This window comes from Bemisia tabaci, chromosome 1 (assembly GCF_918797505.1).
Source record: "Bemisia tabaci chromosome 1, PGI_BMITA_v3".
Taxonomy (NCBI): Eukaryota; Metazoa; Arthropoda; class Insecta; order Hemiptera; family Aleyrodidae; genus Bemisia; species Bemisia tabaci.
In genome coordinates, this window is record NC_092793.1 from 58090590 (window position 1) to 58161472 (window position 70883).

At 37.2% G+C, this 70883-nt stretch overlaps 6 protein-coding genes across 6 annotated transcripts in view; 2 read left to right on the top strand and 4 right to left on the bottom strand.

Annotated features, from left to right (window-relative positions):
* Positions 1 to 4727: 4727 nt before the first annotated feature.
* Positions 4728 to 13150, top strand: LOC109043069 (uncharacterized). The gene is made up of 7 exons (XM_072304235.1): positions 4728 to 5269; positions 7303 to 7465; positions 8300 to 8440; positions 9217 to 9350; positions 10819 to 11070; positions 11670 to 12367; positions 12888 to 13150. The coding sequence occupies exons 1-7, from the start codon at positions 5213 to 5215 to the stop codon at positions 12994 to 12996; spliced, it is 1554 nt and encodes a 517-aa protein (XP_072160336.1). The 5' UTR covers positions 4728 to 5212; the 3' UTR covers positions 12997 to 13150.
* On the bottom strand, positions 9925 to 22059 carry wcd (U3 small nucleolar RNA-associated protein 18 homolog wicked). The gene is made up of 10 exons (XM_019060108.2): positions 21732 to 22059; positions 20179 to 20328; positions 19465 to 19660; positions 18768 to 18956; positions 18053 to 18250; positions 17127 to 17295; positions 15665 to 15957; positions 14124 to 14263; positions 13710 to 13768; positions 9925 to 10556 (listed from the first exon to the last, which is right to left on the bottom strand). The coding sequence occupies exons 1-9, from the start codon at positions 21863 to 21865 to the stop codon at positions 13744 to 13746; spliced, it is 1494 nt and encodes a 497-aa protein (XP_018915653.2). The 5' UTR covers positions 21866 to 22059; the 3' UTR covers positions 9925 to 10556; positions 13710 to 13743.
* Positions 22060 to 23356: 1297 nt separating this feature from the next.
* Positions 23357 to 27783, bottom strand: LOC109043147 (complex III assembly factor LYRM7). The gene is made up of 5 exons (XM_019060248.2): positions 27295 to 27783; positions 26557 to 26629; positions 25872 to 25942; positions 25022 to 25103; positions 23357 to 24278 (listed from the first exon to the last, which is right to left on the bottom strand). The coding sequence occupies exons 1-5, from the start codon at positions 27313 to 27315 to the stop codon at positions 24169 to 24171; spliced, it is 357 nt and encodes a 118-aa protein (XP_018915793.2). The 5' UTR covers positions 27316 to 27783; the 3' UTR covers positions 23357 to 24168.
* Positions 27784 to 28922: 1139 nt separating this feature from the next.
* Positions 28923 to 34919, top strand: Mtch (Mitochondrial carrier homolog 1). The gene is made up of 7 exons (XM_019060247.2): positions 28923 to 29200; positions 30069 to 30153; positions 30869 to 31034; positions 32114 to 32245; positions 32740 to 32929; positions 33537 to 33604; positions 34381 to 34919. The coding sequence occupies exons 1-7, from the start codon at positions 29096 to 29098 to the stop codon at positions 34553 to 34555; spliced, it is 921 nt and encodes a 306-aa protein (XP_018915792.2). The 5' UTR covers positions 28923 to 29095; the 3' UTR covers positions 34556 to 34919.
* Positions 34920 to 35061: 142 nt separating this feature from the next.
* On the bottom strand, positions 35062 to 45896 carry LOC109043144 (cyclin-dependent kinase 9). The gene is made up of 8 exons (XM_019060246.2): positions 45723 to 45896; positions 44675 to 44985; positions 43326 to 43410; positions 42573 to 42663; positions 41265 to 41431; positions 39477 to 39595; positions 38774 to 39044; positions 35062 to 38190 (listed from the first exon to the last, which is right to left on the bottom strand). The coding sequence occupies exons 2-8, from the start codon at positions 44974 to 44976 to the stop codon at positions 37876 to 37878; spliced, it is 1350 nt and encodes a 449-aa protein (XP_018915791.2). The 5' UTR covers positions 44977 to 44985; positions 45723 to 45896; the 3' UTR covers positions 35062 to 37875.
* Positions 45897 to 50208: 4312 nt separating this feature from the next.
* Positions 50209 to 70883, bottom strand: part of LOC109043181 (cytochrome P450 4C1) — a 31552-nt gene continuing 10877 nt past the window's right edge. Inside the window, exons 4-12 of the mRNA XM_019060298.2 lie at positions 62141 to 62326; positions 60705 to 60774; positions 59739 to 59865; positions 57991 to 58054; positions 56499 to 56590; positions 56074 to 56142; positions 54927 to 55095; positions 53533 to 53712; positions 50209 to 52391 (exon numbers count right to left, since the gene is read on the bottom strand). Coding sequence (XP_018915843.2) covers positions 52216 to 52391; positions 53533 to 53712; positions 54927 to 55095; positions 56074 to 56142; positions 56499 to 56590; positions 57991 to 58054; positions 59739 to 59865; positions 60705 to 60774; positions 62141 to 62326 — 1133 coding nt within the window. The 3' untranslated portion in view covers positions 50209 to 52215. The remainder of the gene's footprint in view (positions 52392 to 53532; positions 53713 to 54926; positions 55096 to 56073; positions 56143 to 56498; positions 56591 to 57990; positions 58055 to 59738; positions 59866 to 60704; positions 60775 to 62140; positions 62327 to 70883) is intronic.

Sequence of the window (70883 nt, forward strand, 5' to 3'; positions counted from 1 at the left end):
AGATAGTCAATTTTTAAGTCAGAATCAACGACTGAAGTGAAATAACCGAAAAAAAACATAATAAGCACACACATTTCACACACAGGCTACTGTACTTCGATTTTCGCATGAATTGCCGGTGAGGTTTCTAAAAAAGTAGTCGCCATATGTTTTGCAATATTTATAAAATATTGTCAGTTTACATTGCCAGTAACATGAGAAAACTATTTCAATACACTATTGCTACAAAATGTTACCAAAAACATTTTTAATCGACGTTTTCTCGATGTTTTTAATATACATTGCAACGAATATTGTATAGCAATGCAGGGCCGGATTTAGGGGGTGGCCACATGTGCCGTGGCCCATGGCGGCAAATTTTTCAATTCTTTTAAATATAGGCATAAAAGAATCTGACTTAGAAAAAAAAAATACAAACGAGAAAAGGCAACAAAATCTCTCATTTCCTGAGAGTATAGTAATTTCTAATTTTGTCGTCTTTCAGTGTTACAGGAGACAGCACCTTCAAATAGTCGAGTTAAGAGAGAAACCAAACAAGCAATTTGGCCTAGAACGGCGCGGCGCAGGGAGCAATGATGACGAGGACTTGAGATGAAAAGGAGAAGCCCTCGGCGCGGCGGTCGGCATGTAACACATATTAGCGCCTACAAGACTGCACGAATACTCCACGCATTGCGTCAAACACAGTGCGTTCAGCAGCGGTCGGCGTGACACGCAAAGCGCTTCCAAGACTGCATGAATACTTCACGCAATGCGCCAAACGCAGTGCGGTCAGCCCGAAACGCATAGCGCCTACAAGACTGCATGAATACTTCACGCATTGCGTCAAACACGGTGCGGTCTGCGCGGCGCGGCGGCGGAAGTTAAATATTTAAACCACATTAATGTTTGTTCTTTCGTAATTTTTTCGTTCATTTATTATAAATGGAGGGCTTTGTCCGCACAGAGGTAGGTTTACGGAACTTATGACTTTCGCCTAAAGTTCCGTGAACTTTTGCTAGTAGTGTTGACGGGGCTTTCCCAAAAAATGTGTCCAACACGAGTTAACGCGTCTTATGCACCCTTCCCCCTCCGGCACGTTCACTTAATGGTTTTTATTGATGTTTCAAAACGAATGAGAAGGGGGCGGCAAAATTCAGGCGGCTCATGGGCGGCAAGTAGGTAAATCCGGCCCTGCAGCAATGTTTTGTCAACCTTGTAAAAAATATAACAAGAATATTTTTAGCTCAATATTATTTGGCAATATTTTAAAAATTTGGTGACAACGTTTTTCTAAAAATATAGCCGCGGCAACGTTGCCGGCACCCCTCTTGCTGGGCGGGAATATATTTACTCAAAACGTCCTGATATTAATCCTGATTTATTATTTATATTGTTTATTATTAATTTCACCGTCTTTTCGTCGATATTGCTAATGTTTCTCTCTAACTGTTTTTATAATAATTATACGGAAAATTCATTACAGTAATATGACACAATGCCCGAAAATATCATAATACTTATTGATTCATAAAAAATGTGCCCCCTCATCTCTCTCCAGTGTTTTTTCTCTACCCGCCAGCGTGCGAGCGATATCGTTTTAATATTAAATCTATAGAAAATCCTTCAAATTTAACTTTAGACATGAGATTCTAATAAGACCCTCTTCACCAACGGAGGAATTGGGGGAAAACGGAACTTGGTCACGATGCATGACGATACGATAACGCGACTTTGAATACAGGTAGCGCCCGGCTTGAGTGCAACTATTCCTGCTTGCTAGTAGTGAAATTTGCCTACCAACAAAAATGAAGGAGCACTCACTGGTTTTTCCTAAGAGCTAGTTGGGCAACCGATAAAAGAACAACTGTCATTCGACTGACAGTGTTTACCGCAACTGGTTGTGGACATATAATCAGATTAAACACCTCATTAAGAGCCTCACGATAACATATGAAAAATTTAAATTTCTTTAATGATCCTAAAAAGTTTATTCGCCGCATCGCGCCGACAATGCGGAAGTTGATTTTTTGGAGAACACGGAGAGGCAAATATATACACGCATTTAAACGAAACGACTTACATTGTGTCGAAAAATGGACTTTGAGGTTCAGATGGAAAATTCACTCCCTTGTCATAGGGACTAATTTGCGAACAGATTGTTTCATTATTGTTTTGTCTAAATGGAGTAAAGTTTCATTGAAATCCAGCAATCTCAAAGTGCTCTGATCATAGTAGATTGGAACTTTCTGATAGCTGCTTTTCCTTAAACTACCTGCTTTAAAACTACCGTTTCCTTACTGTGAACTTCATATAGTCTCACAGTTTCAGATTTTCAAAGCAATAATGCAATTTGCAAGTTGAAATTTGGCAACATTGAAATTTAGTTACGTTCTTTCGTGAGGGAAACGACGAAATATGAACTGCGTCGAGTTTCATTTCACTTTTGTTCCACATTGAAGGCCCTTTTGTCTGACTCCATCATCACATGATGGGGCCTTTCGGGTCACGGGGAGAATTGCTCTCTCATCCCCCCCCCCCCCTCGGTTAGACTTTTTTTTTAAGAAAAAAAATCTCAATAAAAATAATTTTTTCGGCTGATTTTCAGGCTTTCTCTGCATTTTCTGAAAAGTTAAGAGGAAAGGTCAGGCCAATTGAACATAATTCAAAGGAAGAGGCTGCATGTCTTCGGGATGCCTCACGCAGGGGTGAGGCAAGAATAATCGATGATCGATAATTGCTACTTCCCCATTTGAAGCTGGGTAAAGAATCGATTATTGAGGAGTTTGTTGAAAACACCCTGTTTATCGAGCCTTTTCCATAAACTTCAATGGCAGATCAATCGACATTGCAAAGCACGCCACATCACTGGCCTTACGAGGAAGAAAGGATCAGAAAAGTCAGCCAAAATGTCTTACGTAATCCTTAAACGACCCATAGGAGACAGCCTTGAACTCCTTCCCCTCTCCAGGTAGTTCACGCAATACTTGAGCGGCCCTTCAAGTGAATCGTGTGAAGCGCAGCGTAGCAGCTTGGCAACATGGCGTGTATGACGCGAACGCGAAAAACAGAAACGTGATGATAAGTACGTACCTAGACACTTGAAAATGCGCCTCAAAAAGTAAGAGAGTCAACAGACGAGCGGCGATCGAAATAAATATTTCAAGAGCGTCATAAAATAATATTCCCTCAAAGCGAGAGGATGTTCCCGGCGAACGCAGAACCACTCGAAAAAGCCACGGTTCCACTGGATAATACACGCGACGTGCGAAGTTAGCTGCGTAGAATCAACCGCGGGACTGGATGCATCAAATGGGACTTCATATATTGGAGCTACGATCTCTGGCTCGATTAAGAAACAACGTAGGTACCGTTTGTTTCCCTATGCACATACGTGTTTTTACGGATGAGCCAGAAATGTTAGCTTTCAATCGCAAAGTGAAGTCTAATTTAAATATGAGAGCCTAACACAGAGCGTAGCGACGTGCTGCCAGTGCGGAACGCGCATCGGCGCCTACAAACCTAAGGGGATACTTCACGCATTGCGCAATGCGTGAAGTATCCCCTTAGGTTTGTAGGCGCCGATGCGCGTTCCGCACTGGCAGCACGTCGCTACGCTCTGTGCTTTGTGTTAGGCTATCATATTTAAGATCTGCTTATTGCCACTGAGAAGCGAGAAGGCGATTCCCATACACACCTGCGGAAGCGGACTGGTTGAAATTCATAGCTTCAGGACCAACACGAGGTTTGATTATTATTCATGCAAACAGCTTTGACACCCCTCCCCTCCCCCTCCACGGCCCATGAGTGGAGGGAAGCAGAGGAAGAAAAATTAGAAGAAGTAAAAAAGAGAAAAAGAGGAGATAAGAGGAAGAATGGAAAGAGAGAGAAGGGAGAGAGGAAGAGGGAGAAGGATACACGGAAGAGGGAGAAGAGAAAAGGAAGAGGAGGAAGGAAAGAAGGAGAAGGAGAGAAGGAGAGAAAGAGAGAAGGAAGATGGAGAGGAAGAAAAGGAATTAGTATGAATAAGAAAAGGAAAAATAGGAAAGAGGAATAGGATGGAGAAGAGGAAGAGAGGGAATGAGAAGAAACAGAGAGGAAGAAAAATGAGGAGAGGATGATGAAGAAGATGAATAGGACGGAGGGGAAAAGAAAGAAGGAGATAAAGAGAAAGGGGATAAAGAGGAGGAAGAAGGAGGTAGGAGGAAGAAGAAAATAAGGGGGAAATAAGAGGAAGAAGGAGGGGAACAGGAAGAATAAGAGGATGGTGGTGATTAAGACGAAGAGAATTAAGAATGGGAATCATCCGAGAGATAAAATCAATAAAAGGAATGGTCGAAATTTTGCCACCCCCACGGTTGGTGCATATCAACTTTTCGTGCCTTTTCCTGGCGGTGCTGCATTGCACCCGGTTTCGCGATTGACTTGGCGTGTGTCGCACCCTGCCTGTGCGACCGTGGCTTAAATCAGAAGATAAGGATGTATACCGACAGGAAAACAGGCACGCTTGGGAAACACAGAGACAACCGCTTTCCGTCTTGAACCACACGCGGCACGACCGCCAGGAGTTTGACATAACTTGTTTGATCGAGGAGCCAATGAGATTCGAACTCCGCACTCCAGAAGATTGTCGGGCGCCAATCACAAATGAGATCACGCGGGCCCATGGCTCGGTGCGGCGCGGCGGTCGTACCTACCTTTTCACGACGATTTTCGATGAGCAAGTCAAGTGTCTCCGAAGAATGTTGAGAAGTGTGGCAATAAGATAATTTCCGGGCAGTTTTAGTTGAAAACTAAGTGCCGGGCCAAAACCACACTCGCTGAATGACTGAAAATTTTCCGCTGTCTGCAGGGGGGATCAAATTTCAACCGACTGAAAAATGAAAAAAAAAGTCCATTAATCGGCTATTTGTGGGTATAATGACGTATGTGCATTTAATTATACGTGCGCTTATGATCAAGTGAGAGAAGTAGCTACTATTTTTTCAGACCTGCGACAGTTTCATTCGGAAGTTTAATTTTTTAAACGTGTACATTTACAAATTTTAGTGTTTTGATTTCGTGTTGTTTCTTCTCCTCGGCTGTTTTTCCTTTCTCTCGTGATAAAAAAATGCGGAAAAAAATACTGTATGCTAGAGTACGACTAAAATCTAAAAATTAACCGTGGAGGTATTGAACTCGGGCTATTTGTGACGTGCAAAGTGGCTATCTACCATTGTTGAAAAATCTGAAAATGCACAAACTACAGAGGAGAAAAATTTTATTCACTGTTGCGGCAACAATTACTTTGGTAAGTGAAAGAAATCATCTATAGCACAGGGCATCTATAGGTACTCATCTTTACATACTTTGGAAAATAATCAATTTCCGTTGAAAATTAGGTACGATTATGAGTGCGTAAGTGCCTACATAGATCGTTGAATACCACTGGTAAAACTGTCAAACTACGGATTTTGGTTTTAGGGTTTGAAAATGTCCGCTCGTATTTTAGTTTTTCAAACAAATAAGTACTCCTACACTTTTAAGCGCGGGATTCTTGGAGAATAGGTACCTACCAACATTTGAAAGAACGAAAGTGAATCAAACGGCATTAGGTGCAAAAACAACGATCAGGCCTTATATAAAAGAGTAAAACGTGAAAAGAGTTTTGCAACCGAGACACGTGGTTTGGTACTTTTACCATCGACATAGGAGGCATACCTAAAAAGCATATCAGTGTCAGATGAGGAAGTGCAAAATTAGTTGCAAGGATAATGATAGTTGTATAAGACGTTTTTCTTCATCCTCAGAGAAAATAATTTTGCTTTGTCATTACATACTTCAGTGCTCACATCCTTACATTCTACATATTATATTTCATACTTCATTACACCAAATTACGTTTCCTCATGAAATTACAAACGAGAAAAGGCAACAAAATTTCTCATTTCCTGAGAGTATAGTAATTTCTAATTATGCCGTCTTTCGGTGATACAAGGCACAGCACCATGTTAATTAGTAGAGCAAAGAGAGAAACTAAACACGCAATTGGGCCTGGAACGGCGCGACCTAGAGAGAAATGATGACGGAGGACTTGAGATGAAAAGGAGAAGCCCTCGGCGCGGCGGTCGGCATGTAACACATATTAGCGCCTACAAGACTGCATGAATACTTCACGCATTGTGTCAATCACAGTGCATGCAGTCAGCAGCGGTTGGCGTGAAACGCATAGCGCCTACAAGACTGTAGGAATACTTCACGCATTGCGCCAAACACAGTGCGGTCAGCGCGGCGCGGCGCTGCGGAGGAAGTTAAAATTATTAAACCACATTTATGTTTGTTCTTTCATAATTTATTCGTTCATTTCTTATAAATGGAAGGCCTTGTCCACACAGAGATATGTTTAGTTACGGAACTTAACTTTCGCGCAAAATTCCTTAAACTCTTGCTAGTAGTGTTGACAGGGCTTTCGCAAAAAATGTGTCCAACACGAGTAAACGCGTCTCATGCACTCCTCCAGTCCTCCTCCTCTGGCACATTCACTTGATGGTTTTTCTTGATGTTTCAAGACGAATAAGAAGGGGGCGGCAAAATACAGGCGGCTCATTCGGCACTTCGACTTGAACGTCAAAATAAGATTTCCCAAAAGGCCAAAGGGCAAAAAAAAGGAGAGAGAGAGGGAGAGAGGGGGGGGGGAGAGAGAGAGAAAAAAAAAACCACCAACGAAGGACCTTTAAAGTAGAATTAAGGAAACTCTACATTTCATTCTAAGACGCCTGCTTGCTTTTTGTGATTTTGAGGGCTGGCAAAGTTGTAATACATTTAAATAATGCATTTCTTGGAAAATTGACAATGTCGATCGCGATAAAAATCAGTACCTAATGGTTTCCGTCATTGGCACAATACACATTGGCAACAATGGAATGAAGTTGAAGTGTAAGCCAAACGATCAAAGCTTCAGTTAGTGTCGGATGCGACGGATACTAAACTAATTTCATTTTTACGCCTGGATGCAACTATTCTGGTTCCATGAAGCATCGAGACTTACATTTAATGAATTGCTTAAAACCGGCAATTCTTGATCAAATTATATAAAATTATTGCAATTCGATTGCATTAAATTGCAAAATTATCTACATATTTTCACTGTGCTACCTACATATTTGGGTTGCAGTATATTAAGAGGGGTGTATATGAACTTCCTCCTCCCCTTCAACAATATCACTTGATGAGTGATGAAAGTAGTTTGCCCGTTGTTAGAAATCACAATAAATTTAACATAGGTGTAGATACTGTATTCCAAGTGTATTTTGCTCAAGACCCTTGTCTCACTTCTGATTTCAGTCTCAATGCATAATTTGGACAGCAATATACATAAGTGCAGTGACACTATACTCTTGCTCTACCCAACTGTCGTACTTCACAAATCTGTTGCAGAGAGGAGATCTAAAGGGAAATACAAGAATCAACTACATATCAACTTTGACGTATGTGGCATATTTGTGGAGTAAGTTACTCAACATTCTATGCAAAAAATATTGACTGTGGCTCATTAAAGTGTGAAAACAAATTTTTGATGAGACAGTGGTCATTTAAATTATTTAAGTTAAAAATTGAGAGTTAAACTGTAAGAAGGCATATCTCCTTTGTGATGTCTCAAAATCTCCGCTTCCAATTTATGTTATCGAAGGTGAACAAACTAACGATATTGCTTGAAATTTTTACACAAGATTCTTCACACAGAGGAGAAAAATCAGAAAAGTTCTCAAGGATCAAAGATTCATAAGATGAGGATATCTCCATTCAAAAAATAAAGTGAGACAGAAAGTCTGCAACTTAGCAAACTAGGAATAAGCAATGTTACAGTTGCACCATCAAAATGCCTGCAATATTGTACCTACTGTCATGAAGTAAAAACAATATAACTCCATGTATTGCATGATATAGCTTGTAGCGAGCAGATATGCAAGCTGAGAACATTGGATACTTTATTCAGCTTGATTTTTTGCCAGTGTACGTATTTCAAATATTAGTATACTTAAAAGACTCCTTGCTGGCGAGAGATAACCATCAGTGGCTAAAATTATTTTCCTTTTGGTCACTGGTGAGACATTGATTGGTTGCTGAACGTTGAAAATGAGAACAGAGAAATTGATCTCTGGAACTAAGCTTTCCAAAAAAGACAAAACATGTAATCTGCACCTGCCTGAAGTTGGCTGTAAAATAAACTGAGCATCTAAAGTTCTGAGGTCGGATATGCTTTAAAATTTACTTTTTGATGATATAAAATCTTAGATATCCATTGATTCTTGCTTTGTTACCCTTCCTTTGTTCCTAATAGATGGGAAATGTAAGAGGGGTAATGCGACAAAAGCATTTTACTGGCCAGACAGAATACCGTCATCAGAGAGGACATACGCGTGGATGCTTTCTTATAGCCTGGTTACATCTTGTTGGATTCCTGCTTCTGTTGGATTAATGAGTAAGTGTTCAAGTTTAAACATTTAAATAAGAGAGGCGATGTGCTACTTGCTATAAAATGTTAAGTAAAAGGGTCAACGTGGACAATCCACCTTAGTTTCATTAATTTGAGAGGAATTTATTTTTAGCACAAAAAGGACATCTGAAGAGGTCTGAACGAGGAGGGCTCAATTGCAATTTGTAACACTGCACAGTTTAATCTGACAAATTATTTCTTATGAGACGGTGGTTTTCGTTTCTGACGACGTTTCTTATGGATAAACCTCTTTCCATACAGAATAAGTTCTTGTTCTGAGAACAGCTCATGTTGAACCTATCTGAGGTCTGGAGATTCTTGCAGCTGTCGCAAGCCAAATCAATATACATTGCAGGGATAGTGACTGAATGGCTTGTATTTACTTTGATACTTGTTAAGGACTTTAAAATAGAACTTAACGGAAAATACATCGTTTTTACAATGTATCAATAATTTGTCATTTTAAATTTTTATACAGCTATCATGATCTTTCAATTATATTATTTTTAGACTCTCAGTTAAAAAAAAAAAAAAATTTGGTCTATTAATAAGCATTTTCATTGAGAGTCACCCTCACACTTTTGTTTAAGCAACTATTTAATGCTTTGGCATTCTTCTTAAATCCTTTCTTACTTGTGTTCATGAAAGAGCTATCCACAGAAAAAAAAAAAAAAAAAAAAAAAAAAAAACATTAAAAACCCATTTTGATTCTACTTTTTATTTAAAAAATATGCTTGCAATACACTGATTGAATTTTACAGCTGGTGCTTTCTATGGTCAGAGTGAAGATGCTGTGATATGTATGTCTCTGCCATGGCTTGTAATCACGTTCATTTTGACTGTTATGGATCTTTCTGCAGCAGTTATGTACACTTTTGACATTTTCCATATGACGGTAATTTCTTGTGAGAAATTAAAATAAACATAAAATTTAGTTTTTAAGGTGAAGATACTAGCCATCGATGAATATACTAATGTGTATGTACATTGAAATACATTTGAATATGATGGCCAGCATACAAAAAATGTTTGGCGATTTCTCTGAAGCGGATTATCAGTGTAAGAATTGGCTACTATGCTGAGACTTTATATGATACCTGAAGTCGTTAAACCTATAATCAGTCTTCCTTAAATGAAACGCAACATTCGATTGCAAAATTATTTAAACATTTTCGTTGCACTATGCTACTTGGGATGCTGCATAGCAAGCTATGTGGCATCAACAAACTTTAGGAAGATAGTATAAGTGTTATGTTCCCCAGCAGTTTTCAGAAATAAAAATATGAATATCTTGAAATCAACTTTTTGGTATTTAGCTGACTTTTGATGATAAGTATTTGGGTATAGCAGATACATTCGTCGAGTGCCCTTAAGTGTTCTTGTGATGACTTTTGTTCTCTCTAAAAACTTTCAGGGGCATTTCAAAGAACGGTAACAAACTCAATGAAAAATAAGTTTCAACTCAAGAATAAACTAAAACAAATTCATTGATTTATATCGATTGATCATTCATAAAATGAAAATTCACACTATACAATAAAATTACAAATGTAAAAATACATCAGAATAAATGCTTGTAATTGTGACACCCACAGCTTTTCTGATGTGCACTTAGGGAACAGATAGTTAAAAGGTGAAAGATAGCACTGTACCTTATGAATATTGATTGAGAGGTTTTGACTAGGATCTGATTTCATGTTGCCTAATTTCCTCTTGCGTTTTATGTATTTTGATGATAGTATATTAAATAATATAATGCCTTTAAACTTTTTGTCTTCTTCCTCTCCATTATCAAGAATATATGCACTCGGAAAATTTTAAGTTAAATGTTTGTAGTTTTCTACTTAAGAAATAAAACAGGAGAGGAAATTGGGCAACGTCTGATGTAGTTATACTGATTCTAATTAACTCCGTCCGATTTGAATGAGGGAAAAAATAATCTGACCAAAGAAACAGTTGAAGAAACTGAATTCAGCATCTAAAAGGTATTGTGGAATTCATAAGCAAGGCACTTTCTTACTCATACTTCGACTGACTTGATTTGTTGGTTTGTAAGCAGTTGGAAGCAAAACAATAACTTTTTTCATGTCACATTGATGTGCTGAAAAAAATAAGAAAAAGCTATGTTGAAAAAATGGATAAAAAACACAAAAATATAATGAGAAGTCTTTAAAAGCATAGAGAAAAATATTTCTCCAAAAGTAGAGGAACATTCCAATGTAAATTGATGAGTTGTTAAGTCAGAATTTGAGAAGACTCCTTCTTTATCCAGAAATAAGTTGGAGCAACCGAATCCATATCTCACACCTTTTCCATTTTTAATGACAAAAATGAATGAATTTTACCTTTTCTAAACTTTACAGGATAAGAAAGCATACCTTCAATTTATCGGCGTTGGACTGAAAAATACCACGATAATAGAAGGCCTAGAAGGAAAAACACCTCAGGAATGGCAATATGACACAATTATTCCTGGCGTAATTTTTGTGTCCATATACTTGAGGCTAGTCGTACTATGGCTGATCAATGTGTACTTATTAATCAAGGTATTCAATGAGATATGGTGGCTCAGGAGAGAAAAAAAGAAAGAGTCTGTCAAGAGGCCTCAAAATTTTGTGAGTACATGACTGCATTCAGAATTTAACAAAATTTAAATGCCAGTTTTTCTTCATAACTTTTTTTTTAAAAACCATGAATTTTTCATAAACATTACTTAAAAAGAACAAAAAGGATTTTCTAACCTGCATGATTTAAGAATATTTTTACATTTCTTTAAAGTTCAAAATTAACAAGGAAAAATTACTTCCATGATTAAAATGAAGGGTCCTCAAAAAATCGAGGGTAACATCGAGCTTTGTTTCCTCATATTAGAATGGCAGCATCACTTAGTATTAGTAGAGTGAAAATTTCATCTACTTTAAAGCAGTAAATCTGTGAAATATCGTAATAAACAAAATGGATGCCGTAAATTCGATACAGAATTTTGAACAACTATTGTACAATCCAAAGAATCAATGTATACTACTAGAAACGTAAAGCCAAGCCAGAAAAGACGCCAATATTTTACACAAATTGTAAGTTGAGAAGTGAATTTAAGACTTTATAAGTGCGCTTATTGTAAAATTGGAGCAAAATTACCTACGAAAAAACTTTCTGTCTGACTCTGCTTACAATTTACAGCAGTTCCTCACTAAATGACTTATTTTTTTCTCAGGAGATGAGCGTTATCAACAGAATTCAAGAACAGAGACCAAGTCCACAGATGCAAGACGCACCTAACAAGAATGCACAATATGTTCCTTGGATGGATTTAGTGAGTTTTAAAACCAACGTACAGCAACAATCCTTGACGCAAAGGAGAAAATCTGAGCTAATCATTAACACAAAAATTGCTGAGAACTATAATCAAGCCAAGCTCCAGCGACTGAATGAAGAGTTCCGCAAAAAATATCTACCGGTCGATTCCCAGTTGGTAAAAATTACAGATAATAATTTATCTCCTGACAGAATGCGTCGCAGACATAGCGAGGAGTCGTACATCTGGCGCGAGAAAGTCCGAGATAAAGCACGGCGATTCAGTGAGCAGCAGCACCAGATCAAAGTAATTGCAGAGTTGCTAGAGCAAAGAGCAAGCGGAACTCCGAGCAAGGCCACAAAACAGGCGGAAAATGAGAGGCGGCGAAGTAAAACTAAAGAGCCAGTCAACTGGTATGAGCCCATATGGGAAATGGAGACAGCCGACAGCCATTACACAACGATTGAGAATGATCTGTATTCTCCTGTTTTTGATTACTTGGGACAACCTACACCCCACCTTCAGCCCTTCAAATGGACCTTAGATTCACCAACATTTAAGAGATATGAGCAGCGAATAATTTTCAACTACCCTGTTGCTTCACCTACTTCTTTACAGTAAGTTGATCCACGAATGGCATTTTCAGCATTTCAGAGTTTACTTAGTTCAGCTTAGTTTTGACACGAGGTGTCAAATGTTGTGGAGGAAAGAAAGTACATAATAATAATTCGATTATAAGAAATAATAATTCAATGAGAAATAAGTGCCTGAGGACTATCAAAGAAAGTGTGATTTACAGCTCTGTCATGATTCTCGGACTTGTGGCTGATGGGATTTTTTTAGAACGGGGAAAGAAAATTTCCAAAGAACTTTGATAGAAATAGTTGATTAGCTTCCCTTTTAAACAAATAGAACAAAAGCGGAGACTTACAACTTTGGAACCTAAGAAATGAATTTTTCAACATCAGCCATTCACATGCATTCTTGCATGTCTAGTTTATTTTAGTGTACTTTCTCAATAAATATAAGACTCCTTTCAAAAAAAAAATTTGACACCTTATTCATCAATTGAATACCAATTTTGAAGAAAAAAAATTTAAATTGAAAAAATTTAATCATTTCTATTTTGCTTTTCAGAGAAAATAACCCCCTGAGGCGAATATGGAACGAAATCCAGGTACTGAAGTACGGACCGAAAACTCAAAATAAACCACCTCCTTCACCAAAAATTGACTATGAACTATAAATTCACAATGAAGGGGTGCAACAGGAAAACTAAGTTTGAACCTTCTAAGCCCTGAATTAATTGTTGGTATTAATGAACGAGTAGGTTGAAACTTTGTCAAATAAATATTCCACTATCATATTCTGTGGCTTCGGTAGAAAGTTGGACCCAGAAATTTTATCTTTCCGCTTTTTTCTTCAGTTTACCTGACACTATCAAACACGAGGTTTTTTTTATTGAAATCGTCACTTCAATTTTCAATAAAATGATGATAATTTATTGACAAAGAACAATTATACAAAAGTCAACGGTCAGATTGAAATAGGGATAAAAGTAAATACTAAGTACAGCCGCAGCTTTCCGTATTAACTTAGCCTAAGGAGATAGGAGATATAAAGAGATGAGATAAGGCGAATGAGAGTCAATGCCGCAGCGGAAATAATAAAGGAAAAAACTATAAACTAAAAAACCTTGGTGAAGAGATTATGAGACACAAAATGTGTGTTTCTATCTGATAGCGAAGAAGAGAGAACAGATAAAAAGGACAATAAAATTCAAATTTTCAATAAAAAGTTAAAAAAGTACTCAAAAAATAGAAGAACACTTCATAGCTTTTCTTGGCCAAGGCCTGGGGTATTAGGGTGGGGCCACAGAATTGTTGAAACATCTTTTAAAGCTGGAAACTTTTTTTTCTTCGGAAGGATCAAAAGTGGATAGTTATTCATAATACTTACTGAGTAGACAATCCAAATAATAATTTCACTGGGATCAATAGTTTTTGAAATGATTCAACCTGGAAAAAGAAGAAAAAAATTGAAAAAAACGCTGAAATCGTTTCTTGAATATTGATAACAGGAAAGCAAACACAGTGATGCATCCAAGGATTTTTTTCTTGAGAGAGGGGGATGTGGCGTTTCACTCTATTAAAGTCTAGAGGATAGAATGTCCTTAAAATAAAAGGGAAGTATAGGAATCTTCCCCTAGAAAAATACCCCTAGTTTTACCCTTTGTGATTGAACTTGGATTTTCATCATAATTTCAAAATCGGTTTAGGGTTGCTATTTCCCAGAAGGAAGATAACTACAATTTTTCTGGACAATTCTGAGAAGGCTTTGGAGGGGGAAAAATCTAAGGAGAATAATTTTTACCTGAATAGTTTAACTTTGCTTCTATTGTTTCCAACAGCAAGATAGCCACTAGATGGTGAAAAATCCAACGCAAAAGGCAGTTTTATGTATGTGTCCATAGCAGGGAAGTTTGAAAACACTGTCAGCGAGGGAAAATGTACCTACAATTAGGAAGAAAAACCTTTACTTGAAAAATTGCAAAGAAATTCAATTATAGATGTCTCCTAAGTCTATCGGGGAAGCAGTGAGAAATCATTAGAATTTTGATTGCTTAGTACTTCCCAAATTCGTTTCGAGAGTTCATGGAGGGAGCAGACTAAATCCTAATGTTCAAGAAACGTAAACTCTTCATCTACAAAAAAAAAAAAAAAAAAAAAAAAAGTTGCTTAAATCCAAATTCTTGTTCTCTGCAGGTATCTAAGAACAGAAGCTAAAAAATTGTTAAAATGCGGATAACCAACAATATTTTTGGAGCTGGAAGAGAGGCAATGGACCACTAGATAAGGTACGAATTTCAGCATTTTGATACATGTTTCTTAACCAAAATTTTACGTAAAACACGATGCACACAACGAAAATTACCGAAATTAACTCCTGACGAAGATATTTAATGATTCTTGATGCGTCAATTCAAACCACCCGCTCATGAAAAGTCAATGCTCTACATGATTCATATCGCGCGCTAAACGTTTGTCATGACAGTCTCTGCGATATAAAAATCTGGCAACCTCAATCTTGACGCTTTGGCTCAGTTATAGCAAATTGTTAATAGTTTGAACAACACATGGTGGGAAATGAGCATTGCTCGATTGAGAAGCTTGCTGAAACCGTTGTAGTGGGCGATTTGACTCTTGTAGGGCTTTGAGTTTCTTGTGAGCGGGCAGTTCAAATTCCTTGTAACCAATGTGAAATAAAAACGTTAATATCTTCGTTAGGAGTTGGTTTCAGTGATTTTCGTTGTGTGGATCGTTTTCTAGGTGAAATTCTGGTTAAGAAACATGTATCAGATTGCTTAAATTCGTACCTTGTCTAGTGGTCCATTACAATTACTGTGATCCAAAAAGCTACAAATTATCACTCTAAGTACATATTACTTGATGAGGGTTGTGATAAACCCTTTTACGAGAACCAATTGAAAGACATGAACATGGGAGTCAATAACAGCCTGTAGAAAGGCAGATAGAAAACACAGGACCCTTCAGTTATTCAATAATATCAACACTTGAATTAAAATAATTTTTGTACTGAGCTCCTATCATTATCAAGGAGGGAAATTATTACGAAAAAGCAAACATAAAACCTTGACATTAACTTATTTACCACCAAAGCTGTCATAATGAAGTTTATCCTGTTGGTCTTTAAGGGCCTGGACAGTCATAATGGCCGGTCTTCTGAACGGCACTAATTTATGGCATTGCTGCGCAATAAAGGATAGTGATACAGCAACCACGATTTTAAGCCTACCAATCTTTCTTAAATTTTCCTTTTTTTCCGGGCTGACATGAAATATTCAACAGAGATGCAGTGGCAGTAAAGTTCTTAGTTCTAAGATAAGTACTTACAAGTTTAAGAGCGTTGGGTTTGTCACCAGATGCCATAGCTAGAATTTCTGATGAGGCATTGAATTTGAGAATTGTAATGCTAGTAACCAGATTCATCACAGTTTTGATAGGTGTCGGATTGTTGGAAGAAATTGGAAGCTTATAGATGTTCACTGTCCCTACACTCGAGCCTGTTGCCAACAGTTGATCATTAGGTGACATGGCTATGCTTTTCCCTTTAATACATCCTTCATCATAAAACCTGCGCACACACCGTCGGCTGGCTACATCCCATATGTACACCTCACCTTCATCTGAAGATATTCATGAAAACAAACAATAAGCTGGAGAAATTACACAAAAGAAAAAAATGTCTATCCCAGCAGACCCCTCCCCCAAAGTTCCATGTTAATGTCATTTCAAAGATGGTCTGAGCTCAAGGAGGATTAATACAGTAAAAAATACCTTTATAATGAAATACACAGTAATAATAATTTGATGATGTTTTTGCTTTGTAAAACTCTTGCAAGCAAAATTGTCTTATGATAATATCATAACTTAAATTTGTTCAAAATCAGGGTAAGGTTGGGATTTGCAAAGTATCATTTTTATTGAAATGAGAGATTGTAACTTATAATTTTGGCTATGTGATGAGATTTCAGTCAGTTTACTTTGAATGCTAGTTAAACATTTGACAGCTTAATTTTGAGGCAGTTTACCAGAGCACACACCGAGTTTCAGAGAAAAGTTAATACTTTTTCAAGAACATAAAGAAATAAGTGGTGCTGAAGTGAATCAGATGTTTTGAGTTTGAGCTACCATTGGAACCAATGCATTGTTAAAAGATACAACTGTGATCTACACTCCCCAAAAGCCGATTTGGCAATAAAATAAATAAATAAAATACATTCGGAATAAAGTGTGCAAATTGCTACAAGTGCAGACCTTAGATTACCACTTACTACCTGGCGAATGGTGTCTACCTATAATTGCAAAGGGTACATATTGTATTAATTGTTGCATTTTATTACAAGTTCGACTTCCTTATATGGCTGTTGAGGAGTATTAACTGTAAATCAGAATAAATTGAGTTTGATCCAGTACTATGAAAAAAAATGTGATTGTTGAAATTAGGACAAAAAATCACTCCCCTGGAAAATTTTCATCCGTGCACTACGGCTTCTTCTCCCATTAACTGAACACAAGCGACACATACGGCCAGGTGCTTTTTTGATACAAATTGCATTGAATGTGTATTAGACGATATGATGTTTTTATTTTTCACACAATATAATAAAGAGAAAATAGAAAAGAAAAAAGAATAGAAAAGAAAATAGAAATAAAATAGAAATAAAAAATCGCGGTTAGAGGACGTATTTGATTTGTGGTGAGGATTCTGTTAGAGGGTTCTGAGGATAATTTAAGCCAGTCTCATATTAGAGCAGATGTAAAAGAGCTATCATTAGGAATAAGGACAACTTACCACCATGCGAATATAATGAAGATCCTTCCGAGTTGAAGCATACAGCTCCTACATTTCCATTCATCTTCAGAGTGAAGAGAAACTCTTTGGATCTACTACTTAAAAAGTGGATATTCCCAAATTTTCCGCAAACCACAATATATTTTCCATCTGGTGACATTACAAAATTCTGAAAGGGAACAAAAAAAATTCATTATATCCTCATATTTAACAGTAAAACACAAAACATTCTGGCCTCAGTATAATTTTGGATTTTGTAAAGGTCCTTTCAAAATAACCTAATGAGCCTCCATCTTGCAATATTTTTTTTCTTCTTTTTTTAAAACAATGTTAAAAATACTAAAATTCTGTAAGACCTCAAGCCTTTCATGGAATGATCTAACTTTCCAACAAATCTATTGACTAACTTTAAAACTGAAAAAAGTTACTTTGCTGAAAAGCATTCATCCTTCTAGACGTTGAGTTTGTTTGGCTTACTGACAAGAATATAACGCTGCTGGGATCTGAGGTTGCAAATAAAACAATTATTGGTTTGTAGTAAAACAATGAGACAAGGAAACACATTGCCTGCAAGAGTTCAAAGTCTCTTCATGATTGAATACAGTGAGCAATATTGTTATTTTTTTTTAAGACTAAATCATCGTAGAACATTCGGATCTGTGATGCAAAAATTCCAAAATGTTAAACATTTCATGCAATCCAACATTTTTGACACACTCTACAATCTACAATTTGTCCAATAGCAAAATGCTAAATTTTACTGCAAAACTTTTAGTGTCCTAGGATCGTACGCTATTTATTCTAAATAATGAGGAAAATCGCCTTACAACCCAAGATTTTCCGCTACAAATATTTTTACACTCCTGCAGTGATCACTCAGAAAAGTGACACCAAACCATCAATGAATATGATGAAAATGCAATTACCTTCATACTTGTCTGTTCCAATGCATGGTGCATTGGAACGTGTAGCGTTTTGCCAGAGACCATGTCATAACAATAAAAATGTCCGCCATGCTGAGATCCAACGATGAATTGTTCCCCGTCCCGAGTAAAATGGGCACATTGAATTGGAAATCTTTCAAATCTAATGGATTGTAATTTAGCATTGTCTCGGCCATCGACCTGTAGAATAAGAAAAATTGGACATGAAAGAAAGTTAACTATTAAAAAGGTAAAAATGGCGGCCTTCTGATTTTTGTCTGACAGCATCTTCAAATATATGGATTATTCTGAAAGTACTAGGATTGATGTTCTTGGTACAGGAGTAACACTAATCAGCAATAGGACTTCCAGGATCTATCAAGTCGGTTTTGATGATTTTAAACACAGTCCAGCTTAGTAGTTTGAAACTTAATAGAATTACAGCACATAATCCTAATATATTTAACTTAAGTATTTCAAGAAATGACATTGATTCGTTTTTTGTTGAATAAGGGAGGTAAAAGGAGAGATTTTGGAGCGTCACAATCAAATACATCGTTTGGGAATCACACAGCTGAATAAAGCGTTGAAGACGCTTTTGATAGCCATTACAAAAGTTACTCACTTTTTTGAAAAAAATAAAATAAACAAATAAACAAATACCTACAAATAAAGAGTGAAGGGAGATCATGTTAAAAACAAAGAAAACGACACTTACATGAAAGATTGAAGCTATAGAACCTGCGCCAGCAACAAGAGCTACAGATGAAGATGTATGGAATTCGACAGCTTCAATATTCCTACCTTCTATGTAGTTTGAGTCTCGATTTAAATCAGTCAATTCTTTAATTGCGATCTTGCCTTTAGGTAGATGCGCACTTTTGCTACTAATCATATTTCCACACCTCTATACCACAGAAAAAAAAGGTTCAGATTAAATTTAGAGGATGGAAGAGTCAAGAGTTTAGAAAGTTCTAAAAAAACAACCGTTTGTCGCAATCTGACATTTTTATCTCATGGTCATGTTTTCCATTTGCCTCAGCAAAATCCTTCTAGAAGACTTATTTTTTGGTTTTATACAGCTCTTATGTAGGCTTAAGTTGATGAAGATTGAAGGCCTTTTTTGGTGATAAGCTCTAAATATTTACCATAAAAAGAGAAATGCTGCTACTTCAACACAGTTCAGATGAATTACAATGAAAAGTTCTTGTTCACAGTTTTAAGTCTGATTGGAAACATTATTCACACTCCTCGCCATTTAAAGCTTTCTAAAAGTCTCCACCGGCAAATACCAAATCTTATAGAATACAGGAAACAAGAAATAAGTGCATATTGGCACTTAGATATTTCAGAAAAACTGCAAAGCAATTCATAGTCAAGAGTTAAACTAAAATCTGAATTTTGTGTGGTATTACTCTTTTTAAATCGCTTCCTGTTTCTTCCTCATTATCGGAGTCTTTTTCTTGGTCATCTCGTTCTGAGGGCAATCTGGCCCAGCTTGGAGTTCCAACAATTGCTTCAAACTTTTTCTTCAGCATGTCATAATATGGGTCTCCACTTTTGCCTTTCATAGTGAGGCTTCTCCTAGTTGTTTTTGAAACTGCTTCAACCCTGGATGAAAAAAGAATAGTCATTGATTTTGAAATTCGATGGCATGACTGCTTACAGTCTTGAACTTGTTCAAGCATGTATTAGGCTTTTTGAATATCAAAACTTCACATATGTGTTTGAGCATTTGTTTGATTTTTTTAATATCAAAACGTTAGCTGTGATGGTGACTAGTATATCAGTATTGTAGTCTTAAAATGTCTACAGGTGATTGTATATTACCTGTTACAGGTCCAGATTTGGATATGGTCTAGATTTCTTACAAATTTCTGTTATTTTTCTTCCCTCCCCTGTAATTTCCAAAACTGAGGAAGTAACGATGTTTATTTTAAAGAAGATATTTGCCCTGAGATTTTGCAACATTCAAACACCAAAATGCCCATTCACATGGGGTCAATGCGGTGCACATGATTTTTTTTGCTTCAAGAAAATGCGTCAACACTGAATGCAATTAGAGAGGTTCTACATGTACCTCAAGTTCACTCTCATTTCGACAAACAAAGCATACCAAAAATACTTACTTGACCTCATCATCTTCATCATGCCAAGCCGGTTCACGTTTCTTTGATGAAGACGTTTTCTTAGCCGCTTCTACAGGAGAGACACTCATTGGTGTTGGTTCATCATCGTCACTCAGATTAGGGGTCTCATCAAATAAGAATTTTTCAAGCCTGAAAAAGGAGCAGTAAAAATTGTGACATTGGGATTAGGTATTATACCTGCTTGGCCAACCTCAATTTGTGAGATCACCTACCCAGCAAGACATGTCTAAAAACACAGGGGTCGATAATCTTCTGTACTTTCCACATTATCCGAGATGCGCAGCAGGGAAGGTTTCCACAAGTTATATTCATTCCAGAAAAAGTGTTGACACTCTTCCTTCCCTTTATTTTTTCTTTTTAGGGTAAACTGTGGAAGGTTTCTACGCTACGAGCCTCTCAAGACAGCGTATGAGGAAATTAAAGTAGAATAATTTATCCATTCTATTTGAGATGGAGCACGAAGAGTATGCTGTTATACTTCATCACTAAAGTTGTTGAGAAAGGAATAGTTAGTTTGTTTGCGAGTCGTTTTGAAGACAATAACCATTGATGAGAAGTGCTAACTTTGCCTATTTTTCTCGCTAGAAACATAACTGCAAAGTAGGAAACAAACCAACATCCTACCAATAGAACTTAAGGAACGCAAGGGAGCAACATTTCTAAAGATTAGACCCAATTATTCTCGCAGAGTCTTTCAAATGTTGATTAAGTAATAAGTTTCCATGACATAAAAATAGTGAGTAAAGCTGATTTCATTTTACAGCATCTAATCTCGGATCATCAGACACTACATAAGTAACATCTGAAATTTTCCTGGATATCATTGCACATTTCTCTGTTACTCTTGCAGCCTTTGAATGAAACAATAAGTAGCTGTAGTGCTTTGTAAAGATGCGTTCTGATAGCGAATGAGCCTCAACGGAAATTATCCGGTGAGAGCGTAATGAGTTTGGCGATCGTCCTTGAGTCCATGTTGAGGCAACGTTTTCTACCTGGTGACTGTCATGGCGATTCAACGCTCACTGCAACACGTATGGCTGCGAGTGAATGGAGAGATGCATTTGTTATAGACAAAGGAGATTATTTTGGTGAGTTACCCTTGGAATTACCCTTTGGCCAAGTAAGGCCTGACTACTGTCATGTGACTTTGTTTACCTTCTTAATACTTAATGCTCCATTCACCGGAGGCAACAGGTGCTGAGCTGATGCAGTGAGCAAGCAACCACCATGACACTTTACTGGGTAAAAAGCGCTGTGCAACAGAGATTCAAGAACGCTTGCAACGCCCTCACCGTTGAGGCCCGTTGTCTATCACAAACGCACCTGAGCGTTAAGGAGGTAAACAAAGTCATGTCACAGAAGTTGGGCTTTAGTTGGACAGCAGATAATTCACTGGGTAATTCACCAAATGTATCTTGGTTTTAGATCACAAATGAACATAATTGTTCTCGGCAGTACGATACGTTCAGCCAAGATTTCAATAACAAGGTGATGTAAATTTTTGTGCTGATTATGCATACAACATATTATACCTTTCTTCCTCTTCCTTATCAGGAATTGTATCATCATTGATAAGGTAGCGGATCTTTTTCTTCTTGGAAGTAAATGCTGGAGGAGACTTGGCATGGCGCTTCTTCTGTTTAACAGGTTCGGAGACTTTCGCCATTTTTTGCTGATTTGAGGATACACTAGAAATTGAAACGATTACGCACAAGATACTTCACTACTGGTGCTGATGAGATTAAACAGAACTATGATAAAAACAAACACAATAATTGGCAAGTATCATTATGACTGAATTTCCGTGATTCACATCTTATTCACATCCACAATCCACATTCACGTGTTATTTAAAAACATAACCTAACTCTTAGCGGAGCAGAGAGGCCGGTGGCGCGGCGACGGGCATTCTTGTAACTCATCACATTTCCGGCCGGCTTAGTACCTCATTTCCGGAGGAAAAGCTCACGACGAGAGGGGGGGGGGGGGGATTTACTCAGCTCGAGTTATTATTCAAAATGAAACTTACCGAACTACTTTGCGATACGTTTTATGAGAGGCGGAAGAGAGATACATTGTAGGAAAAAGCGCAATCATACAAAATAATATCGTGAACTGAATTGGTATTCTTTTGATGCTACGCCTCGAACGACCGGGAAAAGGTACATACATACATACACATACCGACGATGAAACTACAAAAACGCGTAACTCGGTCGCGGTATTTCGGTATCTTCGCCATATTTTATTTTTTAAAAGGAGACCAAACCAACACCTTGGCTGGAAATTTTCAAGAAATGACTTTCAGTAGGTAGTTTTCCATGGAGAAAATAAAATAAAAATATGGCAGCAAGCCTGCAATGCTGCAGACCAAGATATGCATTTTTGTACTTTCATCATTAATATGTAGGTACCATTATAAACTTGATATAATAAAGGTTGAAATAGGCAGTGAGAAAAAGGCATATTCTGCAGTTTCTTATGTAAAAATCCCGAACGTGCATTCAAGGCTAAGTTCTTCTGTAAAAATCCTGGTGGTGCATCAAAAGCCAAGTATTCCTTTCCTAGAACCTAGATGTGTATCTACACACATATTTTTATGTTTGAACTTTAGAGGGTTTTCTTCTTCTTCTTTTTTTTTTGACTAAGCTAGGTATTATTATTTCATTAGACCCTCTCTTGTTAGTTATTTATGAAACCATTACTTACTTAAACTGTTCAAACTTTGATGGATATTACTCATCCCTCACTTATCATTGTTCCCTCGGCATTAATTTCTTAGAGAACTTTTTTGAGGTGAGACTTTCAAGATGCCCTGATAGAAATCAACAGTATTACTTTAAAGTAGTGAATTCAGGGAACCAAGTATTTTGTAAATTGCAAATCTTTAATTATTTTCACTTTTTGCAGGGAAGACATCATGAAAGAAAAAAAAATTGGGGAAAAAAAAAAAAAAAAAAAGGTGCAGCAAATTAAATGGGCTGTTTAAGCCTCTGTTCAGCAGGATACTTTCTTGATTACTTAACATAAATAAATTCCACAAAAGTCAGTGCAGTTAAGATGGATTTGAGACCTGTGTTAAATGTTTGAAAATGAAGTGGATTCATAAATAAAATAAGGTAGCATGAAAAGCTGGTAAAATTATAAATCAGTGTAATAATTAACAAAATAAAATTTTATTTTGCAATAATTTTCATTGTTATGAAAATGATGACATGAGAATTTCAGGGCATGAACTACTTTTGGACAAACGAATTTATATCTGTCAGAGAGGTAAATTGAAATACAGAAAAATCAACAACTTGAACCAAAAAACCTTGAGTCTACATTCCAACATCACAAAATTTTGCTTAGTTTCTGATTTTATAACTTTTTAAGCTGATTCAAAACCATAATTAATCAATATTATTTCTAAAAAACAAAAATGTTTAATTTATATTTAACTTGTAAGTATATTCCTCATAAAATTGGGAAGTAAATTTTGTTAGGTAAGTAGTTCTCTATGAAAGCGTGAAATAAGAGTGCAAATTTTGGATTTGCGGACACATAAACTCTTACTTTGAACTTGTAGTCAACAGTACAAACTAAAAAAAGCTGACAATGAAAGACTAGATAATTTACATGTCAATGGTTTCAGTAAATAAACGTAATTCCAATTTCAACGTAGCAAATTTTTGCCCTTGTAAGATTTTTTTAAAAGGAAACCAATCGACAATTTTTCTTAAAATTGACTGTGATTTTCTTAACTCATTCAAAATTATTACATAACAGAATATTTCAAGGAGATATTTTGGTCAATTTTTTAACAATTTATCCTTTGAAATGAAGACTTTCATTTTTCAACTTAAATCATTGCCATACTTAAATTACACTTCAAAACTAAGCAGGTACCAAGGATAAAATTGTTGATACAAACATGGGTCTTTGTTGCATAATCAGGAAAGAGTAAACGCTCTATTGACTAGGAATTCATTTCTCAGAGCATGGTTTCCTCGGTTTTCGTCTTCTTAGCTCTTCTTCAGGTACATCACGGTACGGGAAATTCTCTAGTTTCGTAGTCTCTGGAGTGATTTTGACTTCTGTGGGGGAAAAAAAAATTTTTCAGTTGAAGCAGCATTCAATTAAATTAGAATGTTTTCAAGTCCAATCGCATTCTGAATGATTTCTGGATTGATCTTTCATTTTCTTTGGTATTTGTACCCGACTATGCCAGAAAACATAGGCCTGCATTGCTAAAGCAGTTTGGAACTGCAAATCGATTAGAAATACTATTGACTTCAAAGGAGCTACAAATCTTCTTAAAAATTCTTTGTGAGCCTGTTTTTCCTTACCAAATTCAGGTTAAAGAATTAAGATCAGTTCTACAAATGAAAAATTAAAAATATGGTTACATTGAGACTCGGATTGGAATCAAGAATGTCTCTAGTAGGACAAACATTCCGGTGACATAGCTGATAGGGTAAATAATAGTTTACGACAAATAAGCATATTGAGGAAGAGAAGTGATCACATTAATTCATGAGGATATTTCATTTCATGCTGTGGCACTTCCTAATAGTTTAAAAACAAGAACCGTATAAACAATTGTAGAACTCAAATGAACTGATCAGCATGTCTACAACTCTCATCAAAATTTTTGAAATGTTTGTGAACAAAATAAAACGAGCCTTTGGTTTACAAAATTAGGAGAATGAAATATGCTATTATGAATCATCTCATCTTAGCAGCATCCTTTGATACTTACAACAAATTATAATTTACCAATGTCCCTTACTTGCATGAGTAACAGAATAGAGTTGAGCTATGAAATCATTAAACTTACCATGATGGCCAGGCCTGATTTCTTTCACTTGAACAAGACTTGTCCTAATTTCATTTTCAGCTTCTCGAGAAACCTTGATTAACTAGATACAAAATGAAACATTCAATATCAGTAATTTTAATTCAAAAGACAAGTGTGAGGGTGATTGTATTGGTAACAAGCATAAATCTATAAAAGACAGTGTGTACATGATACAGAGAATGCCTGAATATCTCACCATTATTCAGTCACTCCAGGCCACCAGATAAGGTGAATCTACAGCGGGCGTAAGGAAACATTGGGACATTAAACACATTTTGTTAAAATACAGGTTTCACTTTGGTTTTTTAACAAAAAAAGGGTCAACGAAGCTCAGGGACACTATTCAGCTGTTTTTTCCCCAAGGTATCTATTTTTTAAACCCTAGAATGAAGCTAAAAGTATTCAAACGCAAAAAGTAACCATTTATTTGACTAACTGGAAGCAATATTTAGCATTCACACACCTACATGTAGCTTCATTTTGGGATTTGCAAAAATGATTCTTTTGAGGTAACAGTTGCATCGGCAAAATTGATTCATTATTTGCAAAACTTTAAAATGAAAACAGTAACTAAGCTTATTTGATATCTCAATGAATGTTCACTTCTGGTATGAATTCGCTTTGAAGAAAAACATGAGAATAACAGCCGATTTTGCACTATTAAAGGATCAAGGATGAAAAGAGGAAATCTTCTAAAGCCTTTTTATTATGCTCTAAGGCTCCAGTATGGCTTTAACAAATTATTCTTCACAGTGAGCAGCTCAGGGCTTGGTTAATTTTCAAAAGTTCTTACAATAAAATTATGACAATAAAAGTCTGATTTACTTACCTCTTGAGTTGCAGTTTGGCTTGTAATATGTTTGTGTTTCTTGAATTCTTCATTTATTTTTTCTCTTGCAGCTGTTGGAGCAAAGTCAAATTTAATTATACTTTGAGATCATTAAAGAAATAATACTTATAAGTAAAATCAACAAAAAAGAACTAAACCGAAATGGGTTGAAACAAAAATGAATAATATTGTAATTAGTTGTGGTTCATTAAGATTTCTGATGAAAACTCTCTGCCATGGCCATTAACAATTGCTGCTCTCAGATTTATACCCCTGATAGAACTAAGTAGGCTGAATTGAGTGCTTACTCATGTTCTTTTTCTCGAATAGTCCACTTGAAACGCAGGAGATGGATCAGCTATCTTCCTTTAGCGTTGAAAGTAATAAGGTGAATCAAGGTAGTGGATCTCCTATCTCACTCTGAACAAGGACAAATCTCTTTGGTACAGATTCTAAAAAGCATGCAAATTGCAGTAGATAATTTTTTTTCCCATAGTAAAGAATATTCGTGACTGGATAAAAGTGCATTTACAGCATAGACTAATGGTACAAAATATGATCATTACCTATTTTTGAGTAATGAGTGCAACCCTAAATTTTTTTGTGCACAACTCAGGATACCTTATTTATACACATCAAACTATTAGGCTTTCCTTTAATTTATGATGTTTGAATCTGAACAAACCTGTCAACATCCGGGTGTCCCCTTCAAACTTAGACATACATGCTCGGTGCAGTGATTTGAAAGCTCGTAACACCTGAAAAGAGAGGAGTACTTTTAGATATACTAGCTGTTAAATTTAATGGACTCGTAGTTACAAACTGCTGATTGGCTATCGCACAAGGAAGCTCACTGCAAAGGTTCTACTTTTGGTTGATGAGAGGATTTTATCATCAGTTGAGTGCTGTCAGTCTAGAAAAAGACTCCATCAAGTTTACTTGACTTTTCAATTTATGCAATTTAATACTTTCTGAGACCTTGATTAAGATACGTTTATCCCTTCCATCTACTTAAAACTCAAGTAGGTGCATAATATCCTGATAGGCAGATGAAAAAGATAAACATAATTCAAAACAGGATCTGATCAGTTCTAGTACAAAAAGCGGTACCTCTTTAAGTACAGAAGGAGAGAGGATTTTCAGTTAGACAATGGTGCTTACAGCTTGAGTCTACTATGGTGTTCCGTTTTGTCAAATTGACACAAGGTCTCGGTATTAATTTTCAACAGCAAAAGGCAATGAGTAAAACGAATAAAAGATATGGACATTGGTGATAATAGATTCAGGCTGCTGTAAATTACTCAAAAATAGATAATATTTGGTTGACATTTCACAACTTATCGTTATTTCACTGATACATAACACAAATGGTAAATAGCGAAGACTTGAATCACAAACTCAAGTATAGAAAACTTTCAGTTACCTCTTGCTTTAGAGCTGACATGATGAACTACAGGGAGAGAAATAAATTTTCCTCAAATTTGTTAAAAATTGAAGAGAAATTGCATTACTTAGTTTCTTGTTAATCAAGACATCTCTTGGTGATGGATCGCTCGCAAAACAAAGGTCAAATGCTCAGAAAGTTGATTTTTCACCAAAAAATTGAAGGCGAATTGAAAGAGGGGAGCGAGAGGTTACGGGCAGAAAAAAGATTAGTGATTGTTTTCTAAGTTTTGGACGGAAAAAAAAATTTCCAGACTGAACAAACCAAACTAAACACAACAGGGATGAAGTGAGGTTAACGTTGATGCCGTTTCTTCCGAGACTATAAGCACGTTAAAAAATGATAATTGACAGGAAACGAGGGAGCAAGTAACAAGTAGCTCAAATAAGTACCGAACTATCACTCAAATTTTTAACATCATAAAAAAAAGTAGCTCCACTATCTCCTTCAACTTTTAGAAAACATTGAAAACCATCACGTATTTTGTTGCCTTTCTCCATGCCCTTGACCAGTTGAAGTCAGCAGAAAGCGGCTTTTCAGGATAGGTACTAAAGTGTACAAATAAGGCCCAATGATGAAAAGGAAAAACTTTAGGAGGCAGAGACCGAAGTTTTGCTGAGCTGTGGGTCTCACCAACAACTCAGGTCTCTGGTAATTTGGACAGCGATAGCAGAAAATGTAAAACCTCAAATATGAGGCTATTTTTCTCTACTTCCATTGTCAGCTGCGACATAAGTTACAAGAGTTATTAACGACATAAGATGTTACGACAATTTCACTTACCTCTGCTCAAAGATAGAGTGATGATGTTAGTTACCAAGGATTTGGAGCAATTGCCACTAATTAGTGGCTTGTTTTAGAGGCTGCCAATAAGGTTTCTTGAAACCAAGCAAACCTGCGGTTTGACTTGCTGTTATCATTTATCCAAATGCTGGGTTATCAAGAAACTTTCAGTGGCTAAGCTTCCTTGTCGGAGACTCCTTATACTCCCGTTATCTCTTGATTTCTCAACTGGAGTTAGTGGGGTCTTCAATTTAAAGTGTGAACAAACTAGCGTCGAGCCAAATCAAGCTGCCAGGACTACACACGTATTGAAAGGAATGAGACGTAACAAGATGATTCATGCAGGATGAACAAATTGGCCTGACTAAATTATGATAAGTAAACTGTTGAGATCAAACATCAGACCTTTTGGAAGATTTTAAATGAAAAAATGAGTAAGCTGTTCAAGTGACTCGGAAAAAACAGATACGAATGAAGTCAAGGACGGGGACGCAAGACACTTCGGTGCAGGAGCTCCACATGGATGAACTTCGACGGATATCTGGAGACACAAATACTAAAAGAGCTGACCCACTGACAAGACACTACTGAAATTGTAGGACTGTATCTTTAACTTATTTAAAATTATTAAAAATTGGCCTCCGTCCTAATCAGGACAGACGAACGGTCACTGCCACACAGATTGACACAAAATATTGCTTGTTGCGTTGTCGGGATTGATAACAGTACTAATTGATAACACCGGAAATTGAGATTTATTTTGAGAAGTGCAGCGCTCTCTAGGAACATTAACAGAAAGTAACAGAAATGTTTATTTACATTTTTTTAGCAGCAACAAGAAGGCAACGGTGTATTTAAATTTTGTGATCTGTGCATTTCAAGATCTATTTCATGATAACCTGTTTTTCACTCGTTTTCCCCTTTTACCTTCACAAATTCACTTCGTTCAATTGAAACATCTAAGTTATCTGGTTTTACATAATTCAAATTCTGCAACATGAGCTTTTCCAGCGAAAGCCCCAGAAATTGGACGGACATCGGTTTCCGGCTCCTGGTCAATGCTGCCTCTCACCCTCTTGAATACGCTAAAGTACTAATCCAGGTGAGCTTTAGTAATTTTGTTGAACTCATGTATATCAGAAGAATCTAACGCTAGTCTAACGGAAACAATGGCAACGTTCACATGAGCACCTTCATTGCAACTATCAATGCAAGTTACCGAGTATGGACTCAACATGCTCCGAGAAAAAGCAGTTCATAAGGACTCTTTGATTCTTATCAATACTCATCGATTCTAGTTTGATTCGGTTCCAGAGAGTGCGCAGTCAGATACCTAAGTGGGATCCTAAGTGGGAATAAAAGTGCCAAGTATTCCGGCGCACTTTTTCCCAACTTTGATACCTCTTTCTCCCTCATCTTTAATGCAACCATGAGCCCCCTTTCTGGATTTCAAAATACTACCCTTGACCTCTCTCCCCCCTTTCCACTTGGTTGCATCCCTCCGCTCACTGCAGATAGTGATGAATGCATTGTCACTTGCCTGCTACAGTGTACATTTTCTACCATTCTGAGGATTTCCTATTATGAAGTCCAGACAAGAACAAAACAACACTTAAATTTCCTACCAATCTTTCCAAAAATTTCTCAGTATCGATTTCCGATGTACAGATGAAAATTTTCCTTCCAAGTTAAGAAAATTATCGATAGATGATCAGAAATATTTAATTCTTCCACACCAAGAAAAAAAAAAATTCAATTGAACCACCATATTTTTCTTCACAAAAGTTGAAAATTTTGGCCCCATGTGTTAGCCCAAAATTGTAAGCACTAGCAGGTAAGAAATTTTAAGTGACACTTTTTCACGGCTGTTTAAAATATGTTTTTTTATGCAGTCTATCAATCTTTTTGTAGCTTTTTTTCGGCACCTATTTGTTTTCCATCATTAATTCCAGTTTTTATTCTGTTTGTAGCTTGGATACGAGCCTCTACCTCCATATCCCTCTAGAACTCTCTTTGGCAAACCTGCCTATGCATTGCCCAACAATTTTGCCTACCGTAAGTTATATCATAATTCTCCATGTGTCATGTGATGAAGCCCTATCAGTAACAAAAAATAGAGCTCTTATGTCCTGGAAAGGAGGAATGTTAATGAGTGTTAGATATGTCAGATGTGATGGAAAGTATTGTTCGGATTGCATCATACTATGTTTGTGCTTTTAGGCGAGAACTTGAATAATTTATCAGCCAGGTTCGAAACTGCTTTGAAGTATCTGAAAGTACAAATTTCTCTCAATTGCAGGATTGTGATTTTTTTGCTAGAAAAAGCAAAGCTTTTTCTGCTTAAGTTTTGCTAAGGTACAAACCTAAGCAAAACTTGAAAATTGTGAAGGCTGTTTTTTTTATGGCTCTTGTTTTTTGTGCTAACACACAATTTTGGCACACATGGACTCCTGAATTTCAAGAACAAATACATATTTTACTTCTCGTGTCAAATCAACATGCACTCCAAAAATTAAACATGATTCCTAAGAGCGCATTGCTTTGACCTTTTATCAAGTGAAATTTTGAGGCGCTGCACAAAATTTAGAAAAGTACGGGGACCTAAAACGATTTTCACCCCTGAAGTTTTCTTTTTGTAAAACTTCACAGAGTCTTTCCTTCAGAATTTTTCCGTCTGTATGTCGTAGGTGATATATGTGGGCACTTTTATGACAGGGCTTTTGATTACTTCTCTACATTATGCCTAATTTGATACTAACTCTTCTTGCAGTTGGTTATATAAAGAAGGTTGATGGATTCACTGGACTCTACCGAGGTCTCTCTGGTAAACTTTGCACCCAGGTTGTTAATATCTGTGTGTATAATTCAACCATGGATAGTCTCAATCAGAGAGAAAAGAACCAACAAAGAGACGACGTCAACATTGAAGGATATGAGTGAGTACAAAATTAAGTTTCATCTCTCCAAATTCATTAAGGAGTTGAATGCAAGGAGACCCTTATCAAAAAAATTGCTTTTTGAGATAACGACTCCTTAAGTATACCACCTTCAAAAAGGGTTGGCTGAAGGCTTATAAATATATCGATATGATATGTTTGGTGGAATATGACAGGAAAAATCATGACAAGGCAAATGAATGACAAACAGAGTTAATTGACCAATTAAACTGCATTTTGCAATTTGGAACTATAAATTCTAGCCTGGTTTAAAAACAACGTATGAGCCATTAGTTTCCCTATGCACATATGCGTTTTTTCAAATGAGACAGAATTTATAGGTCCAAATTGCAAAATGCAGTCCAATTAGGCTAAGCATTCAGCATTGACCATAGTGGCGAGTAATTCAAACACTGCACAATCCAGCTATCTGGAAAGTCCAGAAATAGTTCTGTTTTTTTGAGGGTGGCCCAGCAATATTAAAAAGTACAAAAAGTCTTCAAAGAGATCCAGAAATATTTGCTTCATGCCATGCCTGTTTTTTAAATCAGCCGGAAAAGAATGTGATTCCTCGCCCATTGATTCTTAGTGCAGTATTTACCCTCTAAATCGCAACCATGCATCCAATTGGACTGCATTTTGCAATTTGGACCTATAAATTCTGGCTCATCTGAATATAAATTCTGGCTCATCTGAAAAAAACACTTTTGTGCATAGGGAAACTAATGGCACATACGTTGCTTTTAAACCGGGCCGGAATTTATAGGTCCAAATTGCAAAATGCAGTCCAATTGATCCTCAGCCCACCAATGAGCTTCAACTTTCAAGGCTACTTCATTTTTGTCGCAAGCCACGCGTGAATTTCAAAATTTCAAAGTTTTTTTCTTAAAATTTTGTCACCTGAAAATACTGGAAAAAAACCTGAATTTTTTTTGATGAGGAGACATTGAAATTTTTGGAAAAGTGCTGAAAAAGTTCTAATTTTTTCCCAGCCAGTCTGTGTAGACACCCTGATTGTCGTTTTCTTCTCTTTCCTTTGACTTGTTTTAGTTGAATTTGTTTTTTAATATTTTCCACAGGCTGAGGCTCTTTCTACGAGATCTCTCCAAAGAAGTTGTTGCAAGATCAGCAAGTGTTGTTGTTAGCCATCCTTTTTATGTCATTTCGGTTCGAATGATGGCACAATTTATTGGTAGAGAAACAAAGTACAAGTAAGTCAACTTGGCAATGTTAATTCTCATCTATTTTCAGCTTTATTACCTAGATTATAATTTACATGAGAGTCATCATCTGACTCATGCTTGAGGAGACTGAACTCCAAAGAGCATTGAAAGGTATTTCAAGGCTATTAAGTAAGCCTCACAACTACTCTGCTATTTTTTTCTTCTTCTTTTTTTAATTTTATTGCTTTGAAATGAGAATTATTCTTTGATCCATGAAATTTTAATTCACAATCTCTAATCTTTCCGTTCGGTTTTTGGACTATCTTTCCTACCTAGGGTTTTGTGTTGTATAAAGAGTTCTTTCTCAAAAAGTTAATAACATTCAGTTATAATATGAATAACAAGACTGATGGCTCAATTTTGTGAAAACATGCCCATGTATCTTCTAACGTTTGGCAAGCAGCCTTATTTCCTTCTTATAAAATAAAGTTTCCTGAGAAAAATAAATAAATCAACTAAATACCAACTTTTTTTGTTTCCAGCTCAATATTTTCATCCATAATTGAAATTTACCGTGAAAATGGAATCTGCGGATATTTCAGTGGCCTTGTACCTAGATACCTTGAAGAAATTCTCTCATTTGTTTTAACTTGGGGTGCAACCTATCTTATTTGTCGATACAAATCTTCGGATGAGGATGATTTCAAGTACTACCTCACTACTATTGCAAGTGTAAGTAAAGTAGGTTTATAATTTCTTTCCAGAGGTATACTCTACAAGAAAATATCATAATTATTAAATCCATTCCTGTACATAATTTTTTTAAAATATTCTCTCAAATTTAAAAAGGTACAAGAATTTACACTAAAACCATTTAATTTGATACTTCGCTTTGATCCAAATGTTGAGTCCAGTTGTTACGGGAAGAGTGTAGGACAAACATTCTGAAATATCACACCCTGGACTAGGATTGACAAACACTTACCAGTTGGACTACCTACATTTTTCAATGAGGAACTATATTATTTCTGACTACTTATGAAACCTACATTTGTTGTATTACCTTCTCTATGTAGAGACATTCCTTTATGAGTGAGCCAGAAATAGTAGTTCCTCATTGCCAAATGTAGTTCAGTCAAGTTTGCTAATCCCTCAATTAAAAAATTAGAAAGAACCCTCCTTTTTGTCTATCTCAGCTACTTTTTTGGAAGTAAAAAAATAAAAAATATTGGCTACCTCTGATCTCTCCTTTCTTATTAATCTCTTTTAAGGATTTTCTGTCTGCACCTAATTTTTTGCCAGCTTGTATTATCTCTAATTTTTTCTTCATTTTTTGCAGTTAATAGCCAAAAGCATCACGTACCCATTTTTAGTTGTCTCCACATGCATGGCAACCACTGGTTCTGGGTGAGTTTCAATCATACTTTTTTTCTGTTAGTTCAGGTGTACAGATTTTTAACTCTTAATTCAACGTCGGTTTGGTTTGACACTCTAGGGTGCTTCCTGTGCCAAATTCTTCATTGAATACTCCTTAATCAATAATTTAATTTCGATTTTTTGTGGACTAAGGTTCCTTTTTCCGAGGATGGTGATGAATGTGTGCTGTCACCAAATTTTCGTACGATTCAGTCTTTCTAAGTCGAAAATTAAAGTTTTATTGACTCTTTGAATGTGTCAAGCTTAGCTCAAGACCAACCAACATAGCTCTGCTAGTCTCTGCTCATTTTTTTCAAGATCTCCTCCTTCCCTGCCCCACTGTAGCCCACATGTTGCAGAATTGGCCCGCTGTAAAATGATCCGAAACTCAATGCATAACATTTAAACTACCCGCGGTCAATGCGTAGTAGTAGTAGTGCCCCAAAACTTGTCTACAGTATTCTCATTGTCAATGACTGACTTGTGTCGATTGATCTTGGTTCAGCTTATAGAGGACTTGAAGTGGAGGGGTTTTTGTCTCAGCTAAATTTTACTCCCTATAGAAATTGGTTTTGTATTGATTTCTGCAACAGAAACTCATATTTTGAAAACGTTTGAGTTCAGTCTCGAATTTTTGGCCATTTTTTGCAAACGATTCAGAATTAGTTATGATAAGTATGAGTCCTCTCTTACTTCATTTTATCACATATGTGTATAGCTACTTGTACTTGTTTGAAATTTCTTATTCTGTTTTACTTTTTTTCCAGGTTACGAGCAGGTTGTCCACCTTTTATGCCTCTGTACCAAAGTTCTATCGAATGTGCGCTTAACTTGTCCAAGCACGGTGATCTCAAACGAGGATCAGGTATTTTCTGGCGGTACTACTCCGGACCTCCAGTTTTCCAAACTCCCAGTGGCCCTGTTTACTTAGGGCCTCTGTAAATTTTAGCTTTATAAAATATGTGTATTAATATTAAGCTAGTCTAAAACAACACTAGCTTTTCATATTGTTGTCCTCTTTTTTAATTTTTTTATTGAATTTTTGTTCCTGTCTGTGGTATTTTCCAATCAATTTTTTTTCTATGTATTGTGTTTATTACCTTTTTTTTTATTCATCACGGATCTTTTTGTTGGAAAATTTTGAGACTTTTAGTCCGCCCTCCTCACTTTCGCATCCAGTGTGGATAAGTTCTGAAGCAGTGACGCGACCAATCAAAAGTTTAGTCAGGTATTGTTGACTCAGTCACTACATATTATGATAGATCTAATAATTACCTATGTATAATAAAAATGTTGTTTTGTAAAATTGTTTGGCAGTTTCCTATTTTTCCTGTAATAAACACTCAAGAAGTATCTAATTAAATAAGAGACCAACTGCTTTGATATTCTAATATGTAGTAATTTCTGGAGTTAGGGTGCTATCGATAGAAATAAAAAACAAAATCAAATAGAACAAAATACGCTTTATTTGAATAAACACAACCTGGCTAAAGCCTCATGACAAAAAAAGGCGAGACGCCAGTTGGACTAGCTTGTGCAAAAAAGTTCAATGTAATTAGTTGACAGGCCTTCTGCCAGAAAACTGGGTGTTAAATACTTCAAAAAATTTGCTAAATTGAGAAAAAGTGGACATCAAACAGTTTTGCACAGGCAGCTTTGTTTAAAAGTTATAGGACAGACTGGCACTGGGAAATTTTAAAGATCAAAATAAAATAAGCAGATGTTTATCTAAAAGTAAAGGTGATAGCACATTGGTGCATTCTTTTGAGACAGGTTTTTTATGCACAGTTATTGTTCCAAAAAGTAGTCTGATAAAAATAAACACAACTCAAACAATACAAAAAAAAAAAAAAAAAACAGGGTAGAAAACCTCTTTTTGTTTTCCGAAAAATATTTCTGATGAGTAAAATGAACAACTTAGATTAGCATTGTCATTACACAAATTTCGATGTCCAAAATTTTAAAGTTAATAATAGTCAACATTGTGAAGGTTAAACATTTTGAGTTTTAGTTAGAATTGTTTCTACTGAGAACAGATCAATGAGAAAGACTTTTCACAAATGAAAAGAACCCAATTAATCTACATCGTTCGGTTTCATCCAAAATTTTGTGTGGTATACTTTGTGTTATATAACCATGGCAAGAGATATAACTACAGTTTCTTCATACAGTTACAAAGAACAGTTCATAGGATGCCAAAATTAGGATTTTCTGGGACTAATTTTTATTGATTTGATATCCAACTTCATTTCAGCACCCTTCTGTGAATTAGGTACATACTGTTTCTTTCTTTCCTCACTATTATTGATGAAAATACTACATTTTTAAAAAACTTGATCGTCTTGAGAGGTTTTGTTTGCTTTTCGATCAACAGTAGCAATGACACAGAAAATGAGGGCGTTTTATTTGGCAAAAACCTAATTCCGACTACTTGGAAGAGTTACACGAGTTACACCTCTAGCTGTATTAAGATCTGTATTCATAATTGCTGAACACTTCAGGTAATCAACTTAAGTTAAAACCAATAAAAATAATTAAAATAAAAATAACGTTTTACTATGGACTAAAAAATTCAGAGAAGAAACTTTAGGCGGGAAGCTATAGCTGAGATCCGTCTCAATACTACATGAGGGCCTGAATCAGCTTCATCCACTTTCTCAAAAAGTTGTCTTTCCACGCCTCGCGCACCCTCTGAATTTTATAAAAAAAAATCACACATGCTCAATATTTTCAATTTTATCACAATGAAAAGGCGTTCAGAAGGTACAATGGATATCAAAATTGTGTCTGCAAATAAGATAAGCTAATAATAAAATTTCACTGAACGGATATAACATTCCACGCACTTAAGTACTCAGCACTTCATTCCGCATTAAATGCTGCAGTGAAACTTTTATACTAAAAAATAAAAATTCTGATGACTCAGTTTTGAAAAATGGAAAATTTCTTTGAATTCAGCGGGAGAAAAAATTGCACGGAGACTGAATGGTTTGACCTCTTCGTTTAGGAGGTAAACTTCTTGAATGATATTTTACAAGTTTGATTCATACAGTTAGGTCTTTATTGCACACACAGGGTGTCTACCAAAATTCTCTTTCATTTTTTCCTGACTTTTCAGGTTTTCTTGGATCATTCTGGGTCCCTCTGAATCTAAAGAGATATGATAATGATTACAGTTCAGAGCAAAGCACCAGTGCAGATCAGTGAAGGCTCGAATTTACAAAGAGAAAATTCACGACAGACTCTGAGAGAGTGCTGTGCCAAAAATTTATGGAAAAAACAAAATCTTGCAAGGGAGTTGGTGACTCTCCTGGTATGCACCTTTCCTCTCTGACTTTCTCGGTTTCTAAACAGTCTGACACCTCTCTCTACTCACGAACACTCGAGACATCTTCTCTGTCACCTTTGAATAAAGATAATAATATATAGCCTCAACTATGCAAGGAGGGTGATTTACCTTCTGCGTCACTGATTTCTTTTGGTAGATCCATGACGAGAGTTTGACTAAAGGCTTTAGGAACTAATATAAGCACTTAAGGTGCAACGCAACAATTTTTGGCAAAAATGGAAGCAGCAAGAGACGTATAATATTCCTTTTAGTTTTATCTCATCATAATTTTTACTTTCAAAATTCTCTGGATCAATGAATCGCAAAAATAGTTACTTCATACATATATATGAAGATGTCTTTTTAGTTTGAATGTTAAGTACAAAAATGCGCAAGCACCTTAAAACCTCCCCATGGGTACTCTGTCAATATGTAGACTACCAATTTTATACCAGTAAAAGTACTATGCATAAAATGGGGGTGTAAACAGTAAAAAGTACAATTTTCAATTTTGTAATCTCTCTGAAAAAAGTCTTCGAAGTTTTGCATTTAATATTTAATTTTCACAATTAATATTTTCCGAAGAATCTTGGTTAAAAACTGGAGGTAGATGTGACAAACTCAATGGTAAGCGCATTGGAGCGTTATAATACAGTAATACCCTGAATATCTGGCAATTTGGGGCAGAGCCCTGCTCCAGGTGTCAAAAATGCTGAATGGTTGAAATTACTGGACATCATGAGCAGCAGAAACTCCAAAAAAAAAAGAAAAAAAAAAAAGCAAAAAGTAGCACTGCATAACTGATATTATAATCAGTGGCCAGATGATAAAGGAATTACTATATATAAATTATGGAAAAGGTAAAGTGAGTCTAGATAAAGAACTTCCACACACTTGCCAACTATTTGTGCACCGTGTGTGGATAAAGCTGATGCTAGTAAAGCCGATCTCTGTACGTCGTATCCATGGCTGCAACAGGTGGCCTTGCATTATTTAGGTTCATATTTGCTTGGTGGTGAGCATGAGCTCTTGCATGTCCTTGCCGACGTGGAGTTATGTACTCAAACATACTTTGAGTATGTTGAGCCAACATTTTGGAAAGATCGCACGGCATTGGGTCTGTCCAGAAAAAGTCGTGATTCAGTGCTGAATCTGAGTCGAAACGCTTACTAGGGTCAAGGATTAGTAATTTGTCTAGAAGATCACAGCCAAAAGGATCCTTAACGTAAGGTTTCAATCTGTCTTTTACCTGCAAAAAAAGATGAAGAGAGTTCATTTTGTGATACTGATTCTGAATTTTTCATGATTTTTCTGATAACTGCCACTGCTAAATCACCTTAAGCAAGTCTGGAAGGGTAATTATTCCAGTTCAATCAAGTAGAGTTTAACCGTCTAAAGAACTGCTTTGTACCATGTACTGCATTCCTTTGTTCATCTCAAAAAATTTACCACAAAAACACTAATTTTCCACATATTTTTTCTTTGAGGAAAAATCCTATTTTGAAAGAGGAGAAACATCAAGACTTGCCGTCTTCGTTTGGGCTGATTTTTTTTTTTACAAATTTGTTGAAGCAACTTGTTGACAATGCCCCTCCCCCCCTAAATACACCACAGAAGTGAATACATTTTTAAAATGTGCATTTTCAGATGCTGCTTTTGTTCTCGGAAAGTGGTTCTGATCAAGAGTCCCAGGATAGAGCTTTTGAAATAATCTCTTTTTTATTGTGAAGCAGAGCTCAATTGAAATTACAACTTGTGAGCATTTTTTATGCCATCCCTATGACAAATGGCAAGATGATAGTATAAGTTTAGTTCTTAAAATATAAACTTACTTTTCTTTTTTGATTCTTGGCTAACTGCATTGTCTGAAACAGCGGCAAGCTTTCGACACCAGGCCAAACTTCTGGCGTTATCGAGCCGCAAAGTTGACAAATTAGAGTGAGCTGTTGTTGTTCAGAATTTCCTTGCATAATTGGCGACCGTGTCCACATTTCTGCCATGATACAACCAGCTCCCCATAAATCAACTGGTGGGCCATAGTTGCGATCACCAAGCAATAATTCTGGTGGCCGATACCACAAAGTAACCACTCGGTTAGTGTATCTGATGGAAAAAAAAAGCATTAATAGGATCAAACGATGAGAACAAAATTATGAGATACTTGGTTTAATTAATAATTCCAGAATCCAATGCTTATACTACAAACCTTCAGGATTGAAAATATTGATAAATCTTTAACAAAGTGATTATTTTTCGGAGCTAAACAAAACAAACTTGATTTCGTCATACATGACATAAATTAATGAGATTAATGACAAGACTTGAATGTAATTGAATCTTGCTTTTAGCATAAGAACTCTACATTAATTACTTGTATTGTCTACCAAATAAATGTTTGAAAAGATTGTAAGGGGCGGCATTTTTTTAGGACTATGCAACTGACTTGCTGCTTTTCAGGTACTTCATCAGACAGCATGCATTGGAAAATATGAGATAAAATCTAATGAAAAGTCTAAAGGAAAGGCTACAACTTACTTGTTCGGTGCATCTTTCTTTGCAAGACTAAAAGGTCTTGCTAATCCAAAATCAGCTAATTTTAGAATACCAGATTTAGTTATCAAAACATTCGCAGCTTTCATATCTCTGTGAAGTATCTGGCAGAAAAAAATGAAATTTATGAAACCTCCTGGGGATTGACAATTAAATCAGAGGGGGAAAAAACAAGTTTCTACAATTGTCACAAATATCAGCAGCTAAGGCAGTAGCTAATGCACCAGTTATATTACCATTCTAACGAAAAATGTTGTAAGTATAAACATTTTAATGTTGCCAAATCTTTCTTGATGAAATGCTTGAAAACTTGTGAACTGTTTTCATCAAAATTTTTAGAGAATTTTCCTCACAATTTATTCTAGCGCCTGACAATTCTAAGGTGAAATAATCAGTTTTCTTCAAATACAATTATTTCACTTGGGAAAATTTGGTGACATATGAATGTTCATGCAAAACTTATCCTCAGCACGGCAGTCTCGCTGAAATTAATATTATAGTTTTCAAAGTTTGAAGCAAATTAATTCAAGATTTTTAATAGGAAAGAATGGAGAGAAACCATAATTTCATAATGAATAAGTTTTCACTTACTGGCTTTTCCATTTTTGGAATGAACACTAATTTTTTATTTTATAGTATTCAATTCTCATTATAATAGCGCTGGTAGACACAAAACTGTTTACCGTTTCTGAACTTACCTATGCTTTTTAAAATAAAAACAAATTAGACAGAAATGATGGACTACCTACAATCCTTGGGTGGTTCTATATATAAAGTCGCTCTACAACGCACTTTGGCGTTCTACGACACCCAAACGCCACATATGCCTGTCTTCCCAGAGGTTCTCGGGCAACTGACACCGCAACATCTCTTCGTCAACGCCCTGCCGCCAACCCTTTACGGGACGTCCCTGTCGCCTCTTCCCAGGTGGTACCCAATCCAAAACTTGTTTGGGCAACCTCTCCTCCGACATCCTTTGCACATGTCAATACCAGCATAAGGGTGGTTCTAAACTAGGAAAATTTAGCACCCTTGTTTTTTGAAGCTGAAAAGAGACACTTGAGGCGCCTAATGTCAAAACCTGCAGCCTCCATTGTAGTGTGTGAAAAGTTGGCAATCATTTTTGTTAATTTTAAAAAGAGTAGGAGAGTTTTCATTGGCATACTTCCTCAAAAATTTTCTACATATTAGTGAGAAAATCACGACAGTATTTTATGCAGGCAGTCTTATTCATAATTCCTTTTAGAAAATTAAAATAACTGCCAAATTTTTAGACACTGTAATGAAGATTACAGGTGTTGATGGGAGGCACCTTACTTCTTCTAATATCCCTTAGTTTGAAAGTGATGTACTTTAAGTAAAACAGACTATTTTTTCTAATTTTTCCCCCTTTCTTAATTCCATGCATTTCTTGACACTGCCATTTAATTCGATATACTCACTCACCTAAATCAGTAGAATTAATATAATAAAATAAGGAAAAAATAAATCAAAGCATATCTTTTGATGTGAAATGTTTAAATTAACATACTGTTATTTTATCAAAACTAAAATGCATTTCCTGTATCAGAGATTCAACAGAGTTTTAATAAAATAACATTATGTCTTTTAAATATTTTACAACAAAATGCATGTTTTGATCTATTCTTTCCTCATTTTATTAGTTACATAATAAAGCAAGATGTGCTTCTCAAATCAAAGAATTTATAAACCTTAAAAAATTACAATTGAGAAATGATGGATGTATAGAAAAAGATTCCAGTAAATGCTTACCTTGTTACTATGAATGTAATAGAGACCATCAAGCATCTGTTTCATGACTTTTTTTATCTCTCCAAGGCTGAATTTGACATTGACATTGGAAAGGAGACCAGCAAGGTCATGTTCACAAAACTCGAATATCAGGTAAAAAGTTGGACGAAAACGATTTTCAAAAGTGCCTGAAAGAGAACTGGACACATAAGAGTAGGAAATTAAGGGGAGGGGGGGATCCCTAGATAAGGTACAAATTCGAGCACTCTGATATATATTTCTTGTTTGTAATTTGATCTAAAGTCTATGAAAATTTCAAGGAAAAACATTCATAACTTGGATAAAAAATAAACACTTTACTGGGGGAAATTTTGGAACTCGCGAATGTTCATACAGCGTTCTTCTTTGGCACAGCGAAGTTGGACCCATCGCAAGCCCAGTGCAGCTTGTTTTGTCTTGACAATTTGCAATCCGTTCATGTAAGCAGGGCCTTGCCAGGACCTCAACGGAGCTTTTGGAATAATAACTAGTTGACGGCTTGCTTGCTGCCACAACCGTATACCCATTACTTGCTTTTGATTCCATAAATACTCTGAAAGGAGGCAGATTGCGGGTTGCCATCACAGCCTGCACTGTACTGATGATGAATCTAACTAATCTCAATTGGACATATTTCTACCAAACAGACCTATGTGGAGGTGAGAAATATGGGGTGTGCTCGTCGAAGCTGCATAAGAAGCAATGTAAAAGTGGACGTGATTCCTTTTGAAGAATTGGAAAAGCGGGATTTTACATTCTATCAAACGGACCTATGTGCCAACTAAATGCGGGAGTCATGAGCTGCGGGCATGGCAAGAGAGCCTTGTGGACAGGGCTCATGAGTTAAGGGCTCACTCTAGCGATCTCCCCGTCGTGCCGGCGCTGGTTCGTTGTCGCTGACGTCACTGGCGCTTTATTATTATCATTCACTCTTACGCAAAGAGAACTAACGAGCACACCCCATATTTCTCACTTGCACATAGGTCTGTTTGGTAGAAATACGTCCAATTTGCAGTTGCCTCACTGACTGATCGTAACTAGTGTTGCACTAAACAGTTTTTGGAGAGATGATTAGGTATTGTACTTGAGATTTTTTCTCTTTGTCGTAAGATTTTCAGGTTTATACTGAATTTTGCTCATGATGGCATAATCACAATTTCTGTTTGGGTGACTTGCGAGTTGAACCAAATTCTGTTTTTATTAACTCATTAACATTAAGAATATTGTGAATGCTTACTTTCAACGAAATTAGAATTCAAAAAGTAACTAATACATATAAAAAGAAAGTACCTTTAGTTCTGCAGATTTCCAAAAGATTCACTACATTTTCATGTTTCAGAAGTTGCAGGATTCTAATTTCTCTCAAGGCAGTAAGAGGGAACTGGAAAAATGAAAAAAGAAAAAAAACTTCAGATTTGAGAAAAGTTGTGAGCATTACGGCTTGTTACATTCAAAAGATGTTTACAATGTGAGATAAAAAGCTTTGCAAGGAAGGGTGCGCTTGTTTAGATGAAACAAATTAAGCAATGAGGCATGGTTGACTCATTGATAACACATAAAAGATGCTTTGTTTCAATCGCAGGATACTATTTTTGACAACATCGGATATTGATCTTAACATTCATACATGCTTGATTTTTTCTTCAAGAAGTTCTACCAATAAATTTTGAAGTAGATACAGAGATAAAACAAAGCACTGAAAGATAGATATTTATGATCAAGGGAATAAGATTTTTCGGTCTTCGGCTACTCATGATGCAACAACAAAAGTTGAGATATTAGCTGACTTTACAAATGTCTACAATGATTGTGACTTACGCAATGCTCTATTAAAAAAAAACATGCTTCAGCATGGCCTGAGTCGCAATCATTGCACTTTGTAAGGTCGGCTATGAGCTCAACTTTTGTTTTTGATTAAGGTAATATTAAGTACATTGATTTGTTTTCAAAAGTATAGAGGGTTTTTGAAGTTCCAGTACTTCCCTTTCACATCCTATTACAATTAGTGAATTATCAAGATTCTGTCTTATAAGTTCTACTTACTCCTTCCCTCTCATTATCCATGAGGATTTTCTTCATTGCAACAATTCTTTTTTCATCATTTCTATCTTTCGCTTTAAAGACCTCCCTAAAAACAGAGAAAAAGAACAGTTAGACTTGTTACTAAGGTAGCAAAAATTTAGATTACATAGTTGGTTTGAAAAAAATACAAAAAGGAAAAAAAATGAAAGAAAAGACAGAGACATTAGCTGAGGAATAAGTCCATAAGGCCTTAGAACAGGATTCATAGAAAACTCATGGCTTTGGTCTTACATCAGGGGTGACGGCAGCAGCGTTTTTGCCAGAAAATTAGTAGTTGGGCTTAGGAAGAAGGGTGCGCCTCCCTTTCTCAGAAAAAAATGCTCTAATGGCAGCAGAACTAGGTCAGTTGTAATGCAAATGCTTATCATTATTGATGGTACGACAGCAGGTAATTCAAAAATATTGCAGCAAAATTTACAAAATGGCGAGGCAATATCTGTTTTAGGGGCAAAAAACTGCTTCCGAAAATAAAAAATAATCATCATGATTTTCTTTTGTGAGCTACAACACTTGGCTACTAATACGTGCTTCATATCAAACCATCAATAAAATGGACGTATTTCTGTTAAACGGAACTAAGCACCAATTTGAGTTCCTTTTGAGGATTTTAGAATCCCGGATAGGACGTTCTATCAAACGGAACTAAGCGCCATGGAAAAGCATTGCGATTATAGGACGGAACGAGCATCGCGTTCCGCAACACCCGCCAATCCAAGCCCCCCTCCTTTCCTCCCCCTATGGCGCTTTGTTCCATTTGATAGAAATACGTCCAAGTGTAGGAATGAATTATGTATTTCTCTAATGCTTCAAGGCCGCCACTGTTTGCGATGCGTAAAAAAGTTATTTTAAAATACATGACACAATTGGGCAAAAAGATGCAATCCAAAAATCTAGTATTGCGTTTCAAAAAACTGATCAGAGACAGTTTCTTTCTTACATGATCGACAGCAAAAAATCTCATGATATTTTTCCTTTCGATATGATGAATAAGATGGATGAAAATACCCAATATCTTGTCCCCCTGCCCATCAGCACAGATGTTTATTATTTCCTCTTTTTCGCCATCCGATAGGGTGAATGGCCTTAAAAACACTTTTTTTATTGAAGTTTCCATGACTGCCAGTTCTTGAGATCGTATTATTATTAAAGATTATGCCTTGGGGTTTGACGGAGCTGCCTCACTATTTTCCTGCTAGAAAAAGGGATTCCATCTGAGAAAAATGGTCCCTGACAAAGTATGCAGCTCTTTACCCTCACTTACCTACCCAACAATAAATAGAAAAGAAAATTCTGACAAATTTGCGACTCACCCAAATGTTCCTTGACCTATTTTAGTGAGTTTTTCATACTTGGCGGCTTCATCACAGAATTTGAAATCGTAATTTTCAATATACTTTTGTTTTTCTTTCGCTGATAACATATGAGGAGTTTGCGGAGGAGTTGCAGAAGGAGTGAGCGAGGCAGGGAAAGGTAGTGTTGGGTTTGGTGGGTTCACAGGCTGATTAGGATGATTGTATTTTTGGTGACTATAGCTATCATGACTGACTCTGCTTTGACTTCCACTTGGTGCAACTCTACTACCAGACTGTCCTGCGGAGGGCTTTGCTATCATTTCAAATAACTGGAAGAGAGCAATTACACAAAAATAAGTTAGCAGCAGTTTGAGATGTAACGATAAAATGATGAAAAACAGGGTTTGATATGTTTTTTGGCATCTCCCTTTCACAGGAGAGAAGATTCTGTACATGGTGCTACGGAAATCAAAAATTAGATTCAAGCATAGATTGTTGCAATTATCACCTAAGGGTGTCCTTCCAGGTTATGATAAGCTTGCATAAGAGAATATTGACAATGTGAGATTCCACAAGTAGCAATCATTACCCGGGTCAAGCAAAAATAGGCATAACTACAAGTCAGTACGACAGGCTATTGAGTCCGAGCCTGACATATGGTACAACAATTGTTGACGTGAAGTTAGTCGATTTTCAACAGCTAACCGGAGGTTTGTCTTGAATCCTAATATTGTACATTTCATTTAACCATACAATTCATGAGAGATACTTCATACTAAAGTATGTTGCAACTCTGTAAGGTTTCCGGAAAAAGCCTCACTTCGTACGTATACAGCTCACATGAATGAATAATTTTGAGCAAGGGAAAAGAGCAGAGGTCAAATGAAGTGTTGAACCGAAAATTATTACGGAATATTTAGATTCTAAGAGAGGAAAAGATAGCCAGGACGGAGGGGAATACAGCGTTAAAGTGAAGTTTCAACATGAAGGAACTCAATGTCTAACATTAAGATCTACTTAAAATTTTGGTCCTGCTAGTCTAAAGCAGACAAAACATTATACTCACCTCTTTGTTCCGTTATTCGTCAGGTATAAATTGATTCAAACTTGGACAGAAAACGTTATTATTTGGTAAATTAATTCATTTGTAAAAGCTAACCATTGTTAGATTATCACTTATCACATACTTGAGGAAATTTGAGGTTATGTTCAATGCACGTGTTTTGTTTACAAAAAGTCATTCAAGCATACCAACGTCATGGATCGAGATTTTCTTGTCACCACGCACGTTGTGTACCAACTCAACACACATGTTTTGCAAGCGCGCCGTTCAAATTAGAGCTAGAGCTATTGGAGGCGGCAGGACCTAAAAAGATGCCGTTAAATATTCTAGGTGGCGGTAGCCACCCCGGCCCAATCCTAAAAAACTCCCCCAAAAAATTTGACGACAAAAAAAAAAAAAAAAAAAAAAAAAAAAAAAAAAAAAAATTATATTAGATCGATTTTGTAAATTGTTGGTGCTGGGACCCCTAATAGAGTACACTCCTAATCCATCTCCGTTCTATGGAGATATCATCACAGGTGGTTCTAAACCTCCATGCGTGGGGGTACTTTTGGTGGTGATGGTGGGGGGGGGGGGGTGCCGGGAGGAGCCCAACAATTGGAAAATGTTCTCTTTCCTTTCCGAGAATGCATTTGATGCGAGAAACAGGGACGGATTGGCGCCGAACAAGTGGCTAGGCATACCGTCCCACTTAAGTTGTTTTTTGAACTTCGAAGGAAGCAAACCATCCCAAAATCACCTTGCATACTTACATTGACCGGCAGAGCCGGATCTAGGAGGTGGCCACATGGGCCGCGGCCCATGGCGACAAATTTTGACTCTTTTTTAAACGTAGGTATAAAAAATCGGATTCAGAAAAAAATTGCAAACGAGAAAAGGCGACAAAATCTCTCATTTCCTGAGAGTGTAGTAATTTCTAATTTTGTCGTCTTCCGGCGATACAAGAGGCAGCACCTTCATTAGTCGAGTTAAGAGAGAAACCAATTTGGCCTGGAACGGCGCGGCGCGGAGTGAAATGATGACGAGGACTTGAAATTGAAAGGAACAGCCCTCGGCGCGGCGGTCGGCGCGTTACACATATTAGCGCCTACAAGACTGCATGAATACTTCACGCATTGCGTCAAACACAGTGCGGCCAGCAGCGGTCGGCGGGAAACGCATGGCGCCTACAAGAGTGCATGAATACTTCACGCATTGCGCCAAATACAGTGCGGTCAGCGCGGCGCGGCAGCGGAAGTTAAAATTATTAAACCACATTTAGGTTTTTCACATTTTTTTGCAATAAATGTGTCCGACACGAGTAAACGTGTCTTATGCAACCCGCCCCCTCCGGCACGTTCACTTGAAGGTTTTTATTAAAGTTTCAGATCGAATGAGAATAGGGCGGCAAAATACAGGCAGGCGGCCCATGGGTGGCAAGTAGGTAAATCCGGCCCTGTTGACCGGCTAACCGGGATTTTTCCTCGGTGCCTCCGTTTGCTGGTCCGTTTGCAACATGAACGCAATTTTAATCATTGGCTTTCATAGTCTTCTAGGTTTGAAACTTTGTTAAAATCTACCATAAAACTGCTGTCAAGTTCTCGATCAGTTCGGCTTATATCTTTAAAAAAATTCAGAATGTATCAGACTTTATTGGGAAAATAAAATCCAAAAAATGAAGCAAATGCGGTTTTAAAATAATCGATTAACTGTGAAATTATAATTTTTTAACGTTTTCTTTTAGTAGAAAATGTGTAGCAAAAATCTCAGTTCGTATAACAATCTTATGGTAAAACTCGGTAAAATTATCGTAACACGGCGATGAGCAAGAATTCTGTTAAGAAGAGGGTCTCTACCTAAAGTGCCAGGTTTTTTCAATGTGAGTGTTATAACTACTCACCCCCTCCATGGACTAGCCAGTTCCCGTTGCCCAGGCCGTGAAATGTGCAGTCAGTCCACAAACTGCAGTCAAAAGTCAGAAATTTCGCCTATAGATGGGCGGTTGTTAATTTTAAATGCCATCTATTCGCTAATCGACGAATGTCCCTGACAAAAGCTAGACTGAGTTGATTACGGCGCCTTGATACAACTATATGTGCTCCACGAATGTACGTGTTGCTCATTCACAAATTGAAGGCGCTCCCACTTTTCTAACTTCTTCAGAAAAGCACGGGACTTGTCAGTAGTAGCACCGGAATAAGATAGTATCCATGTCGCCGGTGAAAGTCCGCAACCACGTAATTATTTCGGAACACCGTATTTTGCAGGAGAGCGAATAAACTGTCGATCCGCATTCCTCACATTTGAAAAGTACGGAGGGGAAATAATTCGTGAGGATAGTAAGGATAAGATGCTTTTTACGTCTCTAAAAGCATTTTGAATGATGTTCCCTTCTGTCAGAAAGGATCGAAAAACCGAGGCAGGAGTTCTTGTAGCTGAGGGTCAACGCGGTCCATTAATTACTTACGTCTAAAATTACCGTATCAAACCTATTTTTTTGCCAATTTTGACTGAACGAAAAGATTCAAGATAAACTTTAACAGGACTGTGTGTACTCTATTTACTGCCTTGGAAGGTTTCGTTGCGGTCCCACAGCTGGACCCTGGTAAAAATTGGCAGTAGAATCTGTGCTCCAAAATACCATAGACCTACAGCCAGCTGTAAGATTTCCAATAGTTTCTATAGCTGGCAACACAATTTCTTATAGCCATTTATAGCCGATGGCGATTAAGCAACAGCCTGGCGATAAAGTGTATGCTAAACGTTACTAATTACGGATGCTAGGACTTAGTGAGTTTTTGGACTACCGCTCTCTTTTTGGGCCGTAGTATCTTGATTTATTTTGCGAAGAAAGCTCCGTACTTTTGAAGGATGCCTGTCATTCCTAATATGTTGGAGCGCCTTCAATTTCGTATGATACTGTGCAATACCTCTGGTGTGAAATAGTTGCTTCAGACGCCGTGGCACGCTGCGGCGCGGCGCGGCGGGCGGGCAGAGAGTGCGAAAGGCGCATTGGCGCCTACAAACCTAACAGGGATACTTCACGCATTGCGCAATGCAAGAAGTATCCCTGTTAGGTTTGTAGGCGCCAGTGCGTCGCCGCTCCGCTTTGTATTCCAATATTTAATCTCGCGGAGTCAGCGTTTTACAACTCATGATTTTGAAATGTTTGCTCCCTCTGTATGGATTATTCTCATTTTAATTGATGAAAAAAAATATGTAGTAAAGGAAAATATAATGTGCGTTTTGTAAATACTAAGGTGATTTCGTACAAACTTAAGGATTTACAAAGCACACGAATTTCTACACAATTTCTTATAGCCTTTTATAGCCGATGGCTTAAAAGCAACAGCCAGGCGATAGGAACTAAAGCCCGGCTGTATAATTTTTTATCGCTTCGTGTAGCCCGGATGTATGATTTTTTCCACTTTCTACAGCCAGCTATATGATTTTCTATCGCCTTCTTCAGTCGGCTATAAGAACTCCTACGGTATTTTGAAACGCAGCTCCTATCGCCAATTTTTACCAGGGGATGGAACAACGTCCGTTGTAAAAAATGTGGATCACCGGATGCCATAAAAAACTCGGTGTTATTACAGCTGATTACTCAGCTGTTAAGAGGGGTGGCCCCCATATCCTTTAGTTGCTGAAACCGAAAATGATCTCAATAATTTTCTGAAAATTGGAAAATTAAATTTTGAACAGTCCCTGTTCCTTGAGTTTCTTTTGCACTTATATATTGAATTGATGCTGTCATATTTTTTTAAGGATTGGTATAGAAGTAAACAAAATCGCCGCTATTTCGCCTTCAAATTTGGCGATGCAACCCAACCCCCACCGAAGTTAATTAAGATGCATCCTCCGCAGAAGGGAAGACAACGTAATCTTTAACAATGTCAAAACGAAAGCCGTTTTTTGGTCCCAACAACATGAACATTAAAATAACAAACGTGATTATTCCTTCTATTACCATAATTTTAATAGTTTATAAAACCATAATATTAACAGTTTGTAAAAAAGCGGCGTTTAAGGAGCTGCGAAGAGTTGTTCAAGTTTTGAAAAAAAAAAAAGCTTCAATGAGTGGAAGAGAAGAAAAACAGTCTCATAACGTCCAGATTTTATTTATTTGTATTATATTTTGATATTGGACATACATGTTTTATTCAAGTAGTATGGGCATCTGTTGCCTGATTATGATGAAGAAACCGCTGAGAAAAATGACACGTTGCAAGTTTCACAAGTCGCATCAATCGCTTGCAAAACAATTTCTGCCCACACTACTGTGATCAATTCTTGCCACAAGTAGATTTGCCTGTTACGAAAAAGTATTTGCTACGGTATGTAGGTACATACAATTATAATAAGTTTATAATTTTAGGGGAAGGAGGGTTATTACGAGAGAAAAGTTCCATAGCACAATTGAAAGTGATGGTACAAGTACAAACTGCTTACAAGATTGCAAAATCGAATGTGGGATTTATGGCGATTATGACACGTATTTGTTTCTTAAAAAAAAAAGACAAAAAGATTGGGCTATTCATCCTGAAGGATGCCAAAGCTATAGAGGAAGCGTAATTTGTCAAGAGCATTATAAAATTTTTATTGACCTAACATCATTTCGACGATTATTTTAACCGCCAGAACTGCGGTTTCCATTAGGTATACACTTATGAGCCCGGAGAGGAGTAATTTTACAGAGGACACTTGGAAGCGTCATACGCAAAAAAATAATAATGTGAACGTTTTCACTTGTTCAGCTACTAGCTGTCAAAGTGATTGAATACATCGTAATTCTAAAATTAGTTTTGATTACAAATTAAACACGTACATATAAGTATACAAAGGCACCAATCAAATAAATATGTAAATCTAGTTTATCAAAATGAAAATTATAAAGATCACAGTATAGACAAACGGTAAAATGTGATGTTTCAATAGTATTCGTACAATTTGGATATTCTAGCGGTGGGTTAAATCTGACTCAAACAATTTAAAATTTTTACACGTGAACATTTTATTGAAAAACAATTAAAATAGCTTTCGCTTTAAAGGTAGGAATCTCTGATCTTTACAAATTTCATTAACAGCGAATATGTTTGACGATTAAGAGCGTCTCCCACTAAGATAACAGAAGCTGAATTATTTAGAGCGACCGTCACCGTATAACTATTGCAGCGTAAGGCTAAATGCATCGTCGGAATCAAGGACTTTTTTTTTTTGCCAATTTAGATGGTATTTTATCAGCTTCAAGTTACTCTAGAGGCATATACATATTTACAAAAACGTCAAAGCTATATACACGGAAAAATAGAGGTAGGGCTTAAGACCCAACGTGATTAGGGAGCTTAAATTAATTGTGGTATAGTGCCCCAATAAATTAGGTTACTAACCCACTGTTTCGGTACTATCCCCAAATTGAGTTGTGGTACTACAACAATTAATTGTGAACACCTACATTATTCAATAAAATGGGTTAGTACCACAATTTTAGGTGATTACCCCTACCTACCTCTTTTTTCTGTGTACCTATATCTCATTATGCGAGAAAGTTCATGGGATTAAGGACTTGTCTTTAGGGTGAAAGTGTGACAGGTAATACAATTTGGACTGCATTTTGCAATTTGGAACTATAAATTCTGGCTCTTCTGGAAAAACACTCATGTGCAAAGGGAAACTAATGGCACATACGTTGTTTTTAAACCGGACCGGACTTTATAGTTCCTAATTACAAAATGCAGTCCATTTGTTCTGCTGCTTGTGCTCGGTGCTTTTAGAGGGACCTGAGAAGACATGATGACTGGTGGGTATGGTCGCGAAGAGCCCCTCCTTTACATTTTTGAAATGTTAACATGTGAAACATTTACTTTGAGGAAGTTTTTAAACAACATATCTGATGTAACTCTAGTTTGACGGATTCAGGTCGTAAGACTCCTGAAGTATATTTCAGATGAGAATGCATTATAAATGGGAAGGAATTTAAGTTGAGGGAAAATAAGAGAAAGAGGAAAAAGAGTAAAAGGAGATAAGGAGAGAGAGAATGGGGAGGAGAAGAAGAGGAAGAAAAAAAAGAAAAAGACGAATAGTAGAAATAATAATAACAAGAGGAGGAAAAGCAGTGAGAAGAGGATGATGAAGATGAATAGGAGGTGAAGCGAGGCAGAAGAGGGAAAAGGAGAGGCAGAAGAAGGAGTAGGAACAAATAAAAAAGAAGAAACGGAAGAAGAGGTAGGAGAAAAGTAGGAAGATGTAAAATAGAAAGAATAATTTCCATCTCTTCTCCTTCGTTGTTCCTCTTTCTCCTCTTCGTTTTCGTCTTCCGATTTGGAAGACGGAGACTTGCGCAGCAAAAAGACCTGAGTCTCTTATTAAGATTTAATACTAAAACTAACTTAATACTAAAACGATCCGTCCGATCGTAACATCACAGATAAACGCATCGAGATGCTTAAAGTCACCGTAGAATGACAGTCGAAGAGAGACCATCGAGAGGTATAGCAGTCGTTCCGTATGGAAGGAATCAGGCGTTGGCCGAGTGTTTCCTTTCCTCGAGGGAAATTTTGATGCCACCCTCGTTTATGAGAACCAGTTCTGCGTACATTTTGAGGTCCGTCGATCGCATGGTCGTTGAAAGCTCGTACGCTTCAAGTATTTTGATCAGGATTATCTTGACGACCAGCATAGCGTACTTTTGACCTGCAAGAGAGTGAACCTGTTACTAAGATGCATTGTTTTACGCGAATTACACCTTGTACAGTGTGATTCGCGTGATCGTATGGGACTTTTGTACCATTCCAGAGGGATCCCCTTAAAATCTTAGGGTCCGAAAAGTCGTTTTCTTTGACCTATAGGTGTACACACAAAATTTTAAATCTCCGTCTCAATTTCTTCAAAAGCTACAAGCTGGTGATGCGTGGTGCTGCCAATTCGGGACTTTGTAATTACCTCGCATTAAGTACAATGGAGGCTTAGGATCAGATAGAACAATTTTCCAATTTTTAATGTAACTGAGTTAAATATTGTATCCTCATGGAATTTTCTGCGTTCTTTTCAAATATGAACCCCGTTTGGATCAGAAGCGACCTACAAAACCAACGCTGAAAAGTACTTCGAATTGACTTTTAGCTTCTTTCATGTGCTCAACATCATTCGTATGCGATTTTATTATAATATTAATTATGAGCATCTCGATCCACGTGAACCCTGTTGTCTGCACAATTTTATGCTTTTTGGGGGCAGTTGAAAATAGAGATACGCTCTTACGTAATAGTGGAACAACAAAGATGAAAAAAACGGGAAACAAGGCTAAAAATACACAATTATGAAACCCGAGACGTTTCGACTCAACACTGAGTCATTTTCAGTCGGAAACAATAAAAATTTTTAAAAGAAAAACGCTAAAACCTGAGCTCTACATGGTGGGGCCGGGATCTGAGAGAAAAAAAAGAAAATTGTGATTACAAGTTGTACAAAAAGACGAGCTATGTGCCCCTCTGTGTTGATAGACCTTAAAAACTAGTATTTTAGACTTATTTTAAAGGCATGAAATTAAGCTGTTTGGAGACATAAAGAAAATCAGGTAGTCTGTTGTGAAGAGGTCTCGCCGGAATTACCAATAGGTATACCATCGGCGTTTATGCTTTTTGGGGGCAGTTGAAAATAGAGATACGCTCTTACGTAATAAGAGCGACGTTGTGCGAAATCGGCTCATTAAATTAAAGGGTACCTTGTTTTTTTGGTGGTCTATTAAATTGAAACGCAAGTAGATAACAGTCTACATAAAAGTATACAAAGTCTAGATATCGAGACTTTGAAATTAACAAATTAAAATGCTTACCGATACAATTTCGCGATCCTGCGCTGAACGGAACGTAAGAAAACGGATGTTTGTCTGCGGTGTTTTCGGACAAGAAGCGGTCTGGGTTGAATGAGGTGGGGTCAGCGTGATGCTTCGGATCCATGTGGATTGCATGGAGAATCGTCAAAATACGAGTTCCCTCAGGTAGATAGTAATCATCTGTAAGTTTGTAAAAGAAATTATTATCAACCATTAAATATATCTGCTATGCGTTGCTATGTAAGATTTTGATCTCATTATAAGCCCCCCTCTTTGTTTACACAAAGCGCTCTTAGCTAGTGACGATGACGAATGTCGCCATAACGCCTGGATGCAATTATTCGAGCTCCAAGGATGTCCATGTAGCATATGCGCGAGGATGAAGGCGTTTTGACTCTCTAAGCACTTAACGCTTCACCCACAGCGCTAGTGTGCAGCACTGCGGAGGTCAAGAAACACAGAACGCCTTTTTAACTTGGTTTATACCACAAAACATCTTTTTGGCACAAATAGTCGATCTGCAAATGATGATCGGCACATGGCGCTATCAAAAGTAAAGCAAAAGAAAAAAGTCAGTCCCTACGTCTGTACGTGCAACTAATAGTGCCTAAGAGGTGTCTTTGTAATATAAACGAAGAGCTGAAGGTGCTCTATTCTTTTGGACCAGAGCAGTACAGCTCACCCTAGCGCCGCGCCGCCGCCGTGAGTGAAGCGGTGAATACTTAGAAAGTCAAAACGCCTTCATTGCCATGCGTATGCAACATGCACTGACATGTATGGAGCCCGAGTAGTCGCATACAAGCGTTTAAAGAAAATTCGTTTGCTTTTTGTTGTATGTGATAGGAAATGAGGACACTTTCTTTGTTCTTCTTATACCTTAGTTTAATTCCAGCGTTGCTCACTGTATCAATAGAGTCTATTACTAAATTTTTAGCGTGACATTGTCAGTTTCCCGAAATATGCTTTGATTGTTTATGTATGCATCACAACATTGTTGCTCTCCAAAAATGTGCACTGCGGCCCTTATACTTTAACTGGCCTAGGGACGACGAATGCATCAGAGTCGTTTCGTGGACAATTAAGGTAAGACCCATTTCTGGTAGAAAAAATTGACGGTAAACTCCTAAACCACGTACCTCGTTTGCGGTGTTTAAAAATCTCCGCTTTTATTTTATTTTTTGAAAGTAGAACAAATCAATACCTTTTATTGACGTTTTTTCAGAATTTACTACGCACAGAGAAGAACACGGGAGTTATTGAGAATCAACGTTGAGTATTTCTCAATTTAAAAAATATGACAGGAAGTCTGCAACGTCGCAAACCGAGATACGTCGCAAACCGAGATACGTGGTTTGGGAGTTTCACCATCGGTGTATTAAGTACAAGCGACTTACTGATTTTGAGAGGCACATTTGCTGTTCTTGCAATGAGAGGGACCGGCGTATACAATCTCATGACTTCCTTCACACAACGATCTAAGTATTCTAGCTTGTTTATGCTGCCTACTGAGAATGGGTTTTCCGTAGATGCTGATACTGCCGCGAATTCTTCCAGGATTTTCTCCTGCAAAGTGATTGAAATTGATGTTTCATTGATATAGCATTACTTCAAATACCTCAAAAGCACTTTATTTCACGATAGGCGTTATAGGTTTAGTTCCATATTCCCTCGTCAAAATCATGTTCCCTTACGGAAGGAATCGTGATCAAAATCCATACGCATACTTTGTTGATCTTTTCTTTTTTTGTCAGGATTCATGATAAATTTGGAAGATGTTACCGTCTTGTTATTTCTGATCTCCTAATTAGTAAAAAAAAATAGTACAAAAACCAGGAGATTAGGAATAACAAGAAGGTAACATCCTCAAAAAATCCATACGGTCTTCCACGAGGAACCGCTTTCACTATAAATAGTCAGTCCTGCAGAGGTAGATTATTATTCGAGTGAAAGAACGGTTAAGCTCTTGGCTCTCTCGGGACCATTTCTAAAATGCCTCTGGTTTTTCCTTTTACGAATTTACACAATTTTAGTGTAGTTTATCTTGTAAAAAAATTGTCAGAAATGCACAAGTAGATTTTCACTGAAATTGACTCTTTTAAATGATTGTGAGATATTCTGCACCTAGTATTATTTTAACATCTTATTCAACAGTGTTTGGGCCTTACTGTCGTGTTTTTGTCTAATATCAAGTGCATATACATGCAGAATTAAACCAAACATCCTTGGTCTTTATAACTCATTATTTTTTTTGTTAATTTTTTATTTTTATTTCAAAATGCAGAGAGGAAGAAATCAGGCCCTGTCAATGCGTGAAAAATATTATATACCCTCACATTTTCTATCAAAATGATGAAACGAGGTCTATTTTATATCAGTTACAATTCTACTTTTTCGACGAGTTTAATAAAACTTGAATACTTTTTTGCGTTTTTTCACACATTTATAGATTTTCTTGATTTTATCTAGACCATATTATATTGTTAAAAATTACGAATGCCAGCGAAATTTCGCTAGATTTTGAGTAGGTTGTGTGCACCTTACCTGAACAGTTTTATGCTGCGCTAAAACAAAGAGGGACCAGCTAACGACCGTTGCGACTGTATCATGTCCCTGCAAAATCAAAAGTAGACATCTCTTACAACTTGTCATAATTTGGGCAGCAGCATTGAAAAATATGAAATAATCGTGAAAATTAATATAATATAACACTAGCTGAGTTCCGCCTTTGTTCTTTTGTTTTGTGACTAAAATTCCTGGAACTGAGATACAAGTTTGTTTAGTACGTGTCAGTAAATTTTTTTTCAACCGATGTAAATCAATGAGATCAATACGTTGATTTAAGGTGGTGACGAATTACATTATCAATGACTTAAAATAAAAAAAAAAAAAAAAAAAAAAAAAAAAAAAAAAAAAAATTAAATTAATAAGTGAGATTAATTATCGTAAGAAAAATGCACTTCGCTTACCGCAAACATGAAAGTATCAACCTCTTCGCCGATATCTTCGTCGGACATGTTATTTTCCATCATGAAATCAAGAAGGGAAAGTCGGATTTTACCTGCAGAAATATAAACAGTATTTATTTATAATGATAAAATATAATTCATTTAATTAATTCATACTGTGCATGCAGGGCCGGATTTACCTACTTGCCGCCCATGGGCCGCCTGTATTTTGCCGCCCCCTTCTCATTCGTTTTGAAACATCAATAAAAGCCATCTAATGAACGTGTCAGCGGGGGAATGGTGCATAAGACGCGTTTACTCGTGTTGAATACATTTTTTGGGAAAGCCCTGGCAACACTACTAGCAAAAGTTCACGGAACTTTGCGCGAAAGTTAAGTTTCGTAAATCTATCTCTGTGTGGACAAGGCCTTCCATTCATAAAAAACGAACAAAAAAATTATGAAAGAACAAACATAAATGTGGATTAATGATTTTAACTTCCGCCGCCGCGCCGCGCAGACCGCACCGTGTTTGGCGCAATGCGTGAAGTATTCACGCAGTCTTGTAGGCGCTATGCGTTTCACGCTGATCGCACTGTTTGCTGCCGCAATGCGTGAAGTATTCATGCATTCTTGTAGGCGCTATCCGTTTCACGCTGACCGCAATGACCGCACAGTGTTTGATGCAATGCGTGAAGTATTCGTGCAGTCTTGTAGGCGCTAATATTTGTTAAATGCCAATCGCCACGCCGAGGGTTTCTCCTTTTCATCTTAAGTGCTCTTCATCATTTCTCTGTAAGTCGCGCTGTTCCAGGCCAAATTACGTGTTTGGTTTCTCTCTTAACTCGACTAATTGAAGGTGCTGTCTCTTTGTATCACTGAAAGACGACAAAATTAGAAATTACTTTACTCTCAGGAAATGAGAGATTTTGTCGCCTTTTCTCGTTAGTAATTTTTGTTTCTAAATCCGATTTTTTTTTATACCTATACTTTAAAAAATTGCAAATTTTTGCCGCCCCGTATTGATTTGCCGCCATGGGCCGCGGCCCATGTGGCCACCCCCTTAATCCGGCCCCGTGTGCATGCACTAAAATGTATGAGATACTTCTCGTCCTAAACGAAAAAAGCTGGTCGCTTACTCGTGTGTGATACATGTGATCGGTCTTTTAATTTCAGGCGCTGTTTTCATGTTCCCATCTGCCCATGCCCTTTCAAATCGTGCTTAAATTCAAACCAGTTTATAAGGTAATTTTCACGGCACTTTTTAAACACTGTACTTTGATTTTTCCGATTTTATTTTTTAGAGGCAGTCTGATTTTCTTTAGTTTTAATTCAATATTGAGCAAGTTAGTTTAAAATTCCATCTCCATCATTGTTGAATGACAAGGGTATACTCACTTTTTAAAAAAAAAAGGAGGAGGGGAATATGATAGTTTTTCCTTGGCATTTTTTTCTGACGAAACCTATCCATGGTCGGTATTAAATTTAAAATCACATAGTTCAAGTACACGTACCCTGCTCCTTCGGATTTGACTCTTGTTTCGATGATTCTCTTGTTTCTCTTCTTCCTTTCACGATCTGCAAAATAAGTTCAGGATTAAAACGAATTTAAAGGGAGCCACCTAGTAGAGCTCTCGCGAACTCTCATGTAACCGGAAAAGTAAAAAGCTAAGTTCGGGGAGTTAACACTATTTTCCGCCTTATGATGATTAATTCGCAACACTTATTGAGAATTTCATTGGCCTACACTGATAAAAATATTTGTGGTCTTGTTTTACTTTTGGTTCATGTGGGAAGCGAAACACAAATCAAGCCAAATTTTGTGTTGATTTTGGTACAGTTTGCGGTGTGAAAGTAGCTCAGAGCAGAACAATAGAGAGACTGGGAAACCCCTGAGTCAACCGAAGGTCTGGATTCTTTTGCGTTTTACTTCCCATATCCACACAAAATGCTGGTTACTTTTTCTTACTGTGTGGTATGACTTATGAATAAAGGATCAAGCAGTTTGGAAAACAAGTTTGTTAAATTCGGTCTCGTTTTCGAAACAGTTTGTCCAATACTTTGGTCATCAGTCATCATTTGATGACTCTGAGGGTCAACTTCCGAAAGTAACTTTTTTACACTTTACAGAACATAAGCCGTGGTCAGATCAATAATATTTTCGTTAACATTTCAAGGTTACACAGTCAGTGCAAACATAAAATGACTTTATTTCAGTCTATTTCCGTCAAAGGTTTGGTTGTCACATCATTTCCGATTGACTGTGTGACCTTGAGGTACTGATGGAAAGATCGATGTGCGACTAAAGCTAGAGCTATATAGGGTTTTCATAACACAATTAAAACAACCAAGAATTTTGAAATGACGATTCGATTATTTCTAGTGTCTGGGGAGAGGCAGACGAGATATATTTTACTGAAAAATTTGACGCGGAGAACGGACAAACTATGGTAGGGGAAAAGTTGAATAGACCCATTTTATTCTAAAAGCGACAAAAAGCCGCCTCTCACCAGAAACTCTTACATGTTGTAGTCAAAACAGGCCCGCCACATCCCATCTCGGACCCTGGTACCAGTTTTAAGGCCCGGGCCCCAAGCACGGGGGGGGGGGTGTCCGAGGGGCATCCCCCGAGAAATTTTTGAATTTATAAATCTGTTCCGACGCATTTTGAAGCTTCTATGACGAAATTTTCCATCAATTTCTGCGGAATAATTACGCTTTTTTTCTACTTTCAGCAAAAAATACTTGCGAATTCTTGCATTCAAAACATCTGGAAAATTTTTACTTTTTTTTTTGGGGGGGGGGGCATATGATACTATTTTCAATTCTAAGGGGGCCAGGCCCCCGTGGACTCCCCCTTCGTTTGTCTATGGCAAGGGAGTTGAGCCATGAGCCATTGAAGTCGAGGATGCCCCGACTGGAGACTCTTAGCATCTGACGACAGGAGAAAATGAAACGCGCAGTTACTAAAATTATCCTTTTGTACTGAAAATCTTGAAAATAGATAAAAATTTTCCAAGAATTATACTTCTTTAAAAATTTAAGAAGAATCCTACAGTGCCCCAGCGTGTTTTTGAAAACACCTTTTGCGAAATTTTTAGGGTAAATTTTTCACTTTTTCCTACGAAACAAGGGTTGCATGTGAATTCGTTGTGGTTTCTCACGGGCAGCACGGGCCCCCTCCGGGGCCCGGGCCCTGGTACCAGGGAACCAGTATCCCCCCCTTTGTGGCGGGCCTGAGTCAAAATATACTCATACGCACCGTGTCTCGCAGCTGGTGGACCACATTACATGCTTCATCTTCTTGTTTGGCATATGATGTAAGGTTGTATATTGAGTCAACTTTTAGCCATGGCGTCATGAATCTTTTTTGACTGATGGCGGACAATCTGTAATTTGAAACATCAAAATTAAAATGAATGAAATACGTGCATGGTTATTTTTAGCATTCGTTTTTAGCTGGCGAAATAGTAATTGTTATTTTTTCAAGCGATCTCTTTCATAGAGAAAATAATGGCGTGGACGTAGCGGACTACTTCAAAATACCCTGATGTACAGCACAACTCAGTGCAACGATTAATCGAACTGAGTTGTATGAGAAGCTCATAAATAAATCAAACGTAGGCACGGCTACAATTAAAGGTCCCTCATTTCTATATTTAAGTGGGTTTGCTTCAGGCACTGCTCAGTGGTGATTTTGTGCGATATTTCTTTTATAGTCGGAAAATTTAGTTTATCTCGCCACAAATACATTTGAATAAAGTAGGTATTGATGTCTTTTTGATTCGCAGTTTATACTCAGATATAATTTCGAATATCTTTATCGATATAATGCGAAACCACGTTTCTCCGTTTGCGAGGTTACAGACTTTTTGTCATACTTTATTTTTCCTTTGGAAAACTAGTTGATATACTTTTGTGAAAACTTCCTTATTTTTATTCTTGGTTACCAGGATATTCTGTACAATTTTCATAATGTAAAGCTTGCTTCTTCCTCTTCGAAAAAACAAAATAGGAGCGGACATTTTGAAATACCGCAATGGAGATACGTGCTTTTGTACTTTTGCCATCGCTATATCATTATGGACTTTTAGTACACTCTTAAACTATTCTATTTTCTTAGGGGCCACCTTGAATATCTAATGATTTATATTCGAACGTCCTCTACCAAAATTAAAGTTCATACATCAACCGCGTAGAAATTTTGAAGATAAACAAGAATACGTACGTATTGATAGCTTTAATGAAGTCACAGCGTGCGTTGAGCTGAGCATTCAGGTGATACCCCATGGCCGTCTCTGAAATAGGTAAACAACATTTTTCATCACCCCTCAGGTTATTAAGACGAGTAAGGAACATTGTTATTAGCACAACAATTGTTTTAAATGTCTGTGAATAAATACTCTTCTCTTTTTGGGAGAGATGCTCTACGCTTCAGCCCTTTAAAAGGGCGTTTGAAAAATGGATTGGACTAAATATGAGAAATTAAAGATAAATTACTTAATGACGTTTTATATTATGCGAAAGTAATCATTAATTTTAACTAGTATATCGATGGCCAAAGTGTGAAATCACTTATTTTGTATTTTCAAAAAAATTCTGTTCCTATTTTGTTTTTTCAAACAGGTCAATTTTTGAGCTTGAAAATAGAAGATATTTTGCTTGCCGGAGGGAAAATCAAGGAAGTTTTCGAGAAAATACGTAGACTAGTTTTTCAATTAAAAATAATGCATCACTGGAAGTCTGCAACATCGCCGGAAGAGAGGCATGGTTTCCCACTCTTGTCATCGATATTACTCAGATCGAGATCTATGATTGTGATAAGGAAAAATATACAACTGTTGTAATTGAATAAGATATTATAAAAGTTTACAGAGTAAATATTCAAGCAGTGCGTATCATATGTTATAACATCATATCGTTACGTAACATACGATAATAGTATTAAAAAGTCGAAAAATAACTCTGGTAGACTTAGAGTAGCGTTTTCAAAATAATGCCACATCCAAAAACTGTCCATTTATCCCGAAACCAACTGACTTCAATGTATTTTACAACTGGACGTACAAACGGAACTACGCGCATTATGACGTGAGTCCTGTTACGCATGTATTCTTATGGGTCTCAGGGCTCATGTCTTAATGCACATAGTTCCGTTTGACTAGAGTCCCTTTATACCCAGAGTTACGACAACTCGATTATCAGCTGACTGGCAGCCGGCCTTGGCTGGCCATGGAAGCCGAAACGAGTGCACCCAAACGAACGATATTGAAGGATAAGGATCAGGAATCCTGCGATGTCTGTCACACAAAAACAACAACATCAACAAAGTGATCAATTAAAAAGAAAATGAGATTAGTTTGTGAATAATTTCTTAATCTATTTTCATTTTGGACCTATGGCAATAACAATTTACTCTTGATAAACCACAATTAGGTAATATTTTCATTATTCTTGTTCACATTCTAGGTACCGCCATCTTGGTGCACTCGTTTCGGCCTCCATGAGCGAGAACCAATCAGAATTGGATTTTTTTTTAGGCCACTTTCAGCCCAATCCTGGCCCAACCAAAAGTGAGTTGTCGTAACTCTGGGTATAAAGGGACTCTACGTTTGACAGAAATACATCCAACTGAAGAGTTTTCTTTCCAAAGATGTAACTGACCTGCGATGATGTCAACGGCAACGAGCTTAATGTACTCAGTGACGTCAAATTCCTCTCTGTCCACCTCTTTTCTAAGCAGTTGCACGAGCACATCACTGCATGAACTTGCCGGTTGAATGAACGACTCCAGTAGTTTAAAGTGAAACGATGGAGTGAGCAGTTTTCGCCGCTGATGCCACTTCTCGCCTAAAAGAAAGTTGAAAAATTAAAAAACTGAAAACGCGATTCAGAGAAATCAGGGACCTTATTTGGATCGCATTTAGCAAAAAGAAACCAGCGTGATTACAGTGTTTTCAATATCGTAGAAAAAATTATTTTTTTTAAAAAAAATAATAAATATGTGTACAATATTAATATTCATACAATTATTTCCCTTCAAAATCAGAAATTTTTGTGGTGGGATGCAAAAACTATTTGCTATTTTGGGAGATTTTTTAGAAAATTATTAAGAAGCTACATTTTAACAACACTGTAAATGCGTTGGTTTGTTTTTGCTAAATGCGATCTAATTGCAGCCTTATCACTTAAATACATACATAAAAACTTATTTCAAATCATGTTGGTAGAGGGATGTATAATGAAAAGAATTTTGAAATCTCTCATTCGTGGGAGGTGTTTAAATCCACCTGGTATTTTTTCCTAGCCCAGCGTTAAAGTCACTCAGGTGTACTCCTGCTATTTCCGATCCCACATTTTCTATTATTCATAAAAACTCTGTCAGTAAGTTTTATCTAGTCGTGCAATCGCAGTAGTGTAATATTGTAGTGAAACTCTCAAGAAGCTCGCCTGCTTGCAAAATAATCGGCAGAAAAATAATACGGCAAACGCAGGATAAGCAAAGGAAAAATACACCATTTTTGACTTAATAACACAATACTCAGACAGTGCTCCATCTCTAAGCTGCATGAAGCTTTATCTTACTTTGTACATCGAGAAAGATGAAACCCAATGCACTGTGAAAGAAAAAATGAGGTTTCATTTTTCAGACGAGGGTAATGTGACCTTGACAAGGCGTGACCGAAGAGGGTAACAGGTACACACGAATATAAATTCGCGGATAAGTCGATGAGCAGTCTGCAGTCTCGGGAATGGAAACTGCATTAGCATTATGCGCTGGTTTCACGCAAATCTTTGGAGCAAACAGTTTCTTTCAAACGATTAATCGGATGGCTTTAACCAGAGTCGGCCGAACTACATCAGATGTTGCCTAATATTATCTGATACTGATACTCAATTTTTGAAAAGAAAACTAGGCAACACTGGAACTCGGAAATTTGTTTCGTATATTCGTTATGAAGGTAAATTCAGAGCGAGGCTAAATGTGTTAAGTCGTTCAGTTATCAATTTTAAAAAAGACACGAGGAATAATTAGAGGACATAAAATGCAGTTAGGCTGATTTCGGTGAAATTAGTCCAAGTATTAAAACTCGTTTAATACTTCTTGCCAAAAAATCTTTTCACATTGCTCCTGCGTTGCAGCTTTCATGCAGTTCTGCAAGAAAAAAGCTCGAATAACGTAAGAGCTCTATAGGAGTGTCATTTTCCGTTGCCAGTTTTTTGGGAGTGGTTTTAGCAGCCAGGAGCCGTACTGGAGAAATCCCACACTGGAAAACTCGCCCCTTCATGACAGACGCAGAGAAAGATTCGCGTAGAAAGATTTTTTAGCAAAAAGTATTATTCAAAGTTCCTCTATTTTAGTAACCTTTGGAGGGAAACAAACTGCGTCGGAGATCGCGTGAAATTAGCGGCATAATGCTAATGGCTGACTATCTTTCCGCACAAAGTACATTAGTGGTAATTTTTCGGATTATCGTTGCCGCACAAAATCATATTCGTGCAGATAATTTTCTGTAGTATATGCGGCAACGGCGAGAAAAATATGGGGCATATTTAAGATAAATAAGTGAACAAAGATTGAAAAAATTATTGATGTTTCCAGATGTTTGAGATCTGATTTGTGCGAAAATGATTTTGTGCGGCGACGATAATCGGAAAAATTACCACAAATGTACTCTGTGCGGTAAAGATATTCTGCCATGCTAATTAAGTCCCCATTTTCAGTAGATGCAGCTTGCGCATCGACTTGGTCGCGCAAACAAAACAGGGAAAACGATGACTTGGAAGAATAATTTGGCCTGCATGTGGGAATGTTGAAGCCGGAAAAGCACATGAATCCTTCCGCCTTCTCCCTGCATAAGATTATTTATGGAATCGATTTATCCAGTCGGATCGGACCAGCGCCGAGAGTCTTTGGAGTTGCAACCTTCACCGAGGACAGCTTTTTGCAACAGAGAGTGATGCATCGCGCGAAACGAGGAGTGCCCGCGGCCGGAGAGCTTCGCAGTCTCCTCGGGTCGATAACTTCTTCTCACAGTGAGCCACGCTAATGCACGCCTCTTGCATACGATTTGCAGACAAGGTTACAAAATAGATAGGTTGAATATTTTCCAAGGCAGGAGAAAGAGCTGTTGTTTCTGAGAGAGGATGAATGGATCGTATTCGATATGCCTAGGCAAATAGTCAAATATTCTTACTTAGATTGAAATTTGAGTTTTTACCCTAATTTTAGACGTAATAATTCGTTGCTACTGTTAGAAAGAATTCTCTATAAAAATATGCAGCATACAATAGCATTTTAAACAATTTTAAGATCCTGAATGCACATTTATCATGAAATTTTCAGCACGTCATAAAACATAGAATAATTATAATTTTAACATTTAAAATTACTAAAGGCTTATGGAAGGGAGGAACAAGGAGAGTCCACGGATTTGAGGAGTTATTCTCCCCGAAATATTGAAAACCCGTGCCATAAATTTACAGAATTAACTGACAAAATTGACAAAATTGTAAACTGACAAAATTTGACAACCGGCCTAGGCATTTGGTAAAATGCCTGATTTGGCTAATGATTTGCCTTCGACATATCGATTGGTTTAACATGTAAACATAGCCTCAGAAGTGAACTATGTAAGTTAAGGGGACGGGTTTCTTGGGATAGATGTTTGATTCTTATGAGTATTTAATGGCAACGTAAAGTAAAATTGTAAGGAATTTTCTCATATTCAGCTTTTCCTACTTTAATCGTAAAATTTTTGTTTGAAGTTATATGTTCTATTGTTTCGAACCAAACGATGCATCGAACCACTATCGAATGCAATATATCCTAAATTCCGCTGACCGCCTCGGGAATATTTTAAATTCACCCCAACTCCCCGATCCACAAATTTGCCCATTTTGAGCTCATGCTTCAAAAAGCATACTACCGTAAAGGCATCATTTGAAACAAATGAGCCTTTGAGTCAATCCAGTTTTTCACAACTGTATACTCGAAACTAAAAATGGCCCCTGTCTGTGACACAGTTTCTCCGTTATGCGTTCCTGAGTTGCGTATGTTATGCGTTTCTGATTTATGCAGTTATGCGTTCCTGATTTATGCAGTTATGCGTTCCTGATTTATGCAGTATGGGTTCCTAATTTATGCCGTTATGTGATCCTGATTTATGCAGTTATGCGTTCTTGAATTTTTTTTTTATTGTCAATTGTTTTTTTTATTGGCTTTTTTTTTGTTTGGTTAAAGAGAATCAGTCGGCTAACGATACCTAATTTTGTGTTCTTTTAAGTCTTCATATGGGTCGACCCTTTTTAATGAGTATCCATTTAGGTCAATAACTTGAGAGATCTTCATGGTAAACACCGTTGCATGGAGAAATAGTGAGCATATCAACGGTGTAAGTCGGCAATCACAGAACTCGGTTCCCGACGTCGCAGACTTCCTGTCGTACTTTATTCTTTACACGAACAACTACTCTGCGACAATTCTTTAAAACTGCCGTGATTTTTCTTCTCTGTGCGAAAAAAATTCTGCAAAAACTTCAAGGAATGATGTCAATTTGTTTTCCTTTAATAAAATGACATAGGGGCGGAGAATTTCAGACACCACAAATGAGATATAGGGTAGGTGGGGGTAAGAGTACGCACGGGGTGAAAGTCTAAAAGTACGCACTGCACTTTTTTCGCGCGCTTTGTTTGGATTTATGATGGCACCAGGTGTTGGTTGTTGGCAACATTGAGTTCCACTTGTTGACGAAGTTTTGTGCGAAGTGGATGTGTTTTGACGGAATTATGAGGCAGGTTCACTTTTCATGCGAAAAAGATCGATTTTTTTAGTATTTGTATTGTCTGTTGTGAGTAAAATAGTTGATGGAGAAAATCTGACAGACACTGTATCAAAGTGTTATAGTGTTGGCTTTAATAATCCGTGGTTGTTTTCACACCTAGCGCCTTGGGCTCAAAGTTTTAGTTTATGTTGTCCAATGTTTACAAATGGGGCAAGAGTACGCAGCCAGAATGGGGCAAAAGTACGCGCCCAAAAGTGGGGTGTAGTGGGGGCGGGGGTTATAGAAACTTCGAAATAGAAGATATAGGCAAGTTACTAAGTATCTTAATAAATTTTTATGTTCCTTTGTTCAATTTGGGCAATTACACTTTTTTATTTTCCTGTTTAAAAAAAATTGACTTCGAAAATTTTTTGGGAACTTGTGGAGACTGCATTATTTTTTTTTTTTTTCTCAGTAAAAGTGGTTAGGCACTATTGGCACCCTTTGAGACCATTTTTAGTCGTTTTCCGGGATTTAACAGCGATTTGGAGCCCAGGAGATGTTTTTAAAAGAAAAATTTCACCTGCCTACTTTTGCCCCATTAAATGGGGCAAAAGTACGCATTTTCAAATTTTTTTAAAAAAATTCGTCACGGCCATGGATTTGATTTCTAAATTCGGACAACGCAGGGCATTTGTGCGCGAGGGCTTGCAGTAGGTGCCTGATCACTTTTCCCGCCTTAAAAGTCGATTCGGTCACGAAAATACGGGAAAAACCAAAAAATGCGTACTCTTACCCCCACCTACCCTATGTGATTACGGACTTACGCCGCGCCGTCGATATGCGTTTTATTTTCCAGCTACTGCGTGTAAATCTACTTTACGTCAAATGAATTTACAACTGAAAGAACTTCTTGGAAAAAAGGAGAATTGTGTGAAATTTCTAAGACCGATGCAAATTCTGTATTAATCTTTAGGATGATTTTCGTGGCGATCATGAAACGTTTCAATTTTATTAACCACTAATGCAAAGAGAGAAAAACCGATGCAGTAGAGTTAAAGTTTCGACGGATGCTGCACATGCTTATCGACAAGGCTCGTTCAAGAAGCTTCTTCTTTTCTTCGATTACGTTTTCGCAACATAGAGCTTCATTGCCCTCGTAAAAACATGCCAGCTGCAGATTAATTTAGATGCATTTGCGAACCTACCCGCTCCATTAATCTGAGCGTGCAAGTGAGGGAAATGTTTGAGTCAGGGCGGGGGGTGGGACTGTCAAATCAGCTATTAATATTTCTGCTCGCAACTCGGAACACCCCGCGGCCTCTCCCTATTTAATGTTGTTCTGCTGTTTCGTTCAACAGAATTTTCTCGGTGACCTGGGTTGCAGTTATTGATAGATATCAGAATTTTGACGGGTAAATACATATTTTCAGTCGAAATATTTCAATGTCTCAAATTCCTATTTTATTTTTAAAAGGACTGAACCAACACCATAGCTTGAAATTTTCACAAAATATTCTTCACATAGAAAAGAAAAAATGCCAAAGTTTTCACGAAACGACGTTTAGTATTTTTCCATGTGGAAAATAAAGTAGCACTTCTATCAAGGGACTGTAGCAAGAATCAAATGTCAAGGCGCCTTGTCGGAGGGTTTTTATGTAACCAAGGGACTAAAACAAGGGTGTTGCCTCTCCCCCACCTTGTTTAAAATATACTTAGAACATGTACTGCGTGAATGGAAGAAACAAGAAAAATGGTGGGTTCATTTCAGAGACCACAGTCCCATCTCCCCTAAAGTGTAAATGTCATCTATTTTCGGAGGTCAACTCTCAAATTCGCTTACCAGTGTGACTAATGAGTGGATGGTAACGCTACTCTGCTGAGCAAAAAGTAACTCAAGTAGCGACACCATGGAGATCTGCACAGGTTACACAGGTAAGCTGGGCGGAACGCCTGAAGCGACTGAATGCAACTATTCCTGCCTCAGAGCTGTCCGTGCTGCGTCCGATAAAATGAAGGCACTCGAATATGGCCGCACCTGCAGTTGCTCATCATCTGTTCAATATCAGATGGAGCTTGTCCGAGGTATGCCAAAACCGATCTGCTCCAATGGTATGGAACCTGATGTACCTTTGACGTGGACACAACCAAAGTATTTGGTCCATTCAACTGCAATATTCGGTCTGCTCTGAGGAAAAATTTTGGTAATACAAACAGATTTTGAACTTTACTTCTCATTGTACACCCCTCAGATTCGCCCATGATGGCTATAAGTACATAAAACAATTGATGATTGATTCTAAATTAATTTGCACCCGTCCGTCATAGACGCATTTAGTGGTGACGTCATGGGACGACACTGTCGTCTCGATAACTCGAAAGTCAAAACGTGCTCCAAAAAACAAATATAACCTCCAAAATGAAAAATTGACGAAATAATGCTGAAACTATCCTGAAAATAAACAATTAATACATGGGACTTTAAAATTATGAAAGCTAGTCATTTACCAAAACGTTTGAGATCACATTCACAAGAATTGATTGTATATTACGCTGATCGTAACATCATACATCGTCATAAAGGGACCCTTCCCCCACCCTCTTGCCTACATCCCGCAGATTCCTCTATGTCGATTGATAAGGCACGTTTCGACTTTCGAGATATTGAAATTATATCGAAATGTGACGTCATATACCAAATGCATCTATACCCACCTCGACATCTATGATCAGGTCTGGATACACGATCAAATTCCGAACCAATTCTGATCAAAGTAGACCAGTTGATGGCTGATGGTCACCATGCACCACGTCTCCTTGATCAAAATTGAACGGGCCGTCAAATTTTGATCAGAATGGAGTGCCATCATTCATCATTTCCTGCCGTACGAAACATTTCTGCCAAGTTTTTATATTAAAATTAAGCAAAGAAATGATTTTAAGACTGATGACTCCCGACACTTTGATTGGTTCGGGAATTTGATCATATATCGAGACCTGATGTCATCATTTGTCATGATGTCATGTTCAACAAGTTGCTCATCAATCATCATGTGGCGAAAAGTAGCGTTGACCTCCGGACATAACTTTCACCTCACTCGATGACACAGCGGTTGGGGGGTCTCTAAAATATATTATCTCTCGACCAGAGCTTATTGACTCGCGTGGATATTCGATAATTTCGGGTGGGGAACGCAACAGAGCAAGTCTATTTGCAGTCGTCGGTAATTGCACTGGCGAGGTCGTTGCGGTGTCTGGGCAAAACTGCAGGCGCGTGCGTCGCTCGCTCTTTGTCTGCAGCGAGATGGGGAGACAACTGGTCGTGGAAGTGGGAGGACAGGGGGACTGTCTCGTCTGGCGTGCATCTGTATGTACTTGCACTTGAGCGAAGGTGAAGGCCGCCAATTTTTGACCGCTCAACGCCAGCGCAATCGAAATATTCATCTCCCGACACCCTACCCGACCAAAGACTCTCAGACGGATACAAAAGACTCAGAATGATGCCCTGCTGATTCAAGCGGTGCCCCGATGATACGACTGATTATGAATAGACTCATCGAGGACCGTATCCATAGTCGCTTTTTAAATAGATCCTTTCCTTGGGGAGGTATCGAGAACGGGTCAACGGCACCCATTTTTTAAGCGTGCCTATAGGGCTCGCTTTTTGAAATCACTCGGATGTACTGTAGTACAGCACACCGATCGACCAATGCTTTTCAAGGGGCGGTCCGAATTTTTTTTCCGTCGGATCCGTTCTTCCGTTTTTGAACCGTTCTAGTGTCAAGCCCTGAAGGTCATTCATCGAGAAACCGAATTATCCTGTTACTGGAAACCCTTGAGAACATTTTCCCGTGGAAACCGTATTATTTTCTTTCATAGGTACGTCAAATAAGCTTTTCTACGCTCGGAGGATTTAAATTAGAAGTTTAAATGCCGCCATAACTATTTAGCGAATCAGCGTCTTTTCAAAAGCGGTTAAACCCAAGTTGGCTGCATCTCCATAGTTACAACTGCAGCGAAGTGAGCAATCTCCAATTCGACCAATTGGAAGGCAGAGTTTTGGAGGTTAGGTTCCCTTGTTGATTCTCTGAGTGTAAGTTGCATTTTTTTTTTTTTTTTTTTTTTTTTTTTTTTTTTGGTGTCACGTTTTTTTTTTTTTTATTTCCAGAAAAGATACCTTAAAGTCTCATTTTAATACAAATCAATCGAAGAAAAGAGAAAAGACAAAGTTTGACTCATTAAACAGAGTAAACTCCATACTCTGCTGCTGCAAACTGAGCAATCTCCAACATGACGCAACAAACTGAACAATTTCCAAACTTTAATTTGAAATTCTGAATGAACCAATTCAGTTAAATGATTTATGATGTTATTTTCTTTGTTCATCCAATATAATTATGTTACTTTCTTTATTCAATAAAATGTATTTTCAATAAAATGTATTTACATTCAACGGTATCAAATCAATAATTCCTCCCCAATTTGCAGAGAGTACTAATTTATACACATCTCGTTGAAATGGAAATAGTGCACACACTAGATTTCAGTTCTTCGGCACGCTTTTCCAACATATTCATGTTGGATGTTTCTTCTTGTTTTTTTTTTTTAAATTCATTTTTACCTTCATTTTTTTACCTAACAAT

Bases quoted from the DNA above. Each gene is read 5' to 3' on its own strand.
- LOC109043069 (XM_072304235.1), top strand. From the start codon at position 5,213: ATGCACAAACTACAGAGGAGAAAAATTTTATTCACTGTTGCGGCAACA. The intron at 11,071-11,669 runs GTGAGTACATGA...TTTTTTTCTCAG, and splicing joins TCAAGAGGCCTCAAAATTTT to GAGATGAGCGTTATCAACAG. The intron at 12,368-12,887 runs GTAAGTTGATCC...TTTGCTTTTCAG, and splicing joins GCTTCACCTACTTCTTTACA to AGAAAATAACCCCCTGAGGC.
- wcd (XM_019060108.2), bottom strand. From the start codon at position 21,865: ATGGCGAAAGTCTCCGAACCTGTTAAACAGAAGAAGCGCCATGCCAAG. The intron at 17,296-18,052 runs GTAATTGCATTT...GTTCCCTTTCAG, and splicing joins TGGAACAGACAAGTATGAAG to AATTTTGTAATGTCACCAGA. The intron at 14,264-15,664 runs GTAAGTACTTAT...TCCTAATTGTAG, and splicing joins AACCCAACGCTCTTAAACTT to GTACATTTTCCCTCGCTGAC.
- LOC109043147 (XM_019060248.2), bottom strand. From the start codon at position 27,315: ATGTCAGCTCTAAAGCAAGAG. The intron at 26,630-27,294 runs GTAACTGAAAGT...CTCTCTTTTCAG, and splicing joins TGTCAGCTCTAAAGCAAGAG to GTGTTACGAGCTTTCAAATC. The intron at 25,104-25,871 runs GTAAGTAAATCA...TTTTGTATCTAG, and splicing joins GCCAAACTGCAACTCAAGAG to TTAATCAAGGTTTCTCGAGA.
- Mtch (XM_019060247.2), top strand. From the start codon at position 29,096: ATGAGCTTTTCCAGCGAAAGCCCCAGAAATTGGACGGACATCGGTTTC. The intron at 29,201-30,068 runs GTGAGCTTTAGT...TTCTGTTTGTAG, and splicing joins ACGCTAAAGTACTAATCCAG to CTTGGATACGAGCCTCTACC. The intron at 33,605-34,380 runs GTGAGTTTCAAT...CTTTTTTTCCAG, and splicing joins ATGGCAACCACTGGTTCTGG to GTTACGAGCAGGTTGTCCAC.
- LOC109043144 (XM_019060246.2), bottom strand. From the start codon at position 44,976: ATGATAGCAAAGCCCTCCGCAGGACAGTCTGGTAGTAGAGTTGCACCA. The intron at 39,596-41,264 runs GTAAGCATTTAC...TTTTTCTGCCAG, and splicing joins ATTACATTCATAGTAACAAG to ATACTTCACAGAGATATGAA. The intron at 38,191-38,773 runs GTAAGTTTATAT...CTTTTTTTGCAG, and splicing joins CCAAGAATCAAAAAAGAAAA to GTAAAAGACAGATTGAAACC.